This window comes from Amphiprion ocellaris, chromosome 20 (assembly GCF_022539595.1).
Source record: "Amphiprion ocellaris isolate individual 3 ecotype Okinawa chromosome 20, ASM2253959v1, whole genome shotgun sequence".
Taxonomy (NCBI): Eukaryota; Metazoa; Chordata; class Actinopteri; family Pomacentridae; genus Amphiprion; species Amphiprion ocellaris.
In genome coordinates this window covers 20,157,751-20,229,839 of record NC_072785.1, presented here as the reverse complement: position 1 = coordinate 20,229,839, position 72,089 = coordinate 20,157,751, and the positions used below count along the sequence as shown (strand labels likewise).

Genomic DNA, 72,089 nt, shown 5'->3' with positions numbered 1-72,089 from the left:
TACTGACCCATTTGATCAGCTTTTCCTCCTGTGAATAGTAGCACACTTTGCAAACGCCTGAGGTGCCCCCTCCATATCAAACGTCACTCTGAGCAGGAGATTCATTAGAGGCAGTCTCAAGGTGCTCTTTGACACCACAGGCACTATATGTGGGGGTGGGTCGAGCGAAGGAGGTTTACGCAGTACACCTACTTTCCTGTTGTGCACCCTTGAGTCCTACCAGTCATCCAGCCTGCCAGCCAGTCCGGGGGGCCTGGGATGCATTAGAGGCCGGGAGAGAGGCCGCCCTGAGTGGGCTTCATTAGGACGCCCCCCTCGCTTTCCACACACACACACACACACACACACACACACACACACACACACACACACACACACACACACACACACACACACACACACACACACACACACACACACACACACACACACACACACACACTCCCCGCCCACAGAGGAAAACACTGTACCCTCAGAATAAAAGCCAGCCCTGGATCATAGATCAGTCATGTGTAGCGCCTGGTTCTGGACTAGTGAGGAGGGCTAGAGCCAAGGGATTCAGCCACACACACATCTACACACAGGGAGACAGCACAGGGATGCATTGCAGTGGATGACAAAGAGCAATGAGCTCCGATATTAAAGAGCACAAAGGATGAACGAGGAGGCAGAGGGAGACAGGGAGACTTGAGAGGGAGCGTGTGTGTGTGTGTGTGTGTGTGTGTGTGTGTGTGTGTGTGTGTGTTTGGGGAGTTGAGACGGTGTTATGGGGCCGTCAAGAGTGCCCCGTGTCACCATCACCTCATAAAGCATCCTAATGGACGTCGGCCCTATTTGTCAAAACAAGAGACAAATGAAAGAGAGGCAGCGTGAGGGAGGGGAGAAAGAGAAAGTGAGAACGACATTTTGGGGAAAAATGGTGTGCGCTATTATGTTACTGGCTTTCAAAAAGACTATAAAAGGCTTATGCACATATGACTACATTTACAGTTACACAGACACGCACACAGATACAAGCACGCACACAGCCGTGGATTTCCTGAGCCCCTTCCCCTTGTTCTAGGTCAGTAAAAGCCACTAAGTTTCTAAAATGTGTGGGCTGCTACAAGGAAGGAGGTCACTGCTGCAAATACAGACAAAAACACACGCATGCACACAAAATCAGTGGCAGAGTGATGGGAAGAGCATGGTGTACCTGACGTCCAATATACTGAGCATGATAAGAACTTTTTCTAATGCACAGATAATGATACAGATCAACACTTTGGTGTATGAACTTGGTTTTCTGCTTCATATAATGCATATAGACTTGGATAAATGTGATAACAAACGCTTTGCAGTAACTCTGAAATAAAGTTGATTTTTAATATATTGAACAACATAAGAAGATTTTTGTGTAATTCAATTCTAAACACTTCAAATAGTAGGACATATGCATTTTACTATGATGAAAAAGAAATTGCATATCAGACAATGCTGTATTTTTATTTTTTAAATGTATTATGATACCTAAAGCGTACATTTTTGGCATCATGAGGTTCACTCCAGACATGCTTGAAAATGTATAAAAATATGATAAAAATATGTTTACCTGGAAAATTCTTGTTGACAGCCTATGCTACAGCTGACTGGCAAGTGCTTGGGAATGATCCAAAACGCATGTATCTGTTCTTTCAGGAAGTCTTGGAAAACCTAATCAGCGACAGAATTCAGATATGCACAGTGACCTTTCAGTAAATTCAAAATCAAAGCCGGTCTGTTTTGTTCAGATTGTCATTGGGAAGAAAGAATAGCAGTCCCTTCAAACTTTATATGAGCAGTGAATACTGGCAGAGCCTTCACATGTCCTTCACCTCATATGAGCGTCTACCCTCTGGCAGACATGTGGAGTTCTTAAGTGCCAATTTTATCCCTTTAGAAACACTTTTTCCCTTCTTCTGTTAAAATGATAAACAGTAAAGTCACAGTTTCAGCTGAAGGGATCACAGTCCTTAAAGGAACCTCGTTAGGTTGGACAACTGAGCTATAAGTTGTCTCTACGTTGCGCAATGTTGATCTAAGTCATGCAATATGTGTAACATATGTCTTATGATACACTACAATATGTGGTGTTAAGGTTTTTTAATAATAGCATGTGAATGTGTGCATGTACACTAGTATGTGGTTGATTGCCACATGTCTGTGGAGTTTGTATGAAAAACGTAGATTAAATTCAGCAACACTAACTAAAGAAAAAAATAGAATTTAGCTTCTCAAGCATCACTTACACCTGCAAGATACAGAGTAGTTTAAAATGTGGCAAGATATGAATTTCAAGTTAGGGAGGTAAGTCCACTTAATATTCCTCCCCGGAATAAAATAAGGAGGACTTTAATACACAAATGAAACCTTTTGTGGCCTTTTAAAATTTTTCTAATCAAATCAAACCTCAAACATCATTAGAACTGAACAACTTCAGTTATTTCATTTGCTTATTTATATTGTTGAAATTTATCATTTTTTAAGTGTACAGAAAAATAAAGAAGTTGATCAATCCTGTTAAAGAACGTGACTGACAAAATTCTGAGTACAGAATTACAGTACTTTGTACATCCTGACTGCTTCGTTACTTTCCACTAATGGTAACCGAGTTGTCAAATGTCATAAGGTCAGCTAATGCTAGCCAGTTTAGCTAACATCGCAAATCAGGAACGTGGCTTCACACAGTTGTTCTGTAAGAATGTGGCTCCTGCGCTGTTTCTACCACCTTACAGTGAACTTTTATATGCTAGGGGCAGACATTTCCACATAAATTACTTTAGCCTGAGCAAATAAAATAGAGATTTTTCAAGTACAATGACAAGTAAGTCTAAATGTACCAAAAGTAACAATACACATTAATGTTCACCACAAAAATAGAAGCGTAATGTTCCTCCAAGTTTCTTCAGGGGTATGTGACATTTTAGCAGATGCCATCATGCAATGATGCATCATTACATGAAATCATGTTCTGATTAGCTGATATAAAAGCCATAGAAATGGACAATTTAAAAAGGTTAAAGTTAGCCTGGAACAGAGGAAGAGACAATCTCTCAGCTCATAGCAAAGACAACAATCCACAGCAATCTCTGCAAACTTCATGTGAATGACCTGGTTGGCACTAAAAACAGTGATTGTCACCAACTGCGGGTATGATCACTGATACAGCATGTGCAGTTCAGGTTTTAAAGGTCCCATATTGTGCTGTTTTTCAGCAAATTATTTGAAGTCTCATATGTCTCCACAGTGTTTTTTCAGATCAAAATACTGCAAAGATGGTTCATTTCACCATAACTGTATACCCCCTGGTTTTAAAGCTCGTATGAACTGGCTGTTTTGCTCTGAAAACCAATATGCTGTAGTTGTTGCTCCCACAGCCTTCAGGAAAAACAAACTGTCAACTTATTTTACACCTCCAAGTTTATGAAAACCACAAAATAGGATAAAAATGGATTTTCACCATATGAGAGCTTAAATTTTATACATTAAACTTGTGTAAGTTGACTACTGACTTTTAAATTAATTGTGATGCCACAAATCATGTATGCAGGTAAATATGTCTTAAACTTACCTGATTAAAGGTTTGGAGGGAGCTCAGATAAACTACGTTGAGCAGATAAATTGGAAAAACATATACTTGGTGTCAAAGTGTCTCCATCATTCTGTAGAGTGAAGGCCGAGAGAATAAACATGAACCACAACAGGATTTTGAGAACAGGGTGATTTTGAATAACCTTAAAACACAACAATCTAAAACATTTAAAAGGATTTGTTTTTAGTTTGACATGTGGGCAAATAATAAATCACACCAAATTGGTTAAACCATCACTTATAAACAGACGGTAGGTCATCATGTGTCATCATGCTGCAGACTCTCATGTTATCTCTCACATGCTCCAGTTACTGAACCACAAACACTCCATCAGGTACAACCAAACATCAAGTTTAAGGTGCTGATTCTATACTTGAGTATGCCTGAAGGTATGCTATTGTAATTTCCACTTTACTACATCTCAGAGGGAAATATCACACATTTTAAACTGCATTTATTTGACAGCCACAGTTATTATTCACTTTCCAAATGAATATTTTGCTCACAAAATATATGATCAGCTTATAAATTCCGAAACTTTGCTATTGATAAAACTACATCACAGTATATTAAACGCTAAGATTAAGGTTCACATAGTCCAGCTTTTATATGTAAGGACATCAACATGCTTCTTACATATACATGTAATAACACACATATAATAAACATATATAACAATACTCATTTAATTACACTTTGATGATAATACTTCCACGCTTACGTTTTCTAAATGTGAAGCTCAAACTGAATGGAGCATTTTAACACTGTGCTGCTGCAATTTCTACTTTAGCAATTGAGTTTAATTCTTATTCCACCATTTTGTAACAAGAGAACCGAGAGCTTCATGTACATCTTACACTTTAAACTAATTTAACTGAGATGAAACTCAGTGTCACGTTTTACAGTATGAAGAAAGGCTTTTGCATGTACGCTGGACCTATTTGCTTTGAAGTTTTTCTCAAACAAGTCGTAGTATTGAAGTGGCTGTTTCATGCATCAGTGCAGGGACTCGTGCTCACACGCACACCGAGGCGAACTAAACCACTGTGCATCTGCTCTAGAGGAACATCCTGCCCCACACAGACTACAGCCTGCTTGCAAGCTCGTCTGTCACATCCAAAACCCTTGTCTGAACCACAGGAAATACGTGTGCGCACACACATAGACACAAACACATGCATGACAACACGCACAGGTAATAAAACATGGTGGGAGCATTCTGACATATAAACAGCAGCTCTGCAAAGTGGAACCCTCAGCTATGTATAAAATGTGCATTTTCATCGGAGTTATATTTCAGTGGTAACAATGGAAAAGTGACACGAAAAAGAAAAAAAAAGACGCTGCCACATTCCACCTGTGTTAGTTCAGAAGATCCTGATGATGCATCGAGGTCAATGGGATCAGTTGGGTTTGTGGCAAGCCCATGGTCTGCTCTATTCTGGTCTGGCTGGGACTGAGATGTGTGTGTGCGCTGAGCGTTGGGGCATTTGGGGTAACTGAGGTCTCGGGTTTACGGGTGCTTTTATGTGAGGCTGCAGCACTTCACCCTCCAGCTGCTCCGTTGCCATGATGTGGTGCCTCTGTGTACCTCAAAGCTGAGTGTAAACTTACCACTCTGGTGAAGACAAGCGGTTCACAAAACACACAGGCACAATGTGATAAGCACTGCGAACCAAAACATAATAAAACTAGAAGACGCTCGGAGGAGTGTTGAGTTTTGTTTTATCACTCCTCTTCCTGATTTGATTTTCAAAGTAACAGCAAATGACTACGGTGCACGTTTACCAGCCAACATGTCACGTGTCACTTGAAAGCAGCATCGGCTTATAAACACCAGACAAAGGAAACAGTTTCCAGACTAGTAAAAACTACAAATAAACCAAATTCTAAAATACTGTTCTAAAACAAACACAAACAACTGTTTAGGGTGATATAAAATATATGTGTATAAATATAAGCATATATAAAATATTTGTGTTGCTCTTTTTATGTTTAAATTTAATTTAAATTAGCACAATCATTTATTTCAATATACTTGCTTTGAATAAATAAACAAAATACATGGATGTATTAAGTTATGTGATTTAACTGTAGACTCATACTGAAAAAAGTTTAGTTGAAACTTTTTTATATTGGTGAAACTGTGGTTTCTCAGCATCAGCTCCATGACTACCACAAAACAATATGTAAATAAAAACCTGTATAACCTCAGATAGACTATCTTAAGTTTTTAAATGACACATTAAAAATTATTTTTTGTTCAACCAGCCTGCACATTTTTACAGTGTGCCTCATACACACCAAGTCAAAAGTTTGGACACATTTCCTCATTCAGTGCTTTTTATTTATTTGTACTATTTTCTATATTGTAGATTAATACTGAAGATTAATGCTTTTTTCTTTACAACATAATTCCATGTGTATTCTTTTATGGCTTCAATGTCTTCAGTATTAATCTACAATGTATAAAATAATTATATAAAAACCAGTGAATGAAAAACTGTGTCCAGACTTTTGATTGGTAGTGTATGTCAAACGTAGGTATATACAGATTCTTACCTTTTAACTCTCTGAACCCCGAGCAGTTTATAGGCATTTATTTATTTTTTAGCCCTGTCACATTTTTTCTTACTGTGGCATAATTTTTTGTGTAATACAAAGTCCTGCACTGCTGTGTAAATGGCACAACCATGGCTACAAATAGACAGAGCCCAAAAACTTATTTTGTGCAGGATGAAGCTGTTATAATGTCATAAATTAGACAAGAAGAAAAAAATGTTAAATTTCTTTGATGACTTATTTTACAAAAATTGAGAAAACTTCTAATTTACATGTGCAACATTTTTCCCACAGGTGTTGCCAATACTGAAAAAAATGTTTGCTCTGCATACTACAGATATTGTACTACTATAATTTTAAATTTATTTCCACACTTGTCTCCTATTATCTGTGTGTAAAAACAGCCTGCAGTTCAACTTAGTTTAGCTGAAGAGTCATTGATTTTTCTTGTCACATGACTGTGGGTTGGACATGAGTTACAAATGGCTTTACGGCGGCTCCAAAGAGAACAGAACGTATAGGTTGTTACAGAATATGTTTAGAGAAGACTGTTCATTTTTGGCAACATTTTAGACAAGAAAAGCACTGAGAGTGCAGTACTCCGCCAAGGCAAGACTCCGTCGTATCATTTTCGACAGCGGAAATCTTGAAAAATTTTGGGGCAGAAATCACCATCACCTCATCACCAAAGCACCATAGAATGTGGCCATTTAATATAGATGCACCCACAAACAAAATGAACCTGCACTGAGCACAGGCGTGTGTTATGCATGAGTACATTATGTACAGATAACAAATTGTGTGACCTAAATATGCAGCAGGCGGCTGGAATTGATGGGACTCGGAAACACCCCCACAATTTAATCAATTGTACCTTGTATCATTTCTGACAGATAAGTCCCCATAAGTCACAGTGGACAATTTGTAGTAGGATCACAATCATGTGGTCGTCAGCAGGAAGCTGACGTAGTGTTCACTTGTAGTCATAGTTACAGTGACGCCGTGCTGCTAGAAAATCTTTAACAAATCCGTGGATCCAGACTATAAACTGCATCACTGCCAAAATCTAATCAGCTGGTCCTTGTATCATTCCCTGAAAATTTCCTCCGAATCTGTTAGTCTGTTTTTGAGTAATGTTGCTAACAGACAGAAGGAAAGACAAACAGACGGACAGACAAACGTACGCCGATCATCACATAACTCCGCCGTTGCTTGGCAGAGTAATGAGGCATGCAGAATAACAGAATGACAATTCTTTCTGTTTTTAAGAAGTCCAGTTGATAAAAGTTGTAATTTGCCCATTTTTTTTTATAAGACAACATGTATTTTAGATGGATAATTTGTATTCAGTGTGTTCATTTTGCAGCAACCACTAGATTACGGCAAAATATAAATTCAAATCAAGCGAGTACAGATTATAACTTCAAACTAACCTGTTCTCTTGATCTGAATATTTAAATCATTATCATGTCATGTCATGTGATGTATGGTTTATTTATTTTGTACTGTGTTTCATTAAATACACAGGAGGAACTTCCAGAATGACAGCCAGAAATGGTCAAACTGGCCCACACAGCTCACTGCCAGTAGTCGTGTGAGGGTTTTGAATCAACCTGCTGTAAAGGAAGCTGGATGCTCTGTCTTTGTGTTGGCACAGTTTTCTGAATAACAGGAAGAGCTTGGGTGAAGGGGGTCGGATGGAGAGTTTACTGCATGTAAACATTTGTCCTAAAGAGTCGCAGCAGGTGGCAGAGGTACAAAACTGCAGTGAAGGAGTACAGCTACATCCTTCACCCGGCTGCTGTCACGAAGCTCTATGCCGAATCTTGAGTTTTAATCTAATCTGTCTTCGTGCAGCTCATTATGCTGATAATTGACGCCGGCAGTGATCTGTGGCGTGTCAGCATTCTCTGCTACAGCTAATCGTACATTTTCTTCGCTGCCACAGGTCACTGTATGCATGTAGCGCTGCTCCGGCTTCTCTGAGGATGCCGCCTGCTCAGTGTGTGGCGACAATCCGCTCCCCTCCTCGCAGTGTGGTTACCACAGTCTCCATGTCTGCTGGAGCCAATAAATAAATAATGGGCCCGGTGATCACTTCCAACGGTGATACTGCACACTAAAACCACCGCATCTGGGAGTGCCTCGCTGACAATGAAAACAACAACACAAGCACACACATGTGGACACACACAGACACACCACACAGATTAATGCTGAGCTGGTAACACTCAACTAACTTCTCATACAGCTGCAACTTTCTTTTCTAAGAACTCGGGTCTCTTTAGAGTAATGGTTTGGATTGCTCTGCTGCTGCTGTGCTTTAAATCAGTTTATTTAACCCTCTGAACCTCAAAACCTTCAGGCATGTTTAAAGGTCATGTTATCTTTAGGAAATCACCAAATTACACCATTTATCAGAGCAAGAAACTGCAAAAAAGGAGGAATTGTTGGATTTTCAATTTCCTTTTTCTAATAACTAACCAAATCTAAGCCTGAAACAGTGATATTTTGTCAAAATCTTTATTCTGTCTCATTTTAAAAATAGCCAAAAATGGGCGCCCGTATAGCTCAACGGGTTAAGTGGGTGACCCGTGTACAGGGGCTGGTCCCCGATGCAGCGGCCAGGGTTCCATTCCTACTCGCGGCCCTTTGCTGCATGTCTTCTTCCCTCCTTTCCTGTCTGTCTCCACTGCATCTATCAATAAAGCTTAAAAAAGGAAAAAAAAAAGAAAACAAAAAAAAATAGCCAAAAATAACGGATTTGTTTGAACAGGATTCTGTACAAAACTAAAAACACTGCACTTGAACAAATGCATATTATGTACATTTCCCATTTACAGCATATCTAGGATCTATTATGTTCCATATTTGCATATTCTCATTGCATTGCAGAGGCATTTGAAGCCATTTATGATGCTTTTTTTTTTGTTTTTGCGTCGCAACTGAGAAACCACAAGTGACTCAGCTACAACTAACAGTCACATGAGAAAAAATTAGGAACTTTTTCGCTGAACTTGGCTGAACTGCAGGCTATGCTTACACAAAGCAGGCAAAAGCATGAAGACAAACTAAAAACGTAAACAGGAAAATATCCATATTACGTACGAGTCACCATAACCCAGTATTGGCAACACCTGGTTGTAGTTAGAAAACTGTTGATTCCATTTTTTTGGGGGGGGTATTAAATAATCAAAGAAATTCAACTATAGTTTTTGCTTTTTTAGGATTTATCGCATTATAAATCTGTTATCTTTCACAAAAGACATTTTTGAGTTCTCTCCACTTCTAGTCATGGTTGTGCAGTCTCCATAGAGGTGCAGGACTTTATATTGCAGTGAAAAATCAGCCCACGGCGAAGAAAAATATAAAAACACTCAGAAGCTGCTGGAGGTTTAGAAGGTTAAAATGTGAGAAATTTCTGCATGTCTTATATTTTGGTTTTTTGTATTGTCTTGTGCTAAATTTCTCATGCCAATGCTTGTGAGTTTCCACAAGAAATCTCTCAGCAGACTGTTTCGGTCTGTTTATAGACCAAATGTGTGCAATTTAATAAATCATAAAAATAGACCATGAGAATGCTGTGAAAGTCAGCAGGAACACTGGTCAGCAGAATGAGCAGAGTAATATAATTAGAATAAAATGGCCAGTATGAGGTGCGAGTGAGAAGTCAGTACGTTGGACCCAGAAACGGGCTCCCATGGCCTATCCTGGAGGCAGGCAGGACCATGGTGTTTGATGCAATGACGGCCACTTCATTATAAAAGCCTCCTCAAGTCCCACGCTGCATTCCACGTTTATGGGGAACATATGGGGAAGCCTGCAATTTTTAGACCACAAAATAAGCCCCTTTGCAGCTGGACGCACGACCGCACTGGGTCCTTTTTGCCTCACGAGCCACACCCGAGAGGCGTAGGACCACTGACAGTGATTAAACCACCACAGTTTTCTCAGCAAAACAGGAGTTATATTAAGCTTAAATACAGGGGCTTGATAAACAAGGCCTGGGCAGGGGAAAAAAAGAATTGAGTGAAAGACGGCCACAATGATCTTCAGACTATTTTCCCCTCACGGTCATGGGCAGTGCAAAGCCATGAGATACATTTCAAAACATGAAGCAGATGTTTACCTAGACAAAGAAGAAAAAACACACTGAGGACTGAGGAAAAGGCCTCGACTCCAGCGTTTTCTTCAAATGTCAAGTTTGGACGACGCTACAATGGAGCCAGTTCCCGTTCTTGCACAATGCTGTGGGACGGTCCTATATTTGTTTAGCTTTTCTCTATTCCTCATTGAAAATCCAGATGCAAAGTCTTTGTTTCCACAAGTGGACAAAAATAAGGAAATTGACAATAATCTGAAACAGTCTGCCCTTGTGGTAACAACTAGCAGAAAAATATATTTCTCACTTAAATGAAATCTGAAAAACAAAACAACATGACTTATTACCAGCAACATGTCTCACTTCACAAATACACGCACGTATAATGATGAGAAATGGAAACAACCACAAGGCCTGCACTGTAAAACCTGCTCCGTGAAGCATCTCCCTTTTCAAAACAAAGACCGATGACACCAGACCAGAATCTCTGATCCAAATGTACCAGACCTGAGGAAAAATGTAAAAAACAAAGCTGCAAATGTTTACAGCTTCCTGTTAAGCTTATGTAAGTAAAATACTATCCAGCTCAAAGGTGAAGTCACCGTATTTGTGGCCGTGCAGGGAGCAGAGTTTCCCTCTGGGCCTGTGTGACAGCACTACCTCTAGATCTGCAGTGAGACATAGAGCTGTAATCTGTCCCCGGGCTGGCAGGCCGGGGCCGAGGCCATGTCGGGAGGCAAGAGAGGTGTTAGAAGAGGAAGCCTCGCTGTGTGTGAGGTTAAGTCAGAGGCCTGTAGCGGCCGCGTGGACGGACTGATAAAAGCCCTGGGGCCGCGGCTGTGGCCTCAGCATTCGGCCACACTCGCTGACACGCCGTGTCATTTAGCCCGCGCTGCCGCCTAACTCAACGGCAACTGCTCATTTACAGGGCAGTGCGGGCTACCAGGAAGAGCGGCAAGCTCCCTCTCTCTCACACACACACACACACACACACACAGAGAACATGGTACTGTATATACACATGCAAACACATGCTGTGGTCCATGCAGCAGTCTTGTCCAGCAATTAGCAGAGGACACCGTGGGCTGACATCCATACACAAAGCAGTGTGAAAATGAAACAGAACTGAAACGCGCACACAGCTTCATACACGCACACACACACACACACAGGTTTCCAGGGAAAGCTACTGGGTCACATGAATGACCAGACGGTGGTTTGGGTCTGTTGTCCCGTGGCCAGACATGGTCAGTGTGTCACTCAGAGACAGGAGAAAGGAGAGAGGAAGTGTGGATACCACAGGTTTGCAAATGCCAGTGATTTACGCGCTCACACACAAACAGGCATAAATGTGTACATGCAGTACTGCAGGACTGCCTGTTTTACAGCACCGCAATAGACAGCGAGTCTCTCACCGTGAAAGCACATTTGACACCTTCATCCTCAATTTCTGTGTGAATGTGAATCATTTCCTGTTTTTCTCATAACTGCTAAACTAACTAGTAAATAAATGGTTTGAAATCGAAGACAAAAGAAAAGGTAATATTGATATCACATCTCCGGCAGACACTTTACAAGCAGCACAAGTAGCCACATCAGTGAAAACCGTTCCGTTCTTAAATTCAGCCTAGAAAATGAAAAAGTGTGAAAACCACAATCAGGTTAAATCGTATTGCGCTTTCCGAAGGAAGAAAAAAAAGACTACAGCAGCCCACAAATACTAACGTTTTTTTTTTTTTTAAATTATCTGGCACATTGCATAAGGAAGCTCAAATTTAGAAAAGCAGAAATATATAATGTATATGTAGTGCAACTGTAAACACTTTCAGGCAAATGTGATTGAACTTGAACTGAAATATTCTCATTAAGGAGATTCATGTTAAGATGTGGCAGCATTGAATATAAAGAAAGCAGATAAAGGGCAATGCAAAGAGAAAAAAGGAGCTGAAGGTATAACTTGAAAGGGCTGAGGACCCAGTCAGAGCTGAGCAACTGGCAGTACTGCTTCTGATGAGACTAACACTATGATACTATCAAGTGGTAAGTGAGGGTGGAGGTTTTGCAGGCCCAAAACCACTGGTTCTTACAAACACAGATGTGCTGTGAGTCAGACGAACATAAAACTAGCACAGGACATACATACACAGTCAAGTACAACATGCTCAGTGTTGTTCGGCAGTTAGAGACTCAACGCTTTCCTGTCTACTTAAAGCCACAGCTATCTCTCATTTTCTCTTTCTCTTCATCCGATTCATTCGTGTCTTTCTCTCTCCCATGTGTTTGTATTGGGCTTAACACATTTTAATGTCTCTCCAGCTCCTCTACAGTGGTTTCAGTGCTCTCTGCAAACCTCAGTGAGCCTCAGTGGCGCAGGCCGCTGCCTGGTTTGAACTCAAAAGAAAATAGAATGTTTCCAAAACTTGGACGGCCAATGAAAAGTGAGAGTGAAGACGGCAAGTCAGAGAAGAAGCTTGGAAAGTACAACCCGAAACAGAAGAAACCAGAGAAAAGGCAAAGACGATAGGAGAAGAAGGGAGGGAGGGGAGGGAGGGACGGAGGGAGAGGCCCGGTGACCTCACGTGACATGTGACGTGGGCTCCACCACTCACGGAGAGGAGTGTGTGTTTGTGTGCGTATGTGTGTGTGTGTCTGTGTGTGTGTGTGTGTGTGTGTGGATGGCGAGGAGGATGCAGATAGACTGTGGCTTTTAGCCTTTACTAGCACTGACGCTCCAGTGAGGCCGCCACCATCGTGGAAGAGAAACAAAGAGACAGACCACGCTGTCAGGCTAGCTGGCTAACCTCAGACCCTCAGCCTGCTGCGTGACAGACCACCACAAACCCAGCCCTCCACGTCCACCCGCTTCCACCACCCGGGCTCCGTTAGGTGGGCCCCCTCTCATCTCCAGCCCTGGTAAGTCCACCTCCACACCTAGTGATACCAATGTTGCTGTTGCTTTTGTTTTGAACTGCTTTTATCTGCACCACGATCTCTGTTTCTTCTTTTCTTTCTCTCTTGGACCGTCTTCTCTTTCTCAAACGTCTTCTGGTGCTAACACATGCTGCTGCTCTCTCTGCAAGCTTGTGGCTTGGGATTCCTGTGGTAGTCACAAACCCGAGATTCTTGGTTGCAAACAGGCTCCGAGCTTCAGGAGTTTTGTCCTCTCGTACTCTCCTTCCTTCTCTCGCTTCTCTCTATGGTACTCTTTCATTTCTCGGTTTCAATCCTCCTTTTTCTCTCTCTGAGGTCGGTGGGAATTGACTATAGTGAGGGCTCCACATCGTTCTGGCTTCCCTGTCATGGCATCCAACAGCATCTTTGACTCCTTCTCCAACTACAGCAGCAGTCTACTAAGAGGTGAGTGCTGATCCTCCCCTCTCCACTCCACTTACCCCTTCTCCCTCCCAACACTATCCCACCCTCTGTACACTTGGTTTGAAAGTGCAGCTTTGACAACTTGTTTCTTTTGACAAAAAAAGAGGAATTAACACATTGAAATGTGGGAGCCGGGTGCTTCTTGTGTTGTGTGAATGCATTCATCCTTCCACACACACTCACACATGTGCTCAGATAGTTTCACAAAGAAGGATCTGCACAGTAGCCCTCATCTAGTTGACTGATATGGCCCATAAAGGCCTTTGCCTCTCCGCTGCTGTGTTTTCTGTAGGCTTGATGGAGTAGCGCCATAATGGGAAACTCACCACAGACATTCATTATCAAGTGAAACTCTGCGCTCTCTCTCTGAGAATACGAGCTCAGAGGCTCCATGTGACTGGGCCCTTTACTGGAACATGGCAATACAATAAAGGAGCGAAGAGGAAAAAAAAAAACATATTAGGCTCTCTCACTCTGCTTTACTTCCAGGAGGTACTTTTGGTCTGTGTGGTGAGGTGAGTGCACTATACTTGGCGACGCTAAACGCTAGCCTCAATGAAGAAGCCATTTGTTGCCATGGTAATTCCAATCAGGCGGCTTTTACTCGCAAACAGTTCGGCTCTAGTGCGTACGAGAAGAAAGAGGAAAAGACTGAAACTTCTTCCTGATTTTAATAAGAACACTTGTTGAGTTTATTTCTGTCAGCGATGACAAACACAAAAATGAAATGAAGTCGTTAATCTGATGGCGGCCGGGGGACTCAGTTGTTCCCAGTGTTCCTCACATAACCACTGAGACAGCCACTGAAAGGCAGCAGAAAAAAACAAAACCCCCTTCCCAATTAAGGCCTTGTTGCAGTGTTAATTAGAGACAGCCACAGGAGAAGCACTACCAGTTTGTAATTGTTTGCAGAGTATATCTTAAAATCTCTGGAGCCTCACACATGCAGTCAGACACACACTCTGTACATCTGCGTCTCACATGAGAACAATCCTCTGATATCCTCAGTGGAACCGCAGTGACAGGAGATGATGTTCCAATGTTCTCACAGCTTCTACAGACACTCAGGCATTTATAGTTTCCTCATGACACGGCTCAGACCCCCCTTTTCTTCTCTATAACCGCCGGGTCTGCATCGCTTTATCTCCTCTCTGTTTACAGATCAGTGTGTCACCAATTTCAGGTTTCATGCATCATGCTTTTCGAGCGGTTTTAAGCTCTAACGTAAAGTGCTTTGGGGAACCTGATTTTGATTTTCAATCCCACCAGAGCAATGAGGCAAGATGGGAGACAGTAGGTCAAGAAGGGAAAAGGGAGACAAACTGGAATCATCCATTGGAAATCATTAGTGAATTTGCAATATCCTTTTACAATTCACTCTGTCAGGAGAGTGAAACCGAACTGGAATAGAACAAAGACCAAGAGTCATTAAATCTCCCCATTCAATTTGAAAGCATTTCAATTTGTGACTACCTCATGTAAGCAAAATACCCCAGCGGTTAGTTTAACAACTTGCATTACACAGGCAAAGCAATTTGACCAAAGTTCTCTTTTTTAGACTTGAATCAGGTTGAAATTAAGAGGAACAGTTTGAGAGAATCGAGGAGACTGTTAAACGTCTGGCTTCCCGAGCTCTGACTTTTAAACAGTGCGACAAGCAGCTTATGGAAATACTGTATTCAGCTCCTCAGAAGTCAGGAAATACTGCCGTTAGCAGCATCTTGTTCATTTACGAAAACAGTCACTGAAAATGATTTTGATCTCTAACGTGTTTCTTTCAAATCGCGTCACCTTGTAATTTCATTAGCGCAAAAGGGAAAAAAAAGAGCATGACAAATATATCAGCACGACACAAACATATCAGTGTGAAGGTGTCTTATCGGTAATTTTTATATATTTCAACTTATCTCAGAGCAGACAAAGAACACATGTAAGCATATGATGTGCAACATCAGATGCACTTCGCGTGAGAAGCGAGAGGACGCCTCACCTCAGAAACCTCAGTCCTCTGCTGAAGTTCAATGAGACACACACACACACAGACACACACACACAGACACACACACAGACACACACACACACACACACACACACACACACACACACACACACACACACACACACACACACACACACACACACACACACACACACACACACAAAGTCACAAAGGGAACAGACCGGGTTGTTCACATGCCGTTTAACTTAGCATAAAGCATAAGATAAAGCTAATAGACAGTTATTACGCTGCAAGGGAAAGAAAAAGAAAGCAAGTTGCAGAGCTTTGCATCAATGTTGCGTTAATCTGATGCAGACTCACTGAGCTGCTGCAGTTTACTGATAATAACCACAATGAGGCTACACCTGCTAACCCTCATGCAGCAGCACCACTGTTCAGTCAGAAAGCAGCATTCTGAGACACTTTCTTTCGCAAAAATGCTGTGAGCTCTAAAAAAAGCGCCAGACTTTCCCCCTGTGAAGCAGAATTGTATAAACTTTACTGAGTTTTCCGATCTTGACATGTTGGCAGTGTTTGCATCAGGTGGGGTACCTGGTTTATAGCATCTGTGGTGGGTCATATCCTTGGCTCGGTTTTTGTCACCGCATTTCCCCTCCACTTGGAAGGGCCGCTGTGTTCCCCTTGCTGGGTGTTTTATATTCAAGGGTCCGTTTTTTAGAGTGTTACGCTGTTGAGAGCCAGCTCCCTTTGTAGCAGAGAAAAAGGCCTCGGTTTATTAGGGTGGGAATGGTTTTATATGTTTGGCTTATTGCGCTGCATGAATGGAAGTGAGGGCTTGTGTGTGAGAAACGCGCCGCGCCTCACCACAGTTGTAGGAAGGTTATTTTGGAGGATTCTGGGAGGTGGTCTGGTTTGTGCTACAAGTGTTTAGGGAGGGAAACTCCTGAGAGGCACATGCACAGAGTGACAAAAACACACTTTATATGCATCAAAAATTATGATTCGGTGGACATAAAAATACCAGATGAATTTCTACCTTAGAGCAACTGACAAATAAAATAACATTATACAGTAGCTCAAAAAAGAAAACGGCTATAAATTTAACAGAACACATGGCCGGCCTCTGGTGAATTTATTAATAACAAAGTCATATGGTGAAGATTTTTTTCCCCCTCTCTTAAATTAATATGCTTGATTGGAGCACTTTCAAAATCCTGCTGAGTGTGAGGCCCCTGAGTGACGCCAAAACATGAAGACTGGCTGAGCGGAGCTGAAATCTGTAACCAGATATTAAGAGTTTCAATATTTTAAAGTGAAAGCAAATAATAGAAAACGCATGACAGCCACAGAGCAGCGAAATCCTGTCTCCAATTTAGCCGAGTATAATATCTATTTATAAAACTCTGAAGGCATATTGGATGGAAGAAACGTTCTGGACTTGATTAGGGCTATAAACGTTTTTGGAGGTAGTTATTTACTTTTTGGTCCATCTCGGCGCTTTCACCGTCTGTCAACACGACTTTATGGGGAACACTTTCAGGGGTTGCCAGTAAGATGGCTTCCAGGTAGAGTTTGCGAAGGGGCGAGCTGATTATGTGGTCGACTAATCCTAAACCTGCCTCCGCCCTTGCACACTTTTGGCTCAAAACACCGATGCTCGGCCCCTGCTTCGGTCAAGGTTAAAGTTGTGCTAAGTGTAGTAGTAAATACAATTTTCTGGTGGTTGGCAAGAAACCACAGGGGCCAGGTTTCTCTGCAGCCAATCTGATAATATAGATTTGTGTTGTAAAGGTTTCTCCGGTTAAAAAAGGTTGAGCAACTTCTTTCAATAAACATTCCAGCGGGGGGGCATGTTTTTGTAATTCCACTGAAAATTAAATGTAGGTGTGTCGACGCCAAAGCAGCATCCAGTGAGGGGTGGATGTGATCCGAGGCTGGTGTCGGGCCAAGAAGGCAGGAAGAATACTGCAGCTCGGCGTCTCGGCCCCCTGAACACAGTTCACCCAGAGTTAGTCTGCATGTTAAACTCTGTGATCTGATTGCGCCTGGCAGCTGTGAGAGCCCTGAACTCAGCACATGTATGCTGAACGCATTCAATCTGAGGTTACTCTCAGATGAAACACAAAGAGGACTGAATATGTACTATAGTCTTACATGATAATTAAAGAGCGGCGGTCAAAAATAATGGGTACAAGGGACAGAAAAATGTCCTGATAGGATGCAAGTGATGTCAGAGGAATTTATAATGTCTAGACCAGCTTCTTTAACTGGAACAAACTATATGTCGGGAGGAAAATATGCAGACTTCGAAAACGCTTGTATAATTGGATAACGAGGTGGAAATGATCAAAATATAAAATTCTTGATCTTGATTTCTAAAAAGTAATGCCCATTCCGGATGAGGCTATTCAATCTCTATGAGTCACTTCTTTATGGTTAATTTGCTTCCCTTACGAGCTGATAATATTTCATATAAACCCTTAAAATGATTAAATCCACATCACTGTTATTAGACTCTTCATGATCTCATTCGTCCTGCACGGCGGACGACTAAATTAAGGAAAAGCCTTTCTCGCAATTTTCTGATTCTTAATTTTGTTTTAAACCTACGCCCTAAACCACAGGCTGGCCCCACAGCTTATTACATGGTGAGGCTGGGATTGTAGAAAAAACAGGAGTGTTCTTGTAAGCTAATTTATATATTATTAACCTAAATTTACGTAGCAAATTATTCTGGTGTATGGAATTTGTTTGCAATTGTCTGCAAAGCCGGGAATAACGTAAACAATTCCAAGTAAGACCTGAAATAAGCGTTTGTTTCATCTCAGGTTTAGTTTGTTTTCAGTAACTACAATTAGAGAGCTGTGACCTGAGCTTGACTCAGATGAAGAAGACTTATTGTTTAGACCCCTCCCTGTACCGTCAACCAGATGTTGTCAACAACATCCTTTCTGCCGCAGTAAGGAGGAGGAAAAGGAAAAACTGCCTGTGACTAAGCACAACGTCGATTGCTGTGCACTTTTGTTTTTAACATTACAGTTGCATTCTAACCCACAAATTACTTTAATGGGCGGGCATGGGTCTGGTCGGCAGCACATAAAATGACTCAAACTTATGGAGATCCCACATGTGCAGAAACATATCAGCACACACTAACTTCTTTTTTTAAACGAGACGGACGACAGGAGGAACGGAGGGTTTTACATTATCATGTGTGAAAGTTCAGCAAAGATCTAAGGCCCAGGGGAACTCAGTCTGTCACCATCAAAGGATTAAAAGGAATGTTTTTCTCAGACAAAAGTCCTTCCTCCAGACTGAATCTTCACTTAAATGCGAGCAACTTTAATCATGCTCAAAACATCCTTATAGCCTACCCTTCTTCCCATAAGCAATAAAGAAAAAACTTAATTACGGTGGAGGAAAAATGCAGATAATGATAGGATGTGAGATGCTGCAGGCTATGAAATGTTTTCTGATTCGCTATTTTCCCAGAATTTTTTTTTCTCAACTTGTTTACATACAGCTAATTGTCGCTGCAGCAATAAAACATGTTTTTGGGTTGCTTCTTCCCTCCCCTCAAACATCATTTTAACCACAGGGAATTGATTTTTGTGGAGACAGCATTTCAAAAATGGGATTTTACTTTTCTCTTGGACTACTCATTGGGGGGAACAAATAACTTACAGTGTAACAGACGGCATCAGTAATGGGCCACCTAATTGTGCTTTTCTCTTCAGCACTGCAGAGAGGGGGATGAAAATCTGAGTATTTGTCATTATTATTTGTGTTATGACCAAAGGATCATTGAAGAATTAATTAGATTTTGTGGAAAATAAGCCTATTTGCTTTCTTGCTGAGAGGTAGTTGGGAAGACTAGTGCTGATTCTTATATGGTATCTGCAGCTAAATTGGAAACACCAGCCTGTTACCAAACGTAGCTTAGAATAAAGACTGGAAACAAGAGGAAAAAGTTGACAAATCTTCCTCTGATGGTCTCTAAAGGTTGACCGACTTGCCCAATAATCAGATTCAATATCCAGCATGTTTCCATTCTTTATCTGTATTGTTATCTTTTAAAAATAATTTCTTAAAAAAACGAATTAATTCAAAATTGCTCTAGTTTAGCTGGTTAGTCATCATGCTTTAGTCACAAGCAACATCCTACCTACAGTACTATTTGGTTACATGTCATTACTAAGAGTCTTTTAGTACTGAGACATAAATGTAAAAAAGTTCTTTTTTAATGAATCATGTAAAATAAGAATAAACAAAGGCATTTCAACACAGTTTTGTGTTGTAAATTGTGTTACTTTTAAATTTAACACCAAGATTGCCAGTTTTACTCCAAATGTACATCGGTTATCCTTGTGAACTAAAAATCAGTGCTGAAAAAGCTCTATCGATCTCCCCCTAATCCTAAACAATGAGTTAATATGTCCTGCCCCATTTGTTTAATACATACAAAAACTGAAGAGTAAAAATGACAGCTCTCATGGGACTATTCCGTGTCCAGATGCAGTGTCTTTTTAATCACACAAAGATAACAAGCTCACAGAAAGTCCCGGTATTTGGATAAGAAACAGTCTCACATTTAACGCCGCAAGTATTAACCAAAATGTTAAATGTTAAACCACTTTTTAAAATAACGAAATAGAAATTTGAATCTACTTCCTCCTCAAATGTTGCCCATATTTCCAAACGTGCATTCTGTGTCGGTCTGTTTTACATCATAAACCGTCACGCAAAATTTACAAAATGTTCCATTATTCCTGCACTGCAGCAGGTTTTGCCCTAAAGTAAACTTCAGAGCGCTCGTACTTTCTCTGCAGCTGCTCACTTCTGTATGGACTCGGTAGGAAACACCATGCCAGGGATTCCCCCTCAGCTGTGCAGCAGAAGTGGCCCCTCCATTTCTTCTCCATAGTCTGTCTGCAGTGAGGTCACTCCGTCTACTGCGAATGCTGTTCTCACGGTTTCAGCCGTCTCGAACACAAATGTACAGGGAACTTTATGGCACACGCACGCAAACTGCTACTGGCATGTATAGACTGCATACGCACACAAGAAATCAGCCGCCTGAGTTTTCCCCGTGCTGAGTCAGAGAGTAGCAGTGCATGTCAACATGATGACCGTGACGTTTTCCCCCTCTAAATGCTGTCTGACCTCACCATAATAGCTGGTCAGGGCTAACATATGGTCTCCCAGTGCCTTAGTCCAGCAGAATTACCCACATGGTGACTAAACAGCAGAAGACTTCTCTGAAAAATATCATCTTTCTTGATATTGTGTCTTAAAAAAATATTTAACTGATGGCTGTGTACTGTGGTTACTCCTGTACCAACGGGACTGCAAGTCTCTACCCAGTGAGCTCCAACTGTGAAATACAACCTCGTTGACCTTCACTGTCCACAAGTGTGACCCAGACAGGGACTCACAAACCTTTGCATGTTAAAGGAACATCCATTTCTCTGAGAAGCTTGACTTTTTGTTGTTGCAATCCTTGCTCGATAATATCTACACACATTCTAAATGAGCAAAATACATTTGACCTGAAATACACCGGGAGCCCTTCTGCTCTCCACTTTATGTATGACAGTTCGATGTGCTAACACTGCCAACCTGGCAGATAGACGATGGTGTCAGGAGAGTCTGATGGACTTGAGCACAACGTTTCCCCTTTAATCAGCGTGATGACATAAGAGGCAGACAGCGAGCCAGTCATTCAGTCAGTATAGAGTTTGATTAACCTAATCACCAGGCAGCCAGACTCGAGGCTACTGATTGGGTTTACAAACGCTCCTTGTCATCGTTGTGTCATTAGCTCGTCGTTAGCTGTGGCCGCCTTGACGTGGAGCAGCGACATGCCTGGACTAAACACAGCAATCAGGGGATTAGAGTGCAGTTACAGCAAAGCCTCAATGGACGCCTCAGGCTCTGAGTCAAAGAAAGGAAAGTCCTGCCTTACAATGTGAGCTCCACGTGGCCAGGGTGCTAACTGTACATGGGCAACGCCACTGCTGATTAGCGATGGAGATGATGAGAGGAAACATTCAGTCACTTCGGACACACGGGTGGTTTCCCGGACTCCAATTAAGCCAAGTCCTTGACTGCAGCAGTGATTTAAATGGAGGGACTCCATTGAAAATAAGTTTTAGCCTCCAATTAGGTTTTCTTAATCTAGAACTGGGAATCAAGCCCAAAAACAACACAGACACCGCGTTGCATGCAATCCAGAGACCTTCTGCAGCCACTGCAGAGAGCCTGAGTGACATTTGCAGATGATTAATTTCCTTTTAATTTAATTTGTTATCAATTGGAATGATTGACAATAATCACTTACTGTGCAAAACACTAGATTTATGAGGGATGACAATATTATGTGTTTAAGTGCTTTCCAGAGCGCCTTGGCTTGCAGGCTGAGAGCCACCACACCCTTGTTTCCTTACGCTGAAAAGCCCAGAGGGCCAGTCGAGTACTTTCCAAGAGTTGTCTCACGTCTGCAGAGGAAAGTGGCACGGACACTTGTCAGGAAACCAGCGCCGGGTTCCTGCTCAAATCTGGATGGATTCTGCAGTGAGTCAGATGGTGCTCGGGAGGCTGACCCTCTGAAGAGGGAAATAAATGCAAATTCAATATTTGGGGGCTCTTTGAAGTGCATTTGCACTTGAATGAGTGTGACAGAACCTGGAATGACCCCATTGAAAGAGAGCCTTAACAGCGATGAAAGGAAAGGCACAAACACTGATGACAATGGTTGCAAAGTTAGAGACGTGTCCATGGAGTGTATTTGTGTGTGTCCCTGGGACTCTATGCTTGAATGTGTGTGTGCGGCAGTGTCATACATGCACAGAAAGCTGTAATGAAGAAGGAACTTTGCTGCTTAAAACCATTTGAATACACAGTGCAGCTCAGAACAATCCATTTGGCCCAGTGCCTTGCTGGCAGAGTCCTCTCCGACTTGTACTTTGCTGCTTAGCATTCATGTCATTCATGTCATACGTTACATACCTCACCATGTTAGTTTCACAGTTCAAAGTAAATGGGACCTAGTCTCAAAAAGTAAAAACATGTGGCTTTTGTTGCAGAGAGGAATGAACAACAGCATTCCATGTGCAACCACATCAAAGCTCTGCCTCGCCATGGGGCTAAATGAGGGCAGACTGTCCTGCTTGTCCCTCCTGACATTGCTGCCACTGATTAACCTGACTTCAAAAGTGACACTTCCTCTCCATCAGTTTTCTTCTCCTAATGCTAATCTCCACAGTATTTAAACACATAGGGCTTATTTTCGGGTTCCATCGAGTGGGGACAGCCACACAACACGCACAAAGAGGCATTGTCTGCTGGTGAAAATGTGGTTTACAGGCTCTGCTATAATGGCTTGGTGGTTGCTGGAAGCCATGCGCACTTCCTAATATTCGGCTCACATGCGATTTCATTTTAAGAAAAGACTGAGCTATGGGGCTTTGCCTTTGTGTGAAAGGGACGCCTCACAATTTAGTTTCTGAGCTGACAAGCTCGGGCTCTTTTACCCCCTCCCAGCTCTTCACCCCCTCTTCCCCTCTCTGGTGGCGCTGCTATATTTGTGTGGGATCTCTAGCGATGGAAGAGTCGGCACAGGCTGCGTTGCCAGTCAAACGTGTTTGGGCTGTCAGACTGAACGGCTTCCAGCACTGCGATCTGTCTCCTCTCCTCGTCAGTGGGAGCTGTTTGATCTGACAGAGAGACTCCATTAGAGACACAGGGAAGTTCAACTGCTGGGAGGTTGGATGGCTTCAGCAGTCAGAGTAGCAGCCCAGAGAGGAAAAGGTTTGCACACACAGTCTGGTTGCAATCTTGGTGTCTGTGCTGTGTATCTATAAATGTCTCTGAGTATTACTTGTCCTTCTAGTAGGTGTGTGTGGTTACACAGCCCAACTGGGCTGACATATTTTGGGGCTCTGCTGGGCAAAGGGCTGATGACGCAGTGGGTAATGATATCATAAATGTGCGGCGTTGCCACAGAGAGAGAGAGAGAGAGATTATCTGCTGAGGCGGTGAGAAGCGCTGTCTTCTTCGACACGCAGTTTGCCCTCAGTCTCACGGTGGCGATGACCTCATAAACCCACGCCGCAGTCCACCAGAGTTGAGTATTCGCTGGTGTGAGAGTGATGAAATGGTAGCAGACGGTTTGATAAATATGCATCAATGGTTCAGCCACAGACCACTCTCAGATCACTACACTCCCTACATTTAATGTGGCTGCAACTTCCACTAATCAGGAGGAACTCTGACAAGTGACTCAATTCTCCAAGATGGCTTTACAAGTGATATTAAGGGATTAGAATGAGACTCAGGTTAATATCATCACCTGCTCGTGCGATAGCCGTTAAAAAGGAGAAGGGAGAGTGATTTGATGTGGCTCCTGTGAGAGATTCGTCTGCTGATGTGTGTCTGGCAGCTGGGCTCTGGCAGCAGGGCTGCATGGCAGTTAAACTGTCAGTGGCATGAACTGTACATTTTTTTGGAGAAGGTGAATGCAGCATGGCAGCACCACAGGTGTGCGTTTCAATGCGTGTGCGTTTGCTTACCAGTCGCAAAAATTGTCACAATATGGCGTTTTCTCCTTCTGTCTGCCTCCTAGCCATCCTCAGGAGCAGTCCACACTATTTCAGCAGGGCACATTTGGCAAAGTCAGAGTGAGTCAGGATAGTCTGTGTGTGTGTGAGTGTGTGTTTGGTTATGTGTGTGTCTGTAGGGGGTGGGGGTGCTGTCACTTTGGCAACGCAACTGCACATATTGCAGCGATTACCACAGCGGAAAAATGTTTTTCTGCAACATGCAATTACTACAGATTACAGATTGCCGTCCTTGCATCAGAAGCTCTTGCCAGAAAAGGAGAAACACTGTGCGTTTCTGTGTGTGTCTGTGGAGTTGTGTGTGCGTCGTTACACACAAACAGACAGAGACACAGAGACAAAGAAAGATGAGAAATGATTATAGCTCACACTAAAAACCACAACTGAAAAAAATGGGAGAGTTGACGTATTTATGGGACTCATTTAGATTTAAAAGTTATACTGACTTTCAGGGGTAAATAAAGGAAGAAAAAAAGACAATCTGTCCTTTCAGTATAAATGAAGAAAAGGGGAGCTGGGTACATTTTGTAGGCCTTTGTCCATCAACATCAACATTATGAACGGCATACACTGATGTCCTCATTGGGTATACAAGCCTAAATGCCACAAGTTATATCACTTTTGGACTTTACGTTTTGTTCCAGGTTACAAATCACCCTGAATATCAAAAAGTTTCCTTCAGGTCATGCTAAACAATATAGCCCAAAAGTGGTGCCCCGCAGCAAGGCAGGGCCCTATTTACAAACCCACCAGATCAAAACTCAACCCAAAGTGCTCCTATAATAGCACTGGGGCCTTTTGCTGAGCTTACCATCCAATGCTACTTTTAGTGGGTTTCCAAAGAATAAACAGGCTTGCAAACCACATCACAGGCTGCTGACTGTCATCGTTGGGTGAGTGTACCCGACGGATGATGTGAGGGCGGAGCAACCGTGACACAGAGGTTTACGGCGAGTTTCCCCCCCGCCTGCCTTGGGTGTGGGGTGTGCCATTGAAGTGCCACTGAAAGGACAGGGAGGGGGCTTGACCACATTCAACCCCTCGATCACAGTGAACCCTTCGTTGTATTTACTGTGCCTGTCATGACCTCTGCTGCGAACAGGGTGGAGAGGGGTTTTTAAAACAGAGGTATGTTTGGTCTTACAGTCATACAATTTGATCTGCAGCCGCCCCCCCAGAACAGCGGCGAAAGAAGTATTCAGATCCTTAAAAGCACCAATACCACAATCTGAAAATACTCCAAGACATGCAAAAGTCCTGCATTTATTATCCCACTTAAGTAAAAGCACAAACGTAAGTCTATGCAACATCTGAACAGTGGCCTTTGTGCAGCTTGATTACACCATATGATAACACGAAAAGATAAAGCCTAGTGTAAGTGAGAAGAGTCAAAAAAAATTCCCCAAAGTGACTGTATGTACTTTAACTATGATTAGCCACCATGATCTCAGGAAAAGACCAGACAAATAAGGCTGTGTAAAATTAAAAAAACATTTTTTTTAAAAAATTGTTCCCAATTGGGTGAGACTCCAGACACCTGCACTCAGTTTTTTTTTTTCAATGTGCTCTGAGCGGTTGAGTGGAAAATCGCTGCCATCACTGTTGCTCCACTTCAATCATATAGGTAGGAGCTGTAACCCTGGTAACCACGAAAATGGAGGAGAAACTTGTTCTGGTCGTGGTTGTCTCTCCTGAGCTGTGTGATGACTCAGACAGAAATTATCATGACAACGTGCGACGCTCGTCTATCATACAACAGCGGTTAGAGAGGTGATATGTTCTCCTAGACACCAAGCCCTGCTACCATGTGGATCTGTTTGTTTGATGAAGTGCCCTGCCACAGAAATACACTGTATGGACACACACCCTAACTGACAAATGCTCTGCTGTGTTGATGGTGAATGCAAATTGTCATTTGAAATAGGACCATTGTCTTATTTCTAAATTCCATAGTGTCACTTTAAAGCTCCTATATGATAATTTGGGGGTTTTCCCATTTTCTTTATAGTGCTATAACTTTTTTGTGCATGTAGCCCAAATTCCAGACCAAAGGGAGTTATTTACTCCCACAGAAAACTTTGCTCCTTACCTGCCTGAAACATGAAATCCAGGCTTTTCTTCCCTCATTACATCACTATATATCACTTTTGCACCATGCCTAACTCTTGGCTAGTTTAGCCCTCAAAGAATGAACAGCTATTATTTCCTGACTACAGCCATTATATATGCTAGGGCTACATCCCTATACTCAGAGATCTGCAGCCTTGCATTTGTTAGGCCAGCTGACCAATTAGAGCAGACTGGGCTTTTTAGGAAGAGGGCCTTAAAGGGACAGGAGCTAAAACTGAGCGTTTCTGACAGCATGTGAGGAGAGGTGCGGTAGCCGTGCACAAAATACGAAAAATAGTGTGTTTTTTAAACATTAAACCATGTAAACATATTCTAGTGGACCCAAACAATAAAATTAGGAACACATAAATGAGCATAATATGGGCTCTTTAAAATACTTAAATATAAGATATATATGATTTTATAAGAGAGAGGTGGATGAAACTACTTAAAATACATTTAATTAAGTCTACTAATTTATCCAGAGTGTTACAAAATTAATCTGAGGATGATGATGTATAAAAAGGAATAAATATCTACATTCTACTATACAAATTTGTATTTAAAAACAGTTTTTTGTCTGTGCTTTTTGAAATGCTGTATAATTTTTGATTTTTAATTTTGAAAAGGCTAATTTTAGGAGAATTTTTATGCCTTTGTTTCATAGTGACAGTGGAAAAAGACATAAAATGTGAGGAATGAGAGTAGTGGAATGGCATGCAGCAAATGGTTGAACCTCACTGCTCAGAGCATCTGTACCCACGTGGCATAGTCTCGAACCACTCTGTTATTGGGCCACCACAAAATATTTCAGAATTTGATTTCTTTGGGCCTCAAAAACTTAGTGAAATAAAGCCATCTAAAAAAAAATGTGGAGGAGACCTGTCACTTTGGTGGAAATACTAACATTAAGACATCTGAATTCAAAGACTTAAAAATTATGAACTGTACTTTATAGACTTATTTTATGCAAAATCCAAATTTAAACTGTAACTAGTAGCTATATCTGACAAATGAATGTAGTGGCACAAAAACTACAATATTTTTCTCTTAACTATAAATTCACACGTGAAGTTCATGGCATAAGGTTCTTTAAAACTCTAACTGAGCACAGTACCTTAGTAAAGGTACTTAGTTTTTTCCTTATTGCTCTAGAGGACTGAGGAACATCAAAGACTAACAAACTCATAATGCATTCAATATGGAATGAATTGTGAGACAGACAAATACATGCTTGGTATGTTTGAAAATGAATGTAGTTCTTAAGAAGCCCATTTACATTCAGCAGACAGAAATAAAAACACAGTTGGAGTCGTCCCCCAACAGTCATTATGTTGTTCAATTGATTCAGAAGGCTTTAATAAGCCCTTGGCTCCGCTCTGCACCTTTTATAAAATCTAAGCAGTGTATTAAAGATGCATGAATGTGCTCATTGTCTCCTCTGGTGACTGCCGCATCTCGGCTCATCACACTTACATAGTAATTAGCTGCTGGGTTTGGAAATGTCACCATCCTCTTCATCATCTCTGGGATAAAATATACTCTAAATGCCTTCAAGGATCTGGATATGGGGCCTGACAGTCATATGAGTGCACCACAAAGAGTAAAAGACTGATGAAAACTATAGAAATTAAACTAAAAATAAAGAATTTTAGAGTCATTAAGAGCTAAAACAAAGTTTAAGTATACAAATGCATTCCAGTCATCATTAAAACTAACACAGACGGCCTTGGTGGAGAAAAAGTAACATACAAATTTATATGATTGAAAATTGTTCAATGTGTTTCCGATTTTCTTGTCTGAACATCAAAATGGACAAAAATGACCGCCAATTGTGATGTGCTGACACATTATGTAATCAAAATTTGAGAAAGAATCAGCCATCAGAGCAGCAAGAGCTCCAAACCCAAACAGTCTGTACCCACTCACTGTTGTTTAAAAGTTTCTCCATATACTTGTGTATATAAACACTCCGACGCTAGAATATGATTTGGCTTTGAGGGGACTGGCACAAATGGCATTGGTGACTTACATCATGCTTGGAAGTCTAATCACAGACACTCTTGTCATATCAAGCAGAAAGTCCATTTCATTGCAAGCTACATTTCAAAAAAGAAAAAAAAACAGAAAGAAAAAAGGAGGGAAGGGTAAACAAGCCCGGCGTTCCACAGCCACCACAGAATTCATCATTCATACAAAAAAATACCCCAAGCCCCAAAGTAGAGCTAATTTAATCCGAAAGGAATAAAACTCCATTTCATAGGAGTCGTCCATTCAGAACACTCATATTTCCACTGAGCAGAAACCCCCGGCTGAAATTCGAGCAGACACTTTTCGGAAGGAATGCATTCGGTGGGTTGAGGGCCAAAGCTTGCCCTGTAATTTGTGAATGTACAGAAATGTGTGACCGCCACAGCTCCTCTAAAGATAGAAATCTTTGTCTTATGTCATCGCCGAACCTCAAACTATTTCTAATTGCCCCCATAGCCCCCTTTTCCAAATGAATAGCTACCCATCCAAAGGCTTATGTGTGCATGTCTGAAAATAGCCGGGGAGTTTACACAGGCTAATAGATCATATTCAGAAAAAAAAGAAAAACTTTAAAGGGATCTCCACATATCTGAGACTGTCCCCGTCTTCAAAGTGACTTTTAAGTGGCACTGAAAGCAGTGTGGGTGGCATTTAGAGGCAGGTATACGTTTACAAACCCCAAAGGCTTCCACTGGTTTCTCTGCTAATGGGCATCATACTCATATTAGTCTTTACAATCTGACTCATTACGCTCGAAACCCAAAGCAAGTGGGGTTTCCTTTGCTTTTAAACACAGAGCAGAAGATGCGTTTCTTTGTAAGGACTCCAAGGAATCTTATGATTAGTTAAAGCTCATTTTTGATTTTTACTTAGATTTCTCCAAAGCATCGTAAATGACCTCTTTAGAACTGTGGTGCTTTAGAAGAAGCACTCATGCTGTCTTTGTAACCAACAAACTGCTTTCTGACACCACAGGGAACCCTTTCTTGCTACGAGCCTGCATTACGATTCAGGTCAGGAACACACAGACGATAGGAACTTCTTAGTCACAAGTTTTCGCAGAGTAACCATCAGTAAACAATGATGTGATTTCTTGATTTATATCTGAAGGCTCCGCTTTCTTTTTATCCCCGAATGGTAAGACCCATACATGCTGAGGCCTTTTTGAGGTGGGTCCGAGGTTTCACATGTCCTCCAGGAGTTCTGTCTTGATTTCAGGCTCAACCCACTCGGATCATTAAAAATCGTTCAGGGGCACGGCGGGCTCTGTCCTCAATGCTTGTGCGGCTGAAACTGTAGAAACTGCATGTTGAGACATGGAGGTCTAAATGTGACAGGCGCCCGGAGCGCACATTACGGCTGGGCAGGGTATAGCTGGGGCGTGTGGTCACATATTAATAATGAACCGGGGCAGGAGGAAGACTAAAATATCACGGCATTGTCATTGTCCCAGTCGGGCTGCACTCGAAATAGAGGCTGCATGATAGGTGATCTGATCAGAGATGATGTTTTTTTTTTTTTTTTTTTTTTTTTTTTTTTGCAGTTAGGGTTGTCAGGATTAAGCTGCTGCTGCTGTTATACACCACAATCAGAACCAGCTTCTGTGATTTGGGGGGATTTTCACGTCAAAAACACCCAAAATGTCACACGTGGACTCCTATAAAGGAAGATTTGTGCTAATATCATGATTTTTTTCTCATGTTTGGTGTCATTTCTATGAGTTCAAGAGTGAGATTTTGTTTTTTAAAATGCTGTTATCCAATGAGTCATAACACAACTCCGAACGACATCATGAAAATAACAAAAAACCACAAACAAGGAGTGCCTGAGTGTTGATCAAGCAGCTTAATATTTCTCTGGAACCCAAAAATCCATTGATAAAATAACAAAGAAATAAAACACAACTGAAATTACATAATGACTTGATTTCTAGAATAACTGTTCATCAATTTTTCCTCTGAACAGACAGTCTAGATACAGACTGTGTATAAACTATATAAGCTGTTTTTCTACTTAAATGTTTAGCTGCACTGACATAGTGATGTTTGTGACCACATAAACAGCCATTGCGAAATAAAATTTAATGTTCAGGCATTATTTAGACTCTTTAAATGAGGAATTGTCTAATTTTTTTGTCTTTCTTTCCCTCCCTCTGCATCCTTCTTCCTCCCTTTGACTCTGATCAGTGCAACGGTGGAAATTAAAGGAAAATCTGAAGCCACTCCGATGACTCCTCGCACCACTTAACTGCACTTAATTTATTCTCATGCGAGTAAACATCTTAAAAAGCGCCACACACACAGCAGAACCGCGCCAGCACGAAAACAAAATCGCAGCCTGTTATTATATTATTATTACAAATAAATCCTCGAGTGATCTAAAACGCGCTGCAGTGAAAATCCAAATGACTTGTTCGACATTTATTTTATTGTCAATTAGAAATGATTTTGAGAGGTTGTTTTTGGTGCCATTTTTTTTTTCAAAAGCTGCCAGAAATGTCTCAATTAATTTCTGCACCAAACAAGAGTCCAAAATTATATTATAATCAATAATAAAACTCCATCAGTGCTTAGCAGATCCATCGAGGTAAAGTGGGTTATTTAAAGCGACGTGTGAGAAATTGCTCATCCATTTACAGGAAAGGACATAAAACAGTGAAGCAATTAATTCTGCAAATGCTGTAATTAGAGGCTGAAATGATACATCTAAGTCATCAAATGGCTTTAACGTGCAGGTATTGAACGAATAAATGCAAGTGCTTTCTTAACAATTGTAATTTTCAGCAATGATAAATATTATTGGGACTCAGGTTTAAAAAAAAAAGGAAATGCGAGGAACAAAAGCAGCCTGTGCGTCTCCCAGTAACAATAATAAAAAAAGACCTCACAAACGGAATTCGTTTAACTGCTCTGGCTAAAGTGGAATTTAATTCAGATTTCCGACTATCTCAGAGCACAGATAAAAGTTTCCTTTCCTCTGCAGATGTGAAATGTCTGCCTCAGACCGTCTGAGCTGACGGCGATTGAAAAGCCAAATGCGCCAACTAGTGTCAGAAAGCAGCATGACGCGGCTGTGCAGGGTGTGCCGTCATTTGATGTAACCCCCAACATTTCTAATGAATTCCGCCTCTGGCACAAACACTGATTAGTCTGCTGTGTCGTTTGATGTGGAGTTAAAAAAAAAAAAGAAGACATTTGCTTGTTTGCTTTAATTCTGTTATTTAATTCAGTTCAGTCAATTAAAGTGATACGGATCTGTCTAAAACCCGTAATTTCCCTTTATGAAAATTTTATTGAAGACGCCAGATATAATATAGCTTTTTGAAATGAATAAATGAGATTTAAACCACAAGACTGTGCAGTCTCTGTGCTTCTTCTGATAAATTATAATCTGTTCCAATGAAAAATAAGACCAGAAACGGTGGCGTGATAAAGCAGTGTGGGAGAAAAAAGCAGCAGATCTTTTATCTTTATTAGATGATTTAAGCCAGTGCACTGTGAGACAAATAATTTATCATCGCTTCTTAGAAGAGGTTTTGCTTAACACAAGGATTCATTCTTACACGTTAAAGCCCATTAAATTTAATGCCTAACACATTTATGTACTTGCTTCTTGGCGCAAACGGTGCGTAAAGATAGTTGGTCACGTTTAAAAATCTAAATTTCTGTCCAAATAATTCATCTTTAAGCTGCTCTACACTAAATTACGTTTAACTCATACTGTCTCCTAATTTCCCTATGTAGCACGTTAATGTCTATAGCACACAAAACACGAAAGCAGGGAGAAAAGCACAGATATGTATCAATAATTCAGCTCGTGTGTGACACCAGCGCAGAATTGCAGAAGGAGCAACGGAGAGTTTGATTGGTCTGATGAAAGCCCAACCCAGCAGATTCATTGGTGGAAATCATCTCCACACTCCCAACCACTAAACACTAAAATGACTAGGGTAAAATAATATCGCGGCACTCTGCACTCCGTTCAGCCTCACGGCTCCTTCTTGCGCAAAAGGATAACTTTCAAAGGAGATTCAAGTGGAGCGACGGGACCGTTCCTCTTATTCCACAACCGCGCTGTTTTCTGTGGGAAGACCCGAGCGGGATAAAGCTGCAAGAACTTTTACGCACGAGAAAGGACAGTGCTGTGTTTTAACTACAGTTTACTGTAGATATTCGGGGTTGAGATTTTTTTTTCAGCGGTGAAAGCGGTTTTCTGGTGAGATCTGAGGAGGCGTCTGATAAAATTTCGCCATTTAGTCAAGATTTTTTTTAAAGTTTAGGCGATAAAGCCAGTCAGCTGGATTGAGTCACTTTTTATATCGCGGCTGGATTACCTGGTTGCTGACCACAGATTGTCACTGATCGGCAGTAGATTGTTTAGAGGATTCATTCACTGATTTGCAAGTGAGAGCTCAAGTAGTTCTGCGGTGTTGATAAAAGTGTTTTCACGCGGCTGAAGTTACGCACCAAGTGTGCGCAGATAAGAGCGCAGATACGAGACAAGTTCAGCGCAGTCAGAGACTTTGGAGAGCTTTTTGTTTTGTACGCTTTTTGCTGAAGTTAGTGAAAAAACAGAACGACCCCGATGTTCCTCAAGCTGACACATCATGTGCAGACGATCTAGCAACGCAGTCATCAGCGTTTACTGTATTCTGTGAAGGCAGCGAGGCTGTTTTCTTTCACTCTGTGCGCTCTCGCCTCCATCCTTTGCGCTCGGTGGACTTTTGAGACCAGCGGCGTCTGGAGAAAAAAAACTGAGAAAATAACAGTTTCTGCTCCAAAAGACTTCTGCTCTTCTGATACGACCCAGTCAGGTGGCACTGACCCAAGCTGTTGTGATGCATATTCCCGTAGAGCCGCCCACCACCAGACGGTTCACGCCGCCCTCCACGTCCTTCCCCTGCAGTAAGATTGGAGACGGCAACGGGGCCATGGCCACCCCGGGGCCCCTCAGGTCTAGACCGGACACCAGGAACGTGGTGGACGTCCTGGCGGACCACGCCGGCGAGCTGGTGCGGACCGACAGCCCCAACTTCCTCTGCTCCGTCCTGCCGTCTCACTGGAGGTGCAACAAGACGCTCCCCGTGGCTTTCAAGGCAAGACACATGGCTTTCCATTTATTCTATTTTCATTTTAATGATGCGCTCTGACTCTCTCACTGTGGGAAACACGAAGTAAAGAGAACGATTTAAAACCAACTAGATGGAATTTATGAGGTAATTCAATTGCCTTTATTTATAGTGCCGGCTTCGCAAATTGTGCCTTTTTGATTCTGCATTTGTGCAGCAAATTAAATTATTGAAAACGTAAAAATACGCTTTGCTTTAATTGGCTTTAAGCTGCGCCATCCGGAACAATAAGGGATCAGGAATAATTGCAGATATCAGGCCTGAAAGTACAAAAACAAAACAAGGCTGAACTAATTTTTTTATTAGTAGATTTTTTTTGTATTATAAAATATTTGAATGAATACTTGTACCTGCAATATTTTTAACGCACTATTTTAATCCTAAATAAATAAAGTAACAAAGTGGGCAATAAAATGCATGTCATACACATTTCACATGGTTTTTATTTTAATATCAATCGCGAGGATGTCTACTTTAGGGAAATCTTTCCTTTGTTGACATTGTGGTGAAATTGTAAAGATATCGGTGCTTAATATGATGACAGCCGGATGCGGTTTTTACGCGCGCACTGTGTACATTTGGTTTTTGTGACCCAGAGTGACCGCCCCTGCTCTCTCCTGCGCGCAGGTCGTGGCTCTCGGTGATGTTCCCGACGGGACTCTGGTCACCGTGATGGCCGGGAACGATGAGAACTACTCGGCCGAGCTGAGGAACGCCTCCGCCGTCATGAAGAACCAGGTGGCCCGCTTCAACGACCTGCGCTTCGTGGGCAGGAGCGGACGAGGTGAGCTCAACCTCTGAAACTCTCTCTGACACACACACACACACACACACACACACACACACACACACACACACACACTGAGGCCTGGACACCAACAATCAGAGAACTGCACTGCCTGTGATGCCATTTGCTGCAACGTTTGGGAACGCACTGTAAATAATGGATCATATTTCTGGCTCTAATTGGAACAGCAACTGACAGATGACAGCATGTTATTATTTTTGAGAGAATGTTACAAAATATTAAAACCCTGATATACGATGCTCCTTAAATTATAGCTTTTAAATAATTCTCTGTCAGCTTTGGGGGTATTTTTGTTAAATGTTAAAGTGTGGAACCGTTTAGATGCGGTAACAACCAGTGGCCACAGCTGACGTCCACGGGTGTCCTCCGAAACATCTGGCCTGCGTCACAGCGCACCGTTGAAATGTGACTGTGTAATTTTCTTAATCCACGGGAATACAAATAATTATCCACGTGGGGTAAGTCGGATGAAAAACCACCTCACAGTCCATGTCCCAGGAGATTTGTCAAATAATCCTCGCCACCAATCAGGACACCTCCTTCTTTGATATATATATATATATATATATATATATATATATATATATATACATATATATATATATATATATATATTTTTTTTTTTTTTTTTTAATCGTGGGTTAATTGATGTAGAAAAATCCACAACACCAACAGGCCTGTTTGCAGGATGTTGTGGTTGAAGCCAGAAGTTTGCTGAGCAATATTTATATTGAGTAAATCAAACCATTTCAGTGTTCATTCATAAATCTCCAGCTAAATAAAATTAAAATTTACAAAAAACTTGATTGCTCACAAAAAAAAATCTTCCAGTGGTGGAGGCATTATTCGGATTCTCCTTTTTTATTACCCATCACTATGTGGTTTGAATGACTGGAAAAAAATGCTCTCCAAACCGAATTTAAAAAAGTAGCCCATACCTTTCATATCTGAGGTTAATTACCCCACCCGAGGATTCGTTTTTTTCCCCTTTCCTTTATCCTCCTACGCAGTTTCTTTTTAACAAGAGATGCCTTTCTCAGAGCCGGGACGCACACCGGACCCGCTGTATGGCGCAGCCTTCCTCCCCCCGCACGGACTTTGATGCAGATGGGAGCAAGATCCTGCCTTGTTGAACAATAAACTATTGCTGTAAGCTCTTTGAGACAATCTGGAAGACATTCTCTCAATAATCTAAATCATACCCGCAGCCAGGCCGTCAAAAGAACTGGCCCTTGGCTTTTTTTTCTTCTTCCAATTTTAATTCAAAGGCTGCGGCAGGCCTGTGATGACTTGAAGTTGAACAAGCAGTGTATTGTTGCAAACAAGAAGAAAAAAATGGTTTATAGATAATTCTAAAAGGAAATGCGTCTCATAAATCGCATGGACATGTTGCTGTGCTGCAGGGAAGAGCTTCACTCTCACCATCACTGTGTTCACCGGACCCCCACAAGTGGCCACCTACCACCGCGCCATCAAAGTCACCGTGGATGGACCACGGGAGCCACGCAGTGAGTGCACACAAACAGACGCACACTGACTCTCTCACACCCACACACACTGACAGAGCCACCAACCCTCCTATTGTTGTTGCTCTAGTGCACTGTGGTGTGATGCGCTGCAGAGCCACCCAGTTAGAGCAGCTATTCCTGTGCAGTGTGGGTGTCAGGATCTCTACATGCTAAAAGGACTGCATGAGTCATATGCAGGTCACATATGAAAATCTAACCCAGAGCAAATCTCATAGTATGTGTGCATGTGTGTACACATGTGCAAACCCCCACTTATTCAGGGGTTAAAACTTGGTTTTTGGGGTTAGGATCTGACTTAAGTTTGGGTTAGGCACACAGTGGTTATGGTAAACCTCTACAGAATGAATGCAGTGCAGTATATTGTCCTCACTAGAATAGAAGAGTATGTGTGTGTTGTGTTGTGTGTTGTGTTGTGTGTGTGCAGCAGGGGCACAGGGAAAGGCCCAGTCAGAGGAAACTGTAAAGCATATTAAGGCATAACCCGAGACCACTAAGAGGAGCTGAGTGAGTCTCCAAGCCGCAGGTGGCTCAGCTCAGTGGAACCCTCCTCCTCCTCCTCCTCCTCCTCCTCCTCCACCTCCTCCTCACCCCTACCTCTTCTCAGCGCTGGTCAGAGGGGTCGTACCTGCCCGACCACATAAGTGGCTCGTTGATTTAACACAGGGCAGACTCCGGCCACTGTTAGCCCTGGCAGGCAGGCCCGGCGTGCTAAAGCTGTTAGCGCCATCGTTCAGCCGCAGCTACATTCACATGTGGTTTAATGCTGCTGGTATGAGGGATGGGGGAGAGCGGTCTTACTCAGATGAGTCAGTTGCTGAGAGCTGCGTGTGTGTGTGTGTGTGTGCATAAATTTCTCTTGAGCTCAAGGTGGGATAGACGTGATGGTAGGATTTCATGATCATTTCTATGGTGGGATCGTGCTTGTAATGGCTCTAGAGTGTAGGGTTTTAGAGAGGGTTTTAGAGCTGTGGCTCGTGCTCATGTCTGTGGACGTGGATTTCTGTGACAGGGGGGGATTTAGCACAGTCAAAACAGACCACAGAAGGGACATGGAGAGTGGTAGCAAGTGCCACATGAGAGTGGGGGGGGGAGTATTGCTGGCACAGGGAGCCGAGGGGCACCGGCAGAAAGGGCATCACACCCACCTGCCAAGCTGGATGCTATTTGCAGAGGTATAAAAGAGAACAGTGAGTGCAAAGGAGGGTGGGACTAGATAATAATAAACCCTGTGTATATGTGTGTGTGTGGATGGTTTCAATTTGACGGTCTTTTGTTTGAAGAAAAAGAAAAAGCTGTGTGTCTGTGCATAAATGCATTCTCATGTGCATCTGCAAGTGTCTCGGCTTGAAATAACTGTGTACGTTAAGGTTGTCTCCTGTCTGTCTGTCAACATGTTACGGCTCCAGCTGAGGCGTCAGAGAGGCCGTGCTACTTTTACACTGGCGCTGGGTGCTATAAAGTGACACTGTTTAATATAGGGCAGGAGGAATTTAGGGCTCCATTAAACTCTGTTACACGGTGCTGAGAGGGAATTCACAGAATGACAGAAAATAAACCTCTGCAAAGGCTGACTTTTTTTTTTTCAATACATCTGAATATGATTTCAATATGTACAAAGCAGAACCTCATTCAGTTTAAACTCCTGGAAACAGATGGAAGCAGAGATTGTTAGATTAGTGGAAATGTTAAAATGTGAATTAGAATAATATATCCAGTTAAAATGCAGAGAAAATAGTTTCAGCATCAACCAGCTCATAAAAGAAACATTTTGAAATGCAGCGTATTTCTATTGTTACTTATACTGGTTTGAGTGAGTTGTCAGATTTGAAGCTGAGATGACTTTTAAATTGGGTTTAGTATACTGAAGAGCTCGTAGCCTCAAAATAGAAATCACACGAGATGACATGAAAGATCTCTCAAATATAAACAAGAAGCACAGTCTGAGAGCATAATATCAGTCATGTCCCAGCACAGTCAAAGAGCAAGAACACACACTACCATTCAAACATTATTAGGACCATAAAAATAATCAGATTCTTCTCTAACCACAAGGCACCACATTATATCAGCTGCATGACGTTTTGAGCCAATGCAGAGAGGCACTATTGCCAACATAGAAAACTAACAGCATTTTTTCATTACAAATGTCATCCTCCGAGATAGTTAAATGTTCCAATGCCACTTTGATCCTGCGTTTCTATTTTTCATCAACAATGCCACACAGTGCGGCCTCTGCGTTTGGGTGCAGACAGCCCAAAGCCACAATTGGCCGGCGTTGTGCTCACCTGTCTGCAGACTGGCAGGCTGCGGGGTCGGCCTGCACGGGGCTTTACAGGCTGTTTGTGCAGGGCCTGCATTTGCATGGCTGCTAGCCGAGCCACGGTAGGAGATGGCACCGAGGGGGAGGAGGTTTTTATTAATGTTTACTGATCCAGTCGAGAGAACCTGATGGACAGGACTGCAGCGGTGGTTTGCCTACGGCAGTGTAACAAAGAACTCCATGCCTGGTGAAAATGCTTCAGCAGTAAAACAGACATTTACTGCACAGTTGTGTATACTAATATATTTCCTCATGCCCAGGCAGTTTTCTGTTCCTGAACAGAAAGTATATTCAGTTAAGTATTTTTGTCTCCCTTGCTGCTGATTTCCTCATCACACATCCGGCATTCGTCATCGTACCCTTCCCCCCCCACCTCTGATCTATCTGTCATACTTTATTATCAAACTTCTGCTGAGCCCAAACTGGAAGCACAACTTCTGATGGATTTTCTCCCTGCACTTCTGTCTGTGAAGCAGCTTTTATAAGAATACCATCCGACAACAAGAGAGGGCATGCTGAGCTTGAAGAAGAGAGAAAAGCAAAAAAAAAAAGTGAATAACAGATGACTGAAGTGTCAAGTCCCTCCTTGTTTTTTCGCTGCTGTCAGATGCCTCCAAACAACAGCTCATACAATTGCACGGGGTTATTCTCACCAATTTATACCTCGACTATATTTTCATTGTAATTCTCGATCCCTCACATCGGCTTCTGCGTATTCAACCACAGGGGAAAGGCCGTTTGTATTTTTGTATCTCTTGGAAGATGTTATTGTGGGTCAGCCAGTGATCAAAACAGAGTCGCAAACATTTTTAGCGTATAAAATGATGGCCAGAAATTCTTCACAGCTTGGTAGTGTGTGTGTCACTATTCTTAAGTCTAAAAAAATAATTAGTATGAAAGTATTTGAATGTGTGGAGATCTAAATATAACAATTTCACGATTAGTACAAACATATAATTTACACATATGCAGAAAAGAGTTGAAGATTATAAAAAGAATATGTAAAAAAAAAAATGTGCATGAATGGCTTCAAAATTAGGGTGAAAAAGGAAGGGAAGATTTGTGGTTGTTATCTGTGTGTGAAAATCTATGCTTATAGTTTAAGTCAGTGTGTGTAACTCAGAGTCACTACTAGTGGAATTAGTGAACAGTTCCAACGAAGAAACTACATTTCAGCAGAATTTGATTGGTCAGTGAGAAAGCAAAATATCAGAACCCATATTTGAGATGAAAAATTCCCAAATAATTTAGCTTTTTTTTTTTCTGAAAACCAAACCCTTTATAGCCTTGTTGTTCATGTGCTGATAAGAAAAGTAGCAGAGAAGAGAGAGTCGTTTGCCAAATGCTGAGGATGTCGGAACCTGTTCTACTTCAATGAGGTCACCGTGGCAATTTGTCTGATGATACTTGAAAATGATACACATGAATACATCCTAACCGCTAACATAATTATACAGTGTACATGCAATACCTGCATACATTCAGGGAGTGCTGACACACTTTCCCACCCATGGGCCCTCATATCCACCAAAATCACACAAGTATTGTCGTGTTTTGTTGCCTCTATTTACTCGGCTGGGTGTGTTCACACAGCTTCAGGAGCAGAATGGCGGGCGTGGGGAGAGAGTCGGGGCAGCGGGGGCGAATGTTGGAGTTGGCGGGTTGATTCTATTTGCATTTGGCACACAGACTGTACAAAGTATGCAAAGAGACAAACAATGACATTTGCTGTGTTATTTTTCCTGTGATATTGCAGTCTCTCTGTAAAGTAAACAATAAGATAGCATAAATGTTGTTGCGTATGTATTTGCGTGTACTCAGCTCATGCACCTGCCAGGTGCATCTCTTTAAGTCAGGCCCCACCAGGGCCACGCCCATGCTCCACAAATCACATGAAAGGCTCACCCTCAGTGCGAATTGCTCTCTCAAAGGCAACTTTGATGTTTGGAAATGGAGATGGGTGTCTTTGAAAGAAAGGCCTACAGGTGTATTAGTGCCAGGGGAGAGGAGAAACAGTGGCATGTGTGACGCTGGGTGCTTTCCTGACTACTAATGGATCACCATAGCTTCCAAACGTATAGCCTAAAGACATAGTGGCCTTCACATACACATACACAGATAAATAGTGGCTAGCCTCAACAACCAAACTCATGACCAACTCATTTATAATATGGTGGTGAAGATTGTCTGCCTGAATGTCACTTACAGACAGATGGGTAGAGCTAAAGGGCAGATTTTATGTCTTCTTCGAAGAAACAACAGTGTGTCTGGCGTCTGCAGTGACTTGAGGCCGCCGACTGTGGCGTTCCTCCACCCTGGGGTCACTCCAGACGCGTCATACTTGGCCTCAGTCATTAGAAGCAGAGCAAATATTGGCCAACTGATAAATCCACTGGAATGCAGTGGCGTATAATGAATAGTTTTGGACTGATTTCAGAGAAAAGCCTGCGTGTTGTGACAAATAATTCACCACATTTTAAGGTCTGAGGCTTGTGACGGGTGGCAGATGAGGACAGTATCCTCCAGTAGTCCTGCAGGATGTCTTGGCATTAGAGAAAACCACCCTCCCGTCACTGTTAATTATTTTATAATGTCTTTTTCTGTTAGGAATGAGTGACTGCAGGCGTGTTGCTGTCAGAGCCATTAAAGTATGACAGTACAGACATGAAAGCATCAGTAATATGATTACATTTTGTCATGGGAGAGTAAATAAAGGCCTGAGATGGAAGCTCTATGACCACTGTTGCCACCTTAACCACATCTAGAAACTTTGAGGCCCACTCCCTTTGAGGGCTACACACACACACACACACACACACACACACACACACACACACACACACACACACACACACACACACACACACACACACACACACACACACACACACACACACACACAATCACACACAGCTGTTGGTAATCCTGCTTCAGCTTTTGTACTTTGGCTTTCCTGTGAAAGCAGAGCTAATTAGTCTAAATACCCCGACTAAACTGTGACATAAACAAAGAAAATGTAGTCTTTAGTCTATTACTGGCACTTTTCTCCTCTTCTGCCCTGTGCTGTCTCTGTTTGCCGTTTGGCATGTTGCTGCAGCGTCAATGCACAAGTCTCAGCTAAAAACAGGAAAAAAGAAGAACATTGTCTAATGTTTTGAAACAGCGCAATGTCTCCTCCTCAGGCCAGCAGATGACGATCGGAGACACACACACATACACACACACACATAAACACAAAAGAGCTTCGGGGTGAAATGCCCTTTCTTTTTCCAGTCAGACAAAAAAAATTTCCAGCCCATATTTACTGACAGCAGATCAATCAGCAGGAACTACCGAATTATTCACACAACCGCCAGAGAGCACTTTTAATTCACTCCATTGATGCAAGTAGAAGACGCTTTCTCAGTATCAAATGAGAAGCTTACAACATCTCTACTTGGCTCTCTTCCCCCTCCACCTACCCACTCCCCTCTAAACTCACCGGGCCAAGCGTCTTTCCTGTTTACTTACCTATGAAGGGAAGTAAAATGCCCAGTCTGTGTGTGCTCACTCTTCCTTATTTACACTGACCCATACAGGAGGGAGCCATTACGACCTTTCAGCTGTAATTCAATAAAAGTTCCGATCTGCATTTAGAAAAATAAATGGCCCATGAGTGGAGGAATATTTTTCTCCCCTGCTGCATTATGACAATAAACCGCTTTTCTGTGTTGGGGCAGCGGGTACGGGGAATGCAGCGAGGAGGGAGGGTGTTTTGTGGGAAGAAGGCACCTGCTGGTTACTGGAAAAGACGCTGTGTACCACCACCCCGCGGTTTGGATATTTATTTCTTCAGGCCTTAATGGTTAGGACCAGCGAGCAAATAATAGGTGTAGCGAGAGCTTTCTTTTGCTTCCAGGAGCGGAGAAGGTTGTAATCCTCTGGGTAAACACGCAGCCTTGGCTCTTTAAAACAGCCTGAAATCATCACAGAAAAGGAGAGGTCAGTCTTGTAACCTCAACACCACTGCAGCAGTCCAATGACAAGCACGATAACCTCAGAGAAAGTACTGAAAGTGAAATATGTGTGTGCCTACACAGTGGAAAATTCACACATTTCAAATTTCACACGTTTACTTTGACCCACCTGGAATATCAATTGTCATTCTGTGGAACTGTGTGTGTGTGTGTATTCAGGGGCAAATGCTCACTTGTTGCACATTATTGTGTGTAAGCTAGTATGCACGGAGGTGTGAACGCAAAGCCGTTTGACACATCTGCTAGCGTTGCATTGATGTATGTGACAGCGGCAGCTTGCTTTCCTTTCCCACAGCTCTGCGAGGCCCCCACCTTTCCCCCGGCACCTCGCTGCTTCGAACAACCTGACTACCACGTACGCACAAACATGAACACGCACAACAACCTCATTCACCAATAGGGCTAAAATAACACACTCAAAGCAGCTTATTGCTTTAATATGATCCGTCACCGGAGCCAAATAGGCCTTCTGTGCAGGAGCACTGGGGAATCTGTGAAGTCTGCACACAAACTCAGCTCAGCTTCACTTGAGAAGACAGTTACACACACACACACGAAGTATAGAATGGCGAGACAAAGGAGGGATGATTGCTCTCAATGTGCTACGGGTCTTGTTGTATTGTTAGAGAATCCGGGTGCACTGGGCCTTATTTTGGCACCCCTTCACCCTCCCGGCCTGCCTCAACCTGCCTCGCTGTAGGGCTGGCCTTGTGTGGCACTGCTTCTGTTACACGCACACACATACGTGCGCACACACACAGACATACGCAAAGCACTTTATCCCCTTATCAGAAAAGGAAGGCTGCACTCTTTGCTCAAACAGTCTCATGTAGCAACTTCCGCTGCGAGCAGCTTGTTTTCAGGCCTGCGAGGGGGATTTTCACACTGCTGATGTCCCCAGAGAGAAGCTGATGCATCTGCCTGAGGGACCAGATGATCTCCCAGCTGTGACCATAGAGGGTGAACTACAGATAAAAGCCTGCCAAAACTTTTGTTGACCTCCTACTGACAGCCTAAATAATGTTTCCACAAAGAAAAGAAAAAACAACCCTCGCCACTGCATTCAGAGAGTGACACTTCAGCTCACACTTAGTTCATGTCTGGAGAAATAAATAGCCTTCAATCCATGATAATGATATAGTCATAAAACTTAATGCATTCATTCTTAAAGTGTTACGAGAGTATTATGTAAATGAATTTAAAGCAGTGTAATGTCTGTGTGCGGCTAGCATCGACTCATTTAGGCCCAGACGAGACAGCCGCAATCACCAGCCAAGGGTAAAACCCACATCCTTCAGGGTCAGCCTCAAAACAAGAACTTAGATTTCACCCCACTGTAAATACCCAATGGTGTGATTGGTGGCCTTGGGAAGCACGGTGCCAAATGCACTGCTGCAGAGATGCTTTTTGAGCTGCGCCATGATGCTCGTAATAGAACGAAAAGGGAAGTTTAAGAAAAGGGTGGTGGAAAGAAGCAGGGTGGGAACCAGAACGTATGGGGTTCAGGTTCGCTAGAGAGGAGGAAGAGGAAGACAGGTGTACAAGACTTTGCTCAACAGATGTTGAAACGTCCTCAGTGTCTGTTGAGGGCAAACGGAAGCTTGCATGCAAGGCAAGTAGGCCCCACTGCAGCGTGTGTTCAACTGTCACCCCACATCGACTGTCGGGTTTGAAAACTTAGATAAGGATGCCGCTCTTGTGTTTCTTTACAACATTTAACTTTCAGTACTGCAGCACATACAGCAGAGGATTCCCTGCCCGAGAGTACATGCAGTAATATTGAGATGACTCATCTATGCAATAAAAAATGCTCATGCAAACATATTATAACTGACTCAAACTGAAAAATATCACTGTCAGTTGCCATTTTGTAGTCTTCACATTAGACTCCGAAATGCTCCTTGCACTGCCCAAACATTTTTGTATGTAATCCTATACCATATATACATAGACTTTACAGTCCAGACATAGTTTTCAGTGTAAAGTGTGATACATGCACCCCACATTAATTCTAGTCTGTTATCAGGGGCCTATCAAGTCCATTTATATGTTGAATACAAATATTTACACTTCAAATATATTCAGTGCAGACTTGGGTTTGGGCCAAAGCACGTATTGCCCTTTGCCGTTCAGATAGAGTTTCACTTTGCCCCTGAAAAAGCACCCAACCCTTTACTAAAAAGAGCTTGTGTTTAATGCGTCTCCCTTCAGACGGTAACATATGTTTCTTTCTTGCAATGGAGACGGAGACAAACAGACAGAGAAAGAGAGGAGAAGCAGAGAAAAAATAGTGGGGGATGAAGGAAGGAAGCATGTCGTATTGGGTGATCATTCAGCTGCGGCATCGTGTTTAAGTCCTGGCAGTCACCTCACTGAGCAAACACCGTCTCCGTGTTGAGCTGATACGGGCTTTGTGGAGGGAAGGCTGGGCAAAACTTGCTGGAGTTTGCTGTTCATGTGGTCTGGTCTGGTTTTAAAGCACCATGCGCAATCTCATGAAAAACAACTTCACACTTTTCTCATCACTTGCACTCCAAGCACTTCAAAGCACGGGGGGGGGGGGGGGGGCAGCAAAGAGCAAAGCAACATCTCAAATTATTCTGCAGTAAAGATAAAACACTATCAGGAAATAAAAAGACACACACACACACACAAAACAAAGCAGGGCTGGGAGCGGCACACCCATTTCTTCAAAACACAGCCATCGCCTTTCAGTACATCGTTAATACCAGACATTTTATATCAAGCATTTTATTTGTTCTTCATAGACTTCCATAATGCTTTCAGATGATGCGACCACTACTCTGAGAGGAGGCTAGTAAATCTACAACCTTTAGCATCCATTTTCAGCTCTGGATGCATATTGAGCGCTGCTGTTTAGGCCTCATGTGTGCATTGGCTCCCATCTCCCAGCTCTATCTTGTGGTTATGATATCATAGAGAGAAAAACAAGGGCATTCTCTCCTAAGTGCACCCTGACACATTAAATATTCATCTGACCACAGAAACCCCTCTGAAATGGGGCTGGTGTGGAGCACCGGCACCCCTCTGGCCCCCAGCCCTGCAGAGTAGAAGTCAAATGTTGGCGGTCGGACCCAGCACACTGCAGCTGCAGTCAGGGTCAACTGACCAAAGAGTGCGTATTAACACGAGGTTTAACTGAAGGATTTGGGCAGTTCATAAAACTTTCCTGCAAAGTTTCGAACAATGTGCAGGAGAGAAATAAAAAAGCAAGACATTTAAGGCAGGGCTTTCACATGATTCATCTTTTCAAAAAATCTAAGTCTCATATAAGCTTGACCTTTATGGGCAGCACATTCAGTAGAAGGAGCTTATCACAGTCCATGTGGTAGTCACAAAGTCCCTTGGAAATTACACACATCTGCATACTAAAAGGAAAAAAGTAGATTTTTATATAGCTGTGTTAAAAATCAATGTGTTATTAAAGCGATGAAAGGAAGTTGTGTGAGTGCTGCCCTCCTGATAGCTTACAGGCTTAAGTATCTAAGAGACGCAGTGAGAAGAGAAGGAAAACAGAAAAGAAGTAGAGTAAGAAAGTTTCAAGCCACCACCCAATTGATTAACGGTGTTAACAGCAACTGTGGGCCTCGGGTTAATGAGCTCCAGGCCATGTTGTAATGATGCTTCTGCTCTCCCCTCAAAAAATCGCCCTCTCTCAGCCCACTAAACCCCCTACTGGAAGCTGTGAACAGTGTGTCGCTAAACGCTGTGTGTCGCTGCCAGCTGGAACCGGGCCACAGGATCCACAGCTCAAGTGTGTGTGTGTGTGTGTGTGTGTGTGTGTGTGTGTGTGTGTCTGTGTGTCTGTGTGTGTGTGTGTGTGTGTGTGTGTGTGTGTCTGTGTGTGTGTGTGTGTGTATATTTGTGGGCAGCTGAATGATCACTTTCATCCCTAAAGAGCCAGCCAATTCATCTTCGACCACCACTGGCCACAGAAAAACTGACCAATTATCATTTTTTTCCACTTTCTGTCTGTCTTTTTTCCAACCAGAGAGCAGTGGGATGTATCATTTCCCTGACCTCAGCCGTTTGAGGTGGTGTAAATCTCTTAATAACTACACAAGGACACATATAGGGGCTATATTTGGAGGGCCGCTTCCCCTGGCCGCCCCTGCTCTGGCCTGGAACAGACAGTAGCCACAGTGTCTATGTGGGTGTTGGAGCCTGGACCAGGCGCTGTGTGAGTGTGTGTGTGTGTGAGTGAAAGCCTCCATTCCTTCCATGGTTTAAAGAAAAGGCAGACTGGCCGCATATGAATAAAAAAGATATTACAGAGTGTGCAAGGGGGCGTGAGTCCGCCCAGGATATGTTTCTGAGTAACGGCACGGAGCAAACTGGTGGGCCGGTGGGTGGAATCACACATGCACACACACACACACACCGTCTTTTCCTTTGGCGTCCTAATGCTCAGCAAAACAAACAGCTGCAGAGCAGCAACAGAACTGCTGTCTCTGCTCAGACAGATTAGTCATGACTGAGTCTTTCTCCTTCTCACACATGTAAACTTCAAAGTAACTGGTGATCACTGAGCGCAAATAAAGAGGTACTGGAGTATTCTGTACTGCAGTTTGGCTTTAGACAGCAGCGGTTTTGATCTGAGAGCTTGCCTGCTATCAGACATTGTGTCTGTTCATCACTGCGTGACCCTGTATGTGTCTGTACATGTGTGTTGGGGGCGTCAAAGCTGGATATTTCTATATAGTTCGTAAAGAGAGGATGGAAGGGAGGTGGTGGGCACAAACAAATGGACAGAGCGGTAAACGAGAGGAAACTTTACCCATGGGTCAGCCTCAGAGGGAAGATATATTGCCCATGGGTCAGTGGAGAGAAAGGACGGGCAAAATCCATATTGGTCCGTCTGCCTTGCCCCCTTTATATAGTGATAAAATATTCAAATCCAGCCATTACTTCACATTAGGCTACTCTGTAGAGATGCCAGGGAGAAAACCACAGAATGTATACATGCTAGTTCACACACAGTTTTGGTGCATTGATAGTTACATTAAAATCTCTTCCTCCCATTAGAGCCCTCATCCGGACTCACGTCTGACATTTAAGGTGTGTTCACATGTAGAGTATGTCCAAATACACATGTGTATTTGGACATGAGTGTGTCTACATAAAAGGCATGATCAGTTTTTTTCTTACCATTTCCCTGAACGGGACATCAAAGTGATAAAGGGGCGCTAAGTGTGTCGGTTAGTTTTCTAGGTCTGGATAAAAGAGATGCAGCAGAAATGCTTCACTTCTCACAGTTAATTCTCACCTACTTTCTCTATTTCACACACACAAAAGGCTCTTTTTCTTTCTCTTCTCTCCGTTATGTTTAAGACTGATGACTATATGGTCTGGTAGCTTTGTCTGGGTGTTTCCTTCTGACTAAGTGCTGTGTCAGTCAGACCTGAATTTGTGTGTGGGTGTGTGAGAGAGGTGCTAATCGGGGGCAGATATACTCGTTCCTTCTTGCTTTTTAAGGCGGCAAGATAAAGATCACTTGACTCCATCACTTCATAGAGATGCCTAATGCAGCGATTCACAGTTTATTATTTCTTGGACTTTAGGTTCAGGGAAAACAACATTCCTCAAGCAATTATTTTCAACCACTTATCGTTATCTGCTGGTGACGTGGCAGCAGGTGCAGCTTGAGCAACATTTTCTGTCTGGCCAATGTATTTCAAGGTCTGGTGACATTCTAATAATATTTATGTGTTTGGAAGCTGAAAACATGGTGACAGTGTCTCTCTGTCCCTTTATATAACTTCATCCTGTAAAAGTGCATGTGTATTACAATGGAGGATGTTGATGTTCTTCTGAGTCCAAGCCAATTTTACACTAATTACAGTTTAAACAGGCAAAGAGAAGTTGTTTGCCAGGATGTGTCAAACTGCCGAGCTCTATTAAGAAATTGGGGAGAAGAAGAAGTTTTCTAATAGGACTCTTGTTATTGTTGTTGCTATTTTTGTACAACTCTGGAAATATAAAGTGCCATTTTGTGCCATTTTCCTGGCTGTGTAGGAGGTAAAATTGGCAAGTTCTTAATTCCTCTCCTCCTCATGTCGCTCTTTCAGGGCATAGAGTGAAGATAGAAGACCCCCAGAAGATGCAGTTCTCTGACAGGCTCTCGGAGATTGAGCGCTACCAGCGGACTATGCGGATAGGCCCAGTGAACAATAATCCTCGTCCCATCCACCAAACCCACCTCAGCACCACACAAGGTGAGGATCACTGACATATGCAACCAGCCACCTTCCACACAACCAAAAATTGTGTTTTAATTGGCCAGAGGGTAAGTAATCTAATACAACTCTGTTACACATCAACGCAGTACAAGCAGTTCACTCTGCTCAGCCAAGTCCCCTTCATGTGAGTTTTCTCCATGGGGAGGTTTTGAGTTCTGTTCCACTAATCTGAGAGCTCTTACATGTGTTGGCCGTCAGAGGGGAAGCTCATGTCAGCTCTGTCCCCGGATGCCCTGTGTTGGTGGGTCTGGGCCCCACAGCATGTAGGGCCGAGCCCGCAGCCAGGTGGCATGGCGGGTGCTGCCAGCCCAGTTTGGCCTGGGTGCCGAGGCTGGCGTCCGCACACCGCACACTACAGCCTTAGGAATGTAACAGCCGTCCGCTACCTTGGCAATCACGTCACTCTCAGACCAGTCGAATGTGCGGGGGTGGGAGGGGAGGGAGGGTCAAGACTCAGACAGAGGTGGTGCGATTGAGGGGAGGGGGTTGTTCAAACGTGTGTGTGTGTGTGTGTGTGTGTGTGTGTGTGTGTGTGTGTGAGGACTGTGGACAGCTGCGTGGGTGATGGCTGGAGAAGGATGAGTCTTCACTCTCCGTCATATGTCAGAGCCTTTTTAACAGGATGCCATGTCTGGGAGCATGCAGACTGAACACACATACCCTCTGCTCCCGCCCACTCTCTAGTTCTCATGACGGCTAATGAATCTCATTACCTTTGTATCAGCATGTTGCTGTGTACAGGAGGGCTTGTTTGGGAGTGCTGAGCTGTGTGTGGGTGGAAGTCTATCAGTGTGTATCACAGCCATACACTGTTTGGCCTTGTGCTTAGCTTAGCCAGCGCTGAGTCACCAGAATGGGCCTATCTAACAGCTGACTGCCGAGAACACAGGGTCTTTTACCCCCCGTCCTTACCTACTGTTGATATTGATTTTGCTCCCTTTGCACGGCCTGTACCGAGCTGAAAACATGTCAGCCATTTTGGAAACACCAACAACCAGTTATGCTCAGAATAAACAGTGCGGCACTTCAACACAATACAGTCAGTGTGATGATAATTTTCTGACGGTTCAGAGTTTGGCGTGGGCTCCGTAGGTTGTCTGCCAATAAAAAGCCCCCTGCGGCGAAGCTTGTACTGGAAGCTTCAAGTTTCTGAGGGCTGGCTTGGGGGGGGGTGAGCTCCCATCGGCAGAGAGAAGTGTACAGACATGGTCCAGACAGCAGACGAGGAGCTCTGCTCTCGTCTGCCTCGCACAGGATTAGGGCAGGACTTAGAGCATCATAGACTTGCCAGGCTTCAAAGGGCTACGATGTCGCAACACACACGTATATAGCACACACGGAGAGCAGACACAACATCAGTTGGAAGTGTCAGAGATGTTTAAAGGCCTTGAGCTTCACGTTACAGCTGCCAGTGACTGAAGGCTGTCTATAAGAAGTGTGTGTGAGTGAGACAGAGGAGGGGAAGGGCTGTAAAAACCACACACCTTAATCTGTGGTATTACCATTATGACGGCATACCGCAGGGCAAGAGTGGTAAAATAATTAAATAACAGAGCAGAGGGCCTTTCTCCCTCCCACCTTGTCTATCTGCTGGAGTGTCTGAGCAGCCGCCTATAGATATACGTCGCGGAGCAGCTCACACAGAGCGCTCCTGTACATGTAGGAGTCATGCACAGACAACAGCACATCAGTATTACAAGCAAAGCTCAAACAAAAATAGACTTGTTGTCCTAAATCCCATTTGGAGACACAAGGAGGTGTTTACATATCAACAGCATACACATCTCTGCTTTCGACAGCCTCTGCCAGACGCTGTTGTACTTTGCAGATACTTTAAATCCTGGGGCCTGTTTGTTTGAGAATTGCCGGGTGATAGATCGCCCATCAACACATTATAATTAAATGGATTCCCGTCTCGCTGTTACAAAAGATGTTTTCCACTACGCGGGGCTGGAACTGTACATTTTCCTCCTTGAAGATGGCTAAAAAAAGAAAATACAGTGTCACCTCCTCCTAAAGCCGCCTTGCTTCATTTTGTTGTCTGAGCAATGAAATACTGTCTCAGTTTTGTTGTCAACAGGACACGTCTCCAGACATCTGCAACCCATGGATTCTTAAATCACACACACAGATGATTGCACCATAGGCGCATTGAAAATAAAAAACATGCACACACACACACACACACACACACACAGACGTACAGTTCCGTGCTAGTGTTGCAAGTTCTCCGCTAGTGCCCCAGACAGACAGGGTAATTAAGAGCTCATTACAGTGCATGCAGTGACAGGAATCCTGCACGCTGGCAGACACTACATTCGCTGCTTGTTTTTGTTCTTCTGTGGCCACAGGTAAGCCTGCTAGACATGTGGAATGATTCTCGACTAGGGCGGAGGGAGTGTGTGTGTGTGTGTGTGTGTGTGTGTGTGTGTGTGTGTGTGTGTGTGTGTGTGTGTGTGTGTGTGTGTGTGTGTGTGTGTGTGTGTGTTTGAAAATGCGTGGTTCAGCTAGTACAGTCAAGCAAATCTGACAGACAATCAAGTACTAAATTGTTATTCTGGTTTTCAAAACCTCAAGTGAGGTACATGTGTATACTATGTGTATCTGTGGGTGGCAATTTTTTTTTCTTCCTCTGATACAAAATGTAGTTGAACATCTCACTGTGACATTGCATTTTAAAATGTACAAAACAGGTATTTCCAGGATTGAGGGAGGCAAACAGCTGAGTGAAGATTTATCTGAAAGTAAAAAGTGGGATCACAGTTTTACCTTAATCCATTTTTAAAGCAGACAAAACTCAACAAGCCTCTGGCACGGCCTCTAACAGACAACCGAGAAGAAAGAGGCTCTTTTAACTTAAATGTGTTTTAACTGTGAGAGAGACGGAGGAAAAGAAAGGCAGCACCAATTTAATCATCCAAAAAGAAAGTCCTGGCACATTTCAGGTGGTATCATTTAACATGTTATTTGTTCCAACACCTGTGTGTTCCTCTCTGAAGATGAATATCAGATACTAGCATAACGTTCCACCATCAAGTCAAGTGCTTCAGTGCTTTGATGAGGGCCCAAAAGAGTGTGTGTGTGTGTTTTTGTGAAGTGAGTGTCTGAGTGTGTGACCCATGTAGCGATTTAAAAAGGAGAGCAGGATCTTGCAGGAATAGTAAACCACACACGTTAACTTTAACTGTTCAGATTTTATGCAGAAATTCTATTTAAAAAGGAGCAAACATTTCCTATTAATGCCACTTCTGCGAATGTTGGTCCCCCTGGCTTCGTTCTGCACAACTGGCACACGCCGGCTGCAGCTGTGCTTTGGCAATCCTGCGTTCAGGTTGTGGCCTCTGGACTGGACTTAACTTGAGAAAGTCCTGTCTGATGGAGGACCAGCCCAGTTGCGGCCATGCCCCTCCCGTCTCGTCCACAGTGACCACACTGTTTACTCCACATAAACAAGCTGGCCGGCCCCCCAGGTTCGAGGCGGCACTCTGCTACCACCGCAACTGAGAGGCTCACACTAATTCACACATCCAGAATGACATGATCAGCCAATTAGAAGCAAGAGCGCGGCAGGAAATTAGCACCGTCAGGTAGCTGTGGTGTGGACTTTTGAGTACAGCCATCACGCTAGTTGGGTTTCATGCTGATTTCTGCCAAACCCAAGCAGGAAGCTGGCCCTCTGATACAAATACAACCGAAATGAGCAGGAATCTGGACCAGTCCTTTAGACACTCTGTTTTACTTCTCTACTCTGCTATTTACATAATATGTCAATGGATGCCACAGAGTTTATTTGTTATGGTGCCTGAAAGCTTCACTTGTGGTTACAGTCTTTTTGTGACCCTGAGATGAATAATTCAAACTGAAAATGTTTCTGTTCTTCAACAAAAAAGAAGAAAAAATCTTTTGAAGCTGCCTCCTTTGGCGAAAAAAACAAAGAAAAAGAGAAGTGAGAGCAAGTTGTTTTTTTTTTTTAACCAGACTCAACTGTTTGTGTAAGTTATAATTTCACATCAGAGTCAGGCTGAGTTTTACATTTCAGCAATTACAGAAACTACATGTGTGCTATGAACAGTCTCTATTGAGTCTGGGGAGAGGGGAAGGGCAGGCGGGCGACGAGCTCTCAAAGAGAACATAGGATTTTTCAGCCCATGTGTTTGTTTTTGCTCACGTTATAAGTGAGGGCTCAAAAGACATATCAAATGTCCCACATAGCTGAGCCAAGGCCATGTTCCTCCCCTCTCTAACACGCTCTCTTTCTCTCTCCTTCTCTCGCTGGCGTCTTTCTTTCTGTGTTGCTTGCTCTCTCACATTCTCTGCCCGTTGCGACGCCTAAGGCCTAAGCGAAACAGGAAGCCAGCACAAGGACCAGCATTCACTGTGTCTCAATGACACGCTTCATTACGGCAGGCGCATTACATGTCTCAGAGCCGTTGCTGGATCCGGAGTCACGAGGATGGACACCATTTTGGCTCAAACATCTTCTCAGCCACCCCTTTCTTCTACATGTGCACTTCAAAAGCGGCGCATGTGTTTATTTGTGTCCTCCCGAAAACTACACTGGCAACACCCCAAAGCTACCTATTAGTGACGCAGTCGCCGCTTCTTCCCATCTCAGCCGCGGCCTTCCTCGCCGCCCGGCTCCGCCTAGGAGGCCGGTCCTCTTATTAACAGGGGTAATCTGTGCCTCTGGTATTGACGTTGTCTGCTGGCCAATCAAAATATTTGAAGGAAATGTTTATTTTCTTGAGCGAATCGCACCAGCTGCTTGCAAGCCTTTCTGAATAAGGCCATTTATGTGTAAGAATTTGCCATTGTGAAGCATAGTGCAGGACCTCTCAGTGACTGAGTGCTGATTTGGGCCTTTGCAAAGGAAGTGGAGGAGCTCCAGGGGAAGCACAGATCTTACACATGCTGAGTCCACTGTGGCTATATGCGAGCAGCCCAGCACCACCCCCCTCTCTGCTTCTGGCATCATTCTCCATCCTAATTGCCACTACAGGAGGTTGGGAGTTTACTATATTGCGGTATCTCAGCAGCGGAGAGCAGAGTCATAGTGGGGTTATGTGGCTGATTACTGCTGCCATTAAAAGTTAGAGCAGCATGAGAATATGTGACTATATATTACGCAGCAGTCTGTCTATATGATAAAAATAAGTTGTAAACAACTGTTCAGAGGCATCCAGACTAGATTTCTGTACAACACATGTCCACAGAGCTCCGTGCAAGTTGTCTTGTAACAACTGCACCATCTCAGACCTAAAGCAAACAGCCAGCTGTTTGTGTCAGGCCTGCTGCGGTGTGACTGGTGAGTGTGAAGCAGGGTCCCACGCGTTGGGCCAGTAGGTCTTCAACCCTCCTTCGCTTCCTGACAGCTCTGCTGGACAGGCTACCAAGTATCCTGGGCTTCACAGATCTCCGCTGCCCCTCCAGTGTCTCGCCTGAAAGGCCCAAAAATATCTCGTATGCACCCATCAAGCATGTTTTTCCAAGCCTGGTCTCACTGTGGTGAGAAAACCACCCCTCCTCTTCCCAGTCCTCACTGCTCAGTCAGCACAGGCCAACCTGTGACAGATAGACGCATCTCCAAACTGCCAGATGTCAGGAAAGTTTTGACCCGTCTGTCATGAAGAGTTTTTTAGGATAGTGTTTTAGATTCCTATGAAACGGGCGTCCTCACAACGTACATACACACAACCCACACATTTCCCTCTGTTCTAAAACTTAACATTCCTGTATAAACAGAATTTTCCACTGACTTGTTCTTAATATGCAGATCCTAGTGCTTACCTATTGTTCACACTGTGTGTTATTCTAGGTCTATGGCCAGAGCAAATGGACACCCCCACTCTCAAGACCTGCAAGGTGGAAGAGGACCTGCGACCATGGCCAGGTGAGACATTACAAAACCCGTCTTCCTAAACGCTTTAAGACTTTTCTACAATCCTGCTCTTGTTTGCTTGACTCTCCCGATTTGACCCCAAATTTGAGTTTAACAAAAGTGTGTGCATGTTTGTGCTTTTTGAATGTGTTAATGAGAAAATTGTTTTCAAGCGTGTTTGTTAGTTGTTAAGACAAAATCATAGTGTGAGGTCCAATCAACAATCAGCATGAGGGGTGAGGTCACTGGTAAGCAATGACCATAATTACTAAGCATGAGCAAACAGCTTTTTCAAATTGAAGCAAACATTACTGAGGTGGAGAAGCTGGAAAGGCGGGCCCAACGCGGGATATGCCATTTGTTGTGACACTTCTGGAGTCTGTTTCGTTTTGCCCGTAGGGCCCTACTACATCCCAAAACATTCCTAGAACGCCACCACCCTGCCTTCTTCTTCTTCCCTCCCTCCCTCTCTCTTTTCTTTCATTTGTTTCTTGGAGATTTGGATCTTTGATGATGTCTAACAGCCCCCTCAGTCTCTCATCCGTCCCCTACCCAGAAACCACCACACCACAGCAGACGTGCTGACTCATCCACTCACACTGTGATGAGGACCCACATTCAGACACAAAGAATAAAGACTTTTAGATTTGGCTCTTGCTCTCTTTTTTACTTTAAAAAGAAGAAAAAAAGATATGTCATAATGGCTAAAGCAGAAACCAGATATATGACTGTTTAAGCACTAAAACAGTAGAATTAAATGTCTACATATGCTGTACTTTTTCATATGCCTTTATTGTTCCCATAACAGTATACATAGTGCAGGGTTGGCCAGCACACCTCACACCAGTGGCTTTACAAAGAAGTATCACATCACTCATAGAAAAGGATTTCCTTAACAAACAAACATATAAATCATGTCGCCTTGCTTGCTGATGCATTAGGAAAATCTCAGGTTTTTGTAATCACAAACATCCTTTACCCCTGCTTGTATCACATGTCACAAGTTGGGAACATGCAAAATCCTCTGCGCTCACATGATAAAGTGCCAACGTGGATGAGGCTTTGGGGCTGTTGACCATGGTGCCACAGTCCAGAGGTGATTATCATTTGCATCGGACATGATGCTCTGGCCTCAAAGCCTTGCTGCTTAAATAAACACCTGGAGATCATTTGTGTTCATTTGGGTCTCCTATTCTTTGTCATGCGCAGCAGCAGCAGCTCTGCCCTGGCATTATGTTGCCTTGTCATCATTGCCCTGTGATCAAACATGACTACTCATCCATATGGCATCCACCCAAACCAGTCAGTAAATTAGCAAGCTTCCATCTACTTCTGGATGGGGTTTTTCTGAAAAATCCATCATGCAGTGTAGCAGTGCCTCTTCAAGGATGATATTAAGAAGAACATTAGAAAATAATCTCACAGCACAGTGGGTCCTTCCACGTAGCTGGATCATCCTGGGGTTTTCTCTTTCCCTTTTCCTTCCCTCCACTTATTTGCCTGAGACACCATTCCCTGGGCGCTGGCCGTCACAGTTTGCATCAAGCTTGAGTAAACATTTCACAGGTGAGCGCTTGGATTTGCATCTCCACATTGCCAGCCACCACATTTGGACACACATGCATACACACACATAACCCGGCACACATTTACACACAGCGACATGACCGCCTCAAACTTGCCCTTATGTTAACAACCAAAATCAGTTTCTCCCATAAACAAATGAGACAAACCTCCTGCCATATCTGGGTTACACGCTTGAGTGTGGACTAGTGGACTTCTTGAGTTAAGTAGAAAGGAGGAGGACTCGCCCATGGTGCTGCAGAACATAGAAAGTGCATGGTGCTATGCTTCAGAGGTAGAAGAGGAAAGAGAGAGCCCTGGAACACTATGTTCTCTATAAAAGCCCCGATTCCCAGCTACCCGCTTCATAGACTGGGAACATCACAGACAGCGGGCTGTGCCAGCTAGCCCTCTGGGGTCCATCCCCTCTCCTGTCCCTGCAATTTAGTCAACACGTTTCAGATGAGCCTAATGGAGATCATGTGTGGTTTTGTGCCGCAGAGGTTACAGGCAGCTACTACAAGGCTCAGTTAGGAAGACCCTCTCTGCCAAAGATACACCACCGTTACCACAGCCACAACAGTGAGGCCTGTACTTATCCTGGGTGAGGGAGGGTGGGTACGCAGTAAGGTATGCAACCTAGTTAAGAGGGAGAAAAAGCAGACAGCAAAACTTTTCAATTACAGGACAGTTTGTTTAGCCCTCTCCTCCAGAGGGAGCTACTGTACTGTGGAGAGTTTGAGGTGGTAGCAGACTACTGGCTCACGTCCAAAACCCTGAGACTGCACAAGCCTATTAAGGTGTTGTGATAAGTGTCCAGTTCAGTTTCCCCTGACAGAACACAGGAGTCGATCCCCACCGCAGTTTAGCCAACACGTTTCTCCAGCTCCAATTAAATGGAGATCATGTGCAGGGTGGGCCACAGCAACCAGAGCCATCATGTCCCCACACCACAGATCCCCTCCTCAGCTTCGCCCCAAAGCCTAAATTTAGTACAGACAGAGAGAGTTGAAGGGACAGACAGACAGACAGAGAGAGAGAGAAAAAGAAGGCGAGGGAGAGCAAAAGCTTTTTGGGAGTCCGGTAGGAATTAGCAGGCTGACTCCACTTCACCCGAATCAACAGCAGCTGAAGGCTTGGATTTTCCTCGCGTGAAATCGGATATGGAGCCCGACTCCAGTGCCTGGTAGAGTCTGGAAAAAGAAACAGCCCCCCCACCACCACCAAACTCCCTCATCCCGAAAAGAAGAGGAAATTCAACTGCAGAAATGTGTTGTTGAACAAAGAGCATAGCAGGGGCCATGGAAATTGCGAAGGAACAGATTTTTTTTTGAAGCTGAAAATGGACCCAGTTCTCCAGACATAGGGAAAAGACATTTCAACAAGACTATGGCACGCAAGTTTGGCATTCTCCCCCCTCAGGGCTGTGGCGTGCAAGCGCTTGCTATTTCACAAATACAAGCTCTCTTTTCTCTGCCGTCCAAATCCACATTTTACACTTGCAGTCATGTGGCCACATTGGACCCATGAAAGCCACATTCGGACAAACAAATAACCATAGACTGAAGTGTGTGTGAGTCTATGAGTGTGTGTACTAGTGGCAGGTGTGGATGGAGTGTGCTGCATGTTGACATCAGGTATGAGGAACTCTCTCTAGCCCTTGTGGCATACAACCAGATTAAGGGCGTTTACAGTTTCAGAGTATTTTGGCCTGGCTGCTGGCCACCTCACTTTCTTCCAAAAATATGTGAGTGCCATGAGGGCAAAGACTCAACATGCTCAACTTGCTAGATGAGACTTAATTTTTCACCCATTTACATGAGAATTATTATGAAGTATTTGAAGACAAGAAAGCTATATATGTACACATAATAACTCCAAACTGACTAAAGAAATCAACAGGGAGGGTAAATCAAATATAGGTTTACTATGCATAGTCTAAGTGGGTTTATACTTACAAAACTGCTACAACACCTTCAGCCAATAACACTCCTCAGTTAAGGGAGAGCAACAATGTGGTGCTTGAGTTCAGAAACGTAGTTGGTGACAGTAGCGGCCTCAAATCTCAGAGAAGCAAACTGCCAAGTCAGACCCTCGAGCAATGTTTCTATTTTCCTTTTGTCAGCTGAATAAATTAGAAAGTGTGCAGTGAAACTGAAATCCTAACAGCTGGGTTCAACCGTGCTCTGTTACCTGTGAGATTACACTTTGCAGTTAACTCTGACAGGTCCTGGACTGTGATACTCATTAGTTTAGATATTTACACAGAAACATGCTTTCCCTTTTCTCTTCCATTGTTTCCCCCCCTTCATTTCCCTGCTCTGTCTCTCTGTCTCTGATCGTGACCGTCTGCCTCAGTCGCCTGTGATTTATGATGAGTTGCACAACAGCGCAACAAGCCGTCGGTGTTTATACAAAGCACCCCTCAGGACTGACAATGCCTCTTTTCATTGCTCCGAGAAAGACAGAAAAACTGTACGTTGCTCTCCTTTTGAAGCAGTGGTAGGAGGGCTGTGGCAAGGGGGCCTTTTCATAACTTCAGTCTTGTGCATGGGGCTGTGGGATGATGTGCTGTCAGTGCTTGATGACTGTTATTAAGCAAAAAAATGTCTCAGTTCATTACTTTGAGCAAACATTTCCATGGGCCGGTATATCACAAGAAATCTGAGCTCAGAATTGGGGGTTTGGGAGGGTTGGTTGTTCTGGAAATGTGGGTAGTTTTTTTTAAAGAATAATAGAAAATGAGAAATCTCTGAGTCCCTTGTTTCATAATTGCAACAGCAGTTTTCATTCATGCTTGAAATGTTTGTTGACTCTTTCCAACCTTTTGTTTCTTGGTTTTTGCCAACAGGGACTACAGATCTGTTCCCGCAGAGGACCACCTTCCCGTCTCTGTCCCCGCTGACAGACCCTCGCTTCTCAGACCCCCGGATGCACTACCCTGGGGCCTTCCCCTACTCCACCAACACCTCCAGCACTGGCATCAGCGGCCTCAGCATGTCAGCCTCCTCTAGATACCACACCTACCTGCCGCCGCCCTACTCAAACAACCAGTCCCAAAACTTCCAGTCCAACTCTTACCTGTATTACGGCACAGGCTCTGGATCCTACCAGTTCTCCATGGTGGCACCAGGGAACACCGGGGGCGAGCGTTCCCCAACCCGCCTGCTGTCCTGCTCGGGGGCCACGGGCACCGGAGGGACCAACAGCCTGATGAATCCGGGCCTGAACACCCAGAGCGATGGCGTGGAGGCCGACGGCAGCCACAGCAATTCCCCCACGGCCATAGGTGCTTCGGGCCGCTTGGATGAGTCCGTCTGGAGGCCTTACTGACTGACAGACAGCTAGACAATCAGAAGGTGCAGGAGAGAGGCAGGAAAAGCAAAGAGGATGATGAACAAAAAAAAAAGCTGAACACTGAAAGAAAAGAAAAAACAAACAAAAAAAAGAGAAATGCTGCATGTTTGTCTTTTATTTTTCTGGCACTCGCTTCAAAGACTTTCTGCTTTTGCCGACTCTCAAGACTTCCACGTATTTTGTAAATTTTTGAGTGAACTCCTGCACTGTACCGAAACATGTACGCTTAAAGAACTACAAAAGCCATAAGAGTTGAGATAATGATCAGCAGAGACTGTAAATAGAAGTGAGGGTTAAAAAAAAGAGAAGTCATAGTAATGTTTCAGGATCACTTGTCTGGTATAAACACGTACTCATCAAAGACAAACGAACAAAAGACAACGCAGGTATGATCAATCGGTACAGCTGATGAACTGAAAAACCACAGCAGACATTCATCAAACAGACTGTTCAGACTAATCCAACTTACTCTGTAAGTGGAGAGGAGACGTCAGGCTGGATGAGTGACGCCGACATCGAGAGGCATGGCTGCACTGCTGTAGCAATCGGTCCTTTTAAGCTTTAATTTCTGGAAAAAAAAATCTGAACATTGCAAAAAATATTGTTGTGAAAACATCATCAGTTGCATCCAGGGCTGTTTCACATGCTCACAATACTTATGCAGTACCTTATTGCCTAATTTATTATCCAAAATGGACACATTAGCCTTTGGTGCTACAGTATGCGGTGGATGTTGCAACACCGCATCATCGAGGGAAAAGCATTTTATCTGTCACATGTTTAAGAAATGAATTCTCCTCTGCTGTGTCATCGGTGTATCGCGTTTCGACGGGACAATGGCTGATATTTTGAGGAATGTAAGACAAAAGCAGAGGGGGGGTTTATTGGTTTTGTTTTCTGCAGGAATGTTGGAATCCTGTTGTGTCTACTCTTTACTTTTTCCTTCAATTTCTTATTCAAGCCCTTTTCTAAAGAAAAAAAAAGTCCTAGTCTCGTATTTTTGAACTGGATGACACGGTTTACTTTTGATATTTATTTGAGCCAAATTTTGAGGAAATGTATGCATATACCCCGAATCCTTAAGCATTTCTCTCTGCCTTTCCTTTTTTTATATAAATATATATACAGTATATATACCATGTTTTGTTGTTAAGTATAAATTTGGAATTTGTGTAATATATTGCTACTAAATTATAAAAAAACAAACCTTTAATGTAATTATTTTGCCTTCCAATGTAGCTTTGATGCACTAAAAACCTTTATTCCGAATGAACCATGCCCAGCAGACTCTGTTATGGTATATCCAGAGCCGTAACCTTTTAAACTATTTCCAAATTGCCTTCCTGCGCTAAAAAAAAAAAAAAAAAGCCATTTGCTTAATTTTTTGCACTATGTTTGAACTTTCATTTCTCTCCTTTTTTTTGGTTATGTATTTACAGATATCTGAGTGTGTGCAGAACTAAATATTAAATATCCCTGCGCATGTTTGCTGAACACACTTAAAAGTATCCTGTTACCAAAGAATTGATTTCATGATTAGACACACACACACACACACACACACACACACACACACACACATTCCTGCTCCACAGGTGTGTGTGCACATTCCCCCGTCCTGAGGGCCTTCCCCCTGCAGTTACATTTGTGATCCCTAGAGGAAGAGGAGGGTGAGGATGAAGGGATAGAGGGAGGAGGTGGGGTCAGAGTGGTGTCTTCTTACCGACACCAAGGGCAGTTATGCAAAAAAAACCTTCCCTTGTTGTGCACAGGTCCCTTTGTTCTGAATAATCAATGAGCGCTTTGAAGCCTTTGTGGCCTTTATCCTGTCGACTCTTTTTCTAATTTAGCGCTCTTCAGTGCCAGGGTCTCGTTGCTCTGCAGGTAGTTCATACGCCTGCGCACATCATCTCGGCGTGAGCTGCGCCAAGGTATTTACAACAGGTGTCAGGTGTCTGATATTTACAAGGAAAAACTTTCACAAGAAGGAAGATGATTAGCATTCATGACTCTGAAAGATGGCTGTTTAGTTGCTACACAAGTGAGGTTTAATTTCAAAGTGAAAAATGATCCAAAGAAGCTAGCTTTTGCAGCTCAGGTAACAAACAAAAAAAAGTTATGCAAGGTGTTTTGTTGACCATCTGACTTATTCCTCCTTTTGAAACAATCACTGACAATGTTTCATTCCTATCTGCCTTTGGTTTCGAGCAAAGCGTATTAAGTTCCCTTGCTCACGCCTCTGAAACCTGTATATGGTTGAAACCTAACTTTATTATGGGCAAAAAATCATGCAGCTAGAGAAACCACATGTTCAGATATTTATGTGGTTCCTTCAAAGAAAAAACCAAAGATCTTCACAACTGCCTGTAATACTGTTTGGACATTAATGATGGGTAAAGATCAATCGTGTTTTGATTCTTTAATATCATAAATTATGCAAAACTAGGAAGCCAAAATGTACAAGCAAATTGTATTTTATTGTGTATTTGATGAAAGAGCACGTTACATTTCATTTTGTTTCTTTTTAAAAGAATCCCTTTCTCATTTTCATATAGCAAAATGTTAATTCATCTTGCTGTCTTCATTTCTCTTTTATGCTCAAAGCATGTACATCTGAAACTGATATGTTAATTTAAAAATCTCATCTATGTATGTAATAATATCATTAATGCTTCCATACTGAGTGCTTGTAAAGTTTGCGGATAATGTAGTTTTTAATCATTTTAATTAAAAAACATGTGTCTCACTCCTGTCTTTATAGTTGGTGTTTTATTTCACGAAAATTATGATATTTTCTATTTTAACTGAAGGAACTCCAGGAGGGAGTTATGAAAACACATCACTTTTCTTTCAGCTCAAAGAGGTCCCTTCTGAGAAACATCACACCCAGGTTAGATTTAGGTGGAGTATTTACAGCCACATCCTTCAAAATTATTTCCCTTACTATAAAAACAATACTAGTTCTCTAATTTTGAAACTTAATGCTCAAATGTCTGGCTCGTGAGGTCTTTTATAGTTTAACAGGGGGAGGTGTTGAGAGTGAAAACATGGAGACACAGTGTATAATTCACATCCAGGAACCCAGACACCATCGCATCAGCTGAGAAATGAACAGAGCGGGGGGGAAAAAAACCCTATAAACATTCATGGGACCCAATTTAATGCCAGCACATTCTGATCCAGAAAATTCTGTTCTCCTAGCATCTTCATACAGAAAATACCACACATGCCAGCATCGCGATCTCCTAACCCTTGCAGTTCATTGGTAGTTTGCTCCCAATAACCCCCTAATAATTATCCTCTTCTCTCCCATTAGTGAGACTCTCGCTGGCAATTACCCACACTTCTCAGAGGTTTGAAAATGCCTCGGCTGTCAACACGGTGGTACCCAAAGCGTAAATAAAGCACCGCTCAGGAATCCAACACCGCCCTGGCAGCCTCCGTGTTAGCGCACGTCGGCAAGTTGTCACTTCTTAAAAACAATACAGGAGAAGTTTGGAATGTTGGCTGCCTTTTTTTACCAGCTAGGAGGTTGTTAATTTATGCCGTGCTGATGGCATCTGTTCGGCCCATTTGAAGGCGAGCCACAAGATTAAACACTTGAGATGCTACCTTGTGGGGTGGTCTCATTTCAGATGTGGTTAACCCGAAATACAATACCCACGATTCCTCACTCTTAAACTAATGCCACCTGTTGATGTACCATGAAAGGGCTTTCACTTTGTTTTTCGCTATTTTTTCCACTCTTTTATTTTCCCTGTTTAGACTCTCTTGCATCTATGCCTCCTTTGTCTCTTTTATCTTTTCCTCTCATTCAGCTCCCTCCTTTCTTTCTTTCCTTCTGTATGGCTTCTGCTGTGTGTCTGCGTCAGGCCTTCTATGGGGGCAGCGTTGGCAGAACAACAAAGCCTCAGGACGCACACACGCTGCCTTGATACACACTGTATTCAATTAACTCTACACTCAAAGCATTTCAACACACACACACACACACACACACACACACACACACACACACACACACACACACACACACACACACACACAATCCCCTGCTGACAGATCTCACACCAGCCTCCACCCCAGACAGCCTGAGCTCCACTTTACGGTGCGAGTGTGTGACAGTATTTCCTCCAGGTCTCATCACAGAGTTTACTCTCGGCGTAGCCCCTCGCTGATCTCCCCCCGCCCACCCCCACTGCTCAGGAAGCACAAAGAGAAGATGATAAGCTTTCAATTAGGCCAGGCTCAGGGGAATTTTCCAGCTGTCTTCACACACTCTCTGAGACCCGACTTTCTCGTCCACATGTGGGGAGCAGAGGAGCTCTCATCTGGCTCAGTCTTTGCCACGGACGTACTCGAGCAGGGCTGCTTTTTTCATCTTCCCTCTGTTCCCCGCTATGACTTCCTTCTTACGAAAATTGTAACTCTCCAGGAAAGAGGGGAAATGTTTGCTCGGATGGGGCTGCTTGTCTGGATGTAATTGCAGTCAAAGGAATGATGAATTGGTTTATGGGACGACATACAAAATTGCTTTTTAAGTGGATAAAATATAAAAAGAAACTGGAGGCCTATATGGTCAAAGTCATAGGAAAGAAAAACTAAAATAATGAGAATCACTGAAGGGAAAATACTCCGACAATTGTTTGTTATGAAAACAGCGCATTGTCTTTAGCTTTAACAAAATCAAGCTTCATCCCTCACTTATCTTTAATCAGTCAGAAAGATGAGAGATTAAAGCGGCATTTATAAATTCATACAAGAGGCTGACAGAAAAAGAGATGCAGGAGACGGTGAGAAACAGAAGGAGAGAAGGGAGAGAGGGAGTGTTTTGGAAAGAGCACACAACCATTAAAACCCTCTCATTTCTCATGAACACTGTATCCCGTGTCGCTTCTGTGGTACCTGCATACGAAACCCATTAGGGCCTCTTCTGTAGCCGCTGACCTCTTCTCCCCCGAACCCGTGAGAAGGAGCGGGTTAGAACCGGCTTGGTTTGGGTGCCTGGTACATGACCAGAAGTCTATTTTCTAACCAGCCTGGTGGTGGGAACAGAGGCTACCGTCCAAGATCAGGGTTCCCACAGATTGACCGAGAAACACAGGGGCCAGGGGCTAAGAAACCGCGAGAGCTGTGATGCAACAGTTCTCACACAGATGACTAGCGCTGCTTTGCTGAAACAGAGTGGGATATGGAGGGAGAGATGAAGAAAGATAGAAGGAGGGTTCTCCCAGTTCAGAGGGATCCCAGTGAAGGTAGTTTCTCATCCATGCCGGGTCTTCAGAGACTGCTCTGCGTTACGATACAGCAGGCAGCTCCCAGTTCCCACAGTGGAACACCTCTCCATGGGCCTAGGAGTGGGTTCCCGCTCAGACCCAGAGGAACCGACTCGCTATCACGTCAATACACAGAACTGCCACCATAAAATGAAGGTCACCGCTGTGTGGCTCGCTGTGTGACCTCTAAGTGATCAGATCTCAAAAAAACAAATGTTAAACTACATTTCAGCTGTTCCTTCTAAGCAGAACTGCAAGACGCAGAGCTCTTAAATGTCTAATGGAAGAACTGGCCTAGTTGATTAAATATGAGCTAATATGATAATAATAATTAAATCATTTATGTCAGGTTTCCAGGAAAGATGCCAAATATTTCATGTTTCCATCAAAGAGTGTTTTGTGCTTTCTTTCTTTTCTTTTTTGGGATAGTAAACTAAATATTTCTGGGTAGTGGCCTGTTGATAGAACAAAACAAGGGATTTTTTACATTGGGTTTTAGAAAAATTGTGATTGACATTCTCACAATATTTCTTTTATGAAAATGTTTATTAGATTCTTTTTCCTTTGGGTCAATTTTATTTTTTTTAGTGTGTTAACATGTCCAAATGATTTTTTAAACATTAGAATCATGAGCAAAATAAGCAGTGAGCACCACGGCTGAGTATTTCCACCTAGAAGCTGCAATACACTGATGACAGTCTCAAAAACAATGTTTCAGATTTCCAGGATTTCATATGTAGCAAATATAAAGAACCAATCCAGTCAACTTGCAGGGTGGGACTTTCTTTACCATTCTTCTTCTTTAGAATTGGATCCTGGTTCAACCATGAATGGCTGAATTACTCCTATATTACAAACATTACAACTAGCCGTTGTGTAAAGTACAGTAGTTTTACAGTGTTTGAGCAGAGCTGTAGGTGAGCTGGTGTGCTTGAGTTGCAGCAAGTGAGGAGAAGTGAGTAGAGAGAGATGCTCCATAGGAGGAAGCAGATTTACTTCCAAGTCATTTTAAGCAATTATTTTGTGCCCTAAGGATTACATTTACGGTTAAAAAAATGTACATATGTAACCTTACCAGATTACCAGAGAAGAGTTTTTAGTGGGTTTAATAAATGCAGAGAAAGTGAAAGTTAATATATCTGATACTGGCATTTTCACTTTTCTTTTAAAGCAATTTCATGTATTTGTTTGAGAGGGCTCTGGTCCCTGATGCAGTGGCCTGGGTTCGATTCCAGCTGATGGCCCTTTGCTGCAGGTCTTCCCTCCATCCTTCTCCCTACTTTCCAATCTGCCTTTCTACACTAATCCATCTATTAAAGCCTACAAAGGCCGAAAAAAAACACTTAAAAAAAAATGACATTGGTAACAAAAAGTGACTTCCCCCAATTGCTGTTGTCATTTAAGAAAACACACATGAGTCACTTCATTAGTTGCACTTGGGAAGTCTAATACAAAATAATCCAACAGCTCTGCTGTATTGTAAGTTATATTTTTGGTAACTTCAACATTTTCAGTATTCAGTTCACCCCAATAACATGCATGTAGGTACACTTCTAAATGTAACGCAGTCCAGTACACCACCACAACCTCAATAATAGTAGAAGAGTAGAATAATCACCTTTTTGACAACTTTTACCAAAACTAAAAATGCAAAAGCTTTGCAAAAGTATAATTTAGGGCAGAGCTGTCGTATTTGACTGCATTGGATTCTGAAGAAGTGGCTGATGAGCATATACAACTCTGGGATGTTTTTCTTGCTATGACTATTCAAAGAACTTAACACACATAGTCATTTAATGAGACATACTCACAAAAAAAGGGTCCTGGTGATACTGATAAGACGGCAGTGCTCCAGTCTTCTGACTAAGCTTGGGCTGAGTCGTCCTTCCTCACTTATCTCATCGTCGGAAGCCAAGACATATAAATGAGTCAAAACCAGAAGAAGGCCTTTATAGAAACCCAGCAGACCACTGCATGGTGGACCTGTGGCCCAGACCATGGTTAGAGGGTATTCTGACTACGACCACAGCAGCTAACTTTCATTTAGATGTCCTAATGGCTTGAATTTACATTCTTCTTGTTGCATAATAACCACAGCGTTCTGTGTCTAACCAATATGGCTTTAATTTGATCAGTTTGTTAGGGAGAAAAGCTGAACATTTGATATGAGAGGATAATAGCTTGTAGTGTTTTAGGATTTTTCGCAGACTGGAATAATGAAATGACATGCCTTTCAAAGTTTGATTTTGACATTGCATTTGCACTTTAGCAATGAACCAGAATATGTTTTTATTAAGAGAGCAGGGCAGCTTTCCAGCAACAATGCTAGTTGTTTCCCATACAGATTCATGAGAATTGACACAATTCTTTTTTTCTGTCCTTTTTTCTCACAGAGAAAATCAGAATAACGATAAGTACATGCGAACACTGCTTCCTCTATAAAACAGGAAATTAACATACACATATACACTCACAGAGAGCACACGCACACACACACACCCACACACACTGTAGCTCTCTGCCAGACACCAACCCCCCCTCAGTCATGGTGGGGTCCTGGGTGGAGGGAACAAGAAGGCGAGAAAGGGAAACAGGGATCCCTGTGGACCAGGTCTCTGTTCACTTGAGCAGGGGAACTCGCTAAATTGGTGGTTCACATACACACTTTCTATCTTTCTATCTCCCTTACTTTTTTCATCCATGTGCGCCAGCAGAGAGTAAAATGAGTTGGATTGCTCAAGTCTGTTTTGGATCACGTGGGAATGTGAATGGTCATAAAAAGCTACACTGTCCCTTCTCCTCTTGTTCCCACTGTCTACTACGGAGGCAGAAAGGTCAGATAAATGTACGCCTTCAACTCTTTGATACGTCTTCATCCCTATGAAACTCAATGTCATTCTGGCACTGACCACCGGTCTACATGATCAGCGAGGCCTGTAAAGAAATCACAGAAAACCACTGAAGCGCCGCAATCCTGTAGCTACTATCCAATCCATAAACTGTCAGCTTGCAGTCAGAGCGATAGAATTAAAGCGAGGCTAAAATCACGAGCTTCACAAAATGAGTCTGTCATCGAATTTCTTATATAATCACTTTTTCCCTTAGCTGTCAGTTTTATTCTTGTGTTGGCACTGTTATCATCAAACATCATCACATCAATTAAATCTGTGAATAAATCAAGCTACTGCTGACACCCAATAAAGTGTGAGCTATTGTTACTGTGTGACAGGTGAGGCGAATGAAGCCATTGCTTTGGTGTTTCTGTCTCCAGCCTGTACGGTGTGTGTGGCAGCGTTACACACCCCCGTGTCGGGACGTGGCTGCCCTGCAGGCCTTTGCTAACCAGTTCCCATGCTTCCATGATTCCACTATAGCGACTGTAGACTTCCTCAGGGGACACCTCCCACTCGCTGGTTTGTTTTCATCCTTAATGGGAGATCATCTTACACTCTTTATGGTCTGTGCATGTGAAGTAAACTGTTTGTGCACATGTGGGTGTGCTTTTCTTGTTTTCTATGCATGCACCTGTAAAAAAAAAAAGGCATGGCAACAGGTATGAGGGTGTATGAGTGAGTGTTTGTAGTGTCTGTGTGTTTTACACATGTACAATGAAATGCTGCATGTATGCCTGCCTGCAGACACCAGACACCTTGATTTCTTTTGCTTTTGTTTTTGCCCATGAGGCACAAAGGAAGATGAAGGAAGAAAAATATCTTTCAAGTATCTGAGAAGTCTGTTAGTGAGCATTCAGATTTAGGAATAATTGCTGAGATGTAACAGCCAAATGGGCCATGAAACAAAGAGGGATTGTGGGGTGATGGAAAATGAAGCATTTACATTTGGGGCCTGGTAATGAGGGGGTTTTCCTGAAAGATGACAGTGAGGAGGAGGATCAGAGAGATGGCGAGAGAGAGAGGTAAAACAGAGAGAATACATCAGATCAGGAGGTGGAAATTACACAACTGATCCCAGACAAGCTCTGGACCTGTAAAGATGTCTTCAGACTGTGACACACTCTGACCAGGATTGTGCACATATGTAGTATATTCGTGAAGTCTACAGGTGTTTGTGCTTTATGAGACCATGTACTGTACCCCAGCAGGGGCTGCAGCAGCGGAGCATGCCAAGGAGGATTTGGGTTCTGGGACGTCTTGGCAGATTCATCCACATTATGAGGTGCGGCCTTCTGGCAGGGCACTCACAGCAGGGCACAGCAGACCTGAACATAAACACAGTCGGTCCTTAAAAACCATCCATCAAACACTTCCACCAGGGAACAAAATCCATCAATCTCTCTCACCGAGATGGACACAGAAACAGATAGACATTGAAAGGAATTCTAGAGTTTTTTGGCACGTTTGGCTGGTAAGATAGATGACTGGGTCTAAGTGCTTCATTGATAAAGAATATAAACGGTGCCTATACAATAAAGCGTCGAACAATAGATTTCTCCGAGTTTTCTGAATTCCATTCGGCTCCAGCCATCCTATATTTTGCCAAAGAGTGGCCCTGCAGTTTTCTTTTGTGGTTTTTGGAAATGCCCCCACTTTTCCGGCCCTGCTCCAATTTTCTTTAAATACAGCTCGTAATTGGTTTGATTTCCTACCTCCGGCCTGGTGATGAGGGGTGGGGGACAAGCAGTGGCAGGAGCTAGTGAGGGCCAAGGCAACGGGACTCCAGCCTACAGCAGGCGAGCAGCACGCTTGGGTGGCAATACAGTTTGACCAGCACTACTATTCCCTCATTTAAAGGCTGTTTATGAGCATATCCTGGAGGCCCATCAGTGGAAACTGACATAAATCAGCAAAGCAAAACACTCCAACACACAACCAACCAACACTCAGAATTTTTTGATACGTGAATTTAACTATATTTGGAAAATGTACGCATCATAACAGCACAACTTTTCTCCTTTTGTCTCACACATATCCATCACACCCCTGCCAACAAATCTTGCAACATTATCATGAAGGCATTCCAGCCTCCAAATCAAAACCAGTCTCCTACAAAAAGTCTTTTCTTTGTGAATTCTCTTATAGTCAGGCAGGCAGAGAGGAGTGTGAGTGCAGCACTCATCAGGCAGGCGTGAGTAATCAAAAAGGAAATAAGACGTAGCGTCTTGGAGAGGCCAAGTGGGCCCCTACTGATCTGCAGCCAGCTCATTGTTCAGGCCTTCTATTGTTTCTTTGCTTGGCTGGCAGACCAGAGAGCAGCAAGCAGACAAGAGGCCACGCTAGATATGCTCTTGTCTTTTTGAACCCCTGAAATACACCTCAAGTGGCATGGTTGGTGAAGAGGGTATCTCAGATAATCATTGTCAACCAATGCATGGGTATAACGGCAAATAAGGATGAAAGGGGAGAATTTAAAGAAGCTTTACAAGTATCAAAAACTTTAACAGTGCAGAATTTAAGAGTCAAATTACATGTTGTCTACCAACAATCAACTAAAAATGAAGCCCTTAACATTTCAAGCTAATTAACTGCCCTTGAAGGTGACAGTTAGAGGTCCTTACTATGCACACACACACCTCCTGATGACTGAGCAGGCCAAATGGACGTAGGAGAAACTGGATCTGCATATTGAAAAGCCTCAGTCTGGGGTAGAAGAGGTGTTGATTTTTACTGTAACCAGCGGCAACCCAGAGAGGACCCGTTATGGTGAGTCCATAGCCAAACACAGCCTGTTAATATAGGATGGGGAGACAGCGGGGGAGTTTGTCTTCTTTACGATGGCTGGAAAAAAACAGACACATTTCCAACCAAAGCAAGATTTTGAGCAATGCGGTCCAGCCGCAGAAGAAATGGACCCAGGAGGCTTCCGTAGCGCTGGTGCAGAGAAAACACAGGGGCCAAAAATGGCACAAGTGCATGCACGCACATATACAACATGTGCAGCTTTCCCGGCAAGCGACAGTCATCTTGGTGGAAAAATGCGGTAACCGATGCATTAAAGCCCAGGACCTTGAGGGATTGCAGGACCACTGTGGCGTAAAAGACAGACAGACTAGGGGGAAACACACCACACAATATCCAGAAAGTAGAGGACTTTGTTGGGATTGACGGGTCAGTGCAGCGGCATAAGCCCACAGACTGGTGCAAAAAAAATCTAAGTAATATGTACACATGTATATCAGTGTATCTGATAATTTGTGTCAAGTAAATTTGCATATCATAAAGACAGTGTGTACCATCAAAGCCAGATCTACTCAATAATTACAGTGGTTTGAAACAGTGTGGGCCACAGCGCCTTTCTCCGCAAATAGAAGGACCTTGCTCCTAATAAACAACTTTTATAAAAACAAGATGGCTTTAAAAGCAGAACCAGAAAACAGCTCAACAATACAAAAAAAAAAATCCCCAAACCCAACTGACTCTGCCTTTCATGGCAGTCGAGGCCTGCAGGGTCTGTTGCCATACAACACCAAACAATGCACTTCTAACCCCACTCCTATTGAGCCTCTTTCCCAGTATGGAGCCATAGGTCTCTCCTCATTAAGGGAATGTTCAGAGCTCCTGGCACTTCTTCACGTTTGTCAGTGGAAGACAGGACTTTTACTGCACAAATGTCCAGGACACCGCAAGTTTAAGGGGTGAGTGAGCCGCAGCTTTCACTGCTCAATCAAACAAATTCCCTGAAGTCTAAAAGTTAATCCTTCTTGGGGCTTACCAGGAACAGCGTAGCCAAAGAAACGCTCAAGTTGACGACAGTAAACCAGCCTTCTGGCTTCGAGATCTCGACTTGTGCGTTCCTGATGAGCTGGCAGCCTGGAGAACTAACACTGACTGTCTTATTAATGCTTAAAGCATTCTGACAGAGCCTTTTGTTACTTACTTAAACCACACTGCCTGCAACGACCTAATGGAAGTCTAAAAGCCATTAGGCTAGAGGGCTTAGCCAACACAAACCATGCACACAGACTATGAAAGAGCAGCAAAGGGCAATCAATATATCTCCCCTCGTCCACCTCCTGCTTTCCTCTTCCAGTGGTAAAGCTAAACGTCATAGCATCCTCCATTGCTGCTGGCGAGTAAAGGAGACACTCTGGTTTAGATCAGAGAGAAACCAGGGACGGCGGGCCAGCACCTGCAGCGTGGGCAGATCACATATGTCCATTAACATTGGCTGCAAGTTAATTGCCTCTCGCTCTAGGCTCAGTTGTTTCTATTGTACGTCTAGTATCTTGGTTTGCACTTCAGCTGCTTCTGCCGGCCAGAGTCGAAACAGAGAGGGGCTTTACTGTCAGTAAGGGGTACGTGACTGTAGTCTGTTGTCATTTTACCATGGCGACATGGCAGGGAGGAGGCAGCTGGGGTGTTTCTCTTTAACAGGCCTGGCCTCTGCAGTGGCTGGCATGAAAAGAAAGCCAAGTGAGCTGGAGACGGATGGCAGAACCAAAACTTCAAAGACCTCTTCTCTCTCCCCCTAGATGTTCTATATAACTCTGAAAGGGAACCTGCTAGTTCACTTTAGCACAAAGACATGCACGCGCACACACACACACACACACACAGACTGTCTGTTACGCTCACACACCTGCGATTATCAAGACACCCAACAGACGTTTCCTGATTCCTTTTAAAAAAG

General features: G+C 43.2%; 1 protein-coding gene across 3 annotated transcripts; it reads left to right on the top strand.

Annotated features, from left to right (window-relative positions):
• The first annotated feature begins 12,936 nt into the window (after nucleotides 1–12,936).
• runx3 (RUNX family transcription factor 3) lies at nucleotides 12,937–61,972 on the top strand. Of its 3 annotated transcripts, XM_023285302.3 has the most exons (8): nucleotides 12,945–13,187; nucleotides 13,521–13,631; nucleotides 33,221–33,462; nucleotides 34,123–34,279; nucleotides 35,707–35,811; nucleotides 48,258–48,404; nucleotides 54,244–54,318; nucleotides 58,721–61,972. In XM_023285302.3, the coding sequence occupies exons 2-8, from the start codon at nucleotides 13,574–13,576 to the stop codon at nucleotides 59,200–59,202; spliced, it is 1,266 nt and encodes a 421-aa protein (XP_023141070.1). In that variant the 5' UTR covers nucleotides 12,945–13,187; nucleotides 13,521–13,573; the 3' UTR covers nucleotides 59,203–61,972. The 3 variants fall into 3 exon arrangements, with proteins under 3 accessions (XP_035810998.1, XP_023141070.1, XP_035810997.1); XM_035955105.2 differs by lacking the exon at nucleotides 48,258–48,404 and having other exon boundaries at nucleotides 12,937–13,187; XM_035955104.2 differs by lacking the exons at nucleotides 12,945–13,187; nucleotides 13,521–13,631 and adding an exon at nucleotides 23,364–23,418.
• The last annotated feature ends 10,117 nt before the right edge of the window (nucleotides 61,973–72,089 follow it).

Excerpts from the sequence above, each read along its gene's own strand:
- runx3 (XM_023285302.3), top strand. The coding sequence starts at position 13,574 with ATGGCATCCAACAGCATCTTTGACTCCTTCTCCAACTACAGCAGCAGT. Across the intron at positions 13,632-33,220 it reads CAGCAGCAGTCTACTAAGAG|AGCCGCCCACCACCAGACGG; the intron begins GTGAGTGCTGAT and ends ATATTCCCGTAG. Across the intron at positions 35,812-48,257 it reads TGGACCACGGGAGCCACGCA|GGCATAGAGTGAAGATAGAA; the intron begins GTGAGTGCACAC and ends TCGCTCTTTCAG.